The sequence below is a fragment of the Phoenix dactylifera genome, chromosome 5, assembly GCF_009389715.1.
Source record: "Phoenix dactylifera cultivar Barhee BC4 chromosome 5, palm_55x_up_171113_PBpolish2nd_filt_p, whole genome shotgun sequence".
In the NCBI taxonomy this organism is placed as follows: domain Eukaryota; kingdom Viridiplantae; phylum Streptophyta; class Magnoliopsida; order Arecales; family Arecaceae; genus Phoenix; species Phoenix dactylifera.
This window is the reverse complement of record NC_052396.1, coordinates 14,091,895-14,163,424: the sequence shown is the minus strand read 5'-3', so window position 1 is coordinate 14,163,424 and position 71,530 is coordinate 14,091,895. Positions and strand designations below refer to the sequence as shown.

The following is a 71,530-nucleotide window of genomic DNA, read 5'->3' as shown; positions in this document are numbered from 1 at the left end:
GTGGCTGCCTATGCACCTAGGTAGCCGCTTTTAACAACACTAACTTTGTTTTAACTTTGACATCTTGTTTTAATTGCAATCTAAGATGCAGAACTTAACAATTAAACTATATTTTCACTCATATCAAACCAAGTTGTGATCTACATTATAGTTAATAACATAAGCTGCTTCTCTATTCATTGATATGTTGGTGGGCTAAAACCAAATTTTGTAAGGCTACTTATGTGACTGCTATTGCATCCTCTAATTAGTTTAGCTGACTTTCCCAAAAGAGAAAAAAATCATAGTATTTCATTTAATTACTATCAAAATGAGTTCAATTTGGTTAGGGATTTCTTTAGCTTTTTATGGTATCAATATAGCTGCAAATATCTCTTTGTATATGGGATATGCAGATGGAACATGCATAAAACAATTTTTCTATTAGTGAAGATATCTTCTCTCCTTTAAATCCCTCCAAGGCATCCAAAAATAATTAAAGCTCAAAGCATCTAAGCTATTTCCTATTCTTTCATGCTTGTCTGTGCCAACTGCATTCAGCAATTTGATATATCAAAACATTTGTAATTAACTGTTGCCAGAAGCAATAAGCATATTAACTATACAGGCTGTTAGAAACCATGTTTGTTCAAGCAAAATAATCCCATTTCATCACAGTCCTGGCTAATGTGGTGATTATGCAATCTAAGGATATAATTTAAGTATAAGGTAAGGTTCGCCGTTTCGGTACCGGACTCTGTACCGGTGCCACATTAGCACAGTGTCGGTACGGTATGGTACAGAGTTTTTTTGGCATATCAAATGTCGGAATGCTACTCGTATTGGGTGCCGGTATTGAATCGGTATGATATGGTACGCCCTGTACCGCCCAGTTCGGGCCGGTACGGCATACCTTGGTATAAGGTAATGTCTAAGAGCTTATTGGATATAATTGTGTAAAGTAATGTATAATACACATTTTCAGTATCAGAAATTTCCACTACCTTTTATCCCCACTACCAGTCGCAATAAATTAGTTTCCCCAGCCATTAATGAGCTCAAAAATCTCTCTAAATGTAAGTAGAGAAAAAATCTAGTGATCTAGCTATTGGGTCATTGGTATCTACCACATTCAAATTTCTGCTAATCGAAAGAGTTTCCCATTTTAATCTGTCATTGGGCCACCTGAATCTAACAGCCAGAGTTTCCTACCTTTTCCACTTTCAGCTAACGGTGTTAATCATATGGCCAAACTAAATTCTAATTCTACATGAGAGATGTGGTTTCCAATATGAAAAAAAGGTTAGGATATACTATTCCAGTTACTCTTATCATCAAATTCCACATTTAAAATATTTCCGAGGAAAGTTATTCAAGATATACATTACTTGCAACATGGAAGAGCCAAAAAAAAGTGATATCACAACTTTACAGCTGCATAGCATGCAATGTTTTGAAATGTGGTTTAGCGGCTCCATATGCACCCACATATGTGGATGCACTGTGTTGCCTATATGGAGTTAGTATATGCAGACATGCGACATATGGATTGAAAAAGCAGTTCATTTAGCATTAGAAGCCGCATATGTGGCCCACTTGGCATTGTCCAGTTCAATATGTGAGCCCTCTTAGCATTTTGGAACCACATATTTGGCCTGCCCTTATGTGGGCCTGCACAGATGAAGCAACTCCAAGTTGATAGTTAGGTTTCATGTGGGTTTTAGGTGAGTCTGATACAGGTATTACTAATGTTGAATGTTGACTATGTTATAGTTGTTGCTATTAGGTACAAATACTAAGTAATAATCACTAGGTGTTAGTTTCTTTATTTTCCTTTTTTTAAGCTATATGGTGTTAATTTGTCACCATCATAGTTCGAACCAAGGTTGGCAGAACCGGTTTCGAGCACTATATCGGTTCCTCAGCGGCATGAGTCAGTATGGGCCGTGTCGGGCTAGTATCGACAGAGGAGAGGGCACGCAGACCGTGGGAGAGAAAAAAAGAGGGAGAGAGGAAGGGGAGGGCGGGAGGTCGGGGGATGCCGACGGAGGCTGCGAGAGGCGAGGCCGCAGTCGGACCCTTGTTTCGTTCGAAATAGGAGAACCGACCGCGGCCTCGCCTCTCGCGGCCTCCGCTGGCCTCCGTCAGCCTCTTGGCCTCTCCCTCTTCCTCCCTCCACCGCTCGCTCTCTCTTTCCTTCTCGTTCTCCAGCTCTGGCAACGGGTTTCGTTTTCGTTGCTGGAATTGTACTGGTGAGCAGCCGTTACGGCTCGGAATGGCCGGAACTGCACAGTTCGGAACAGTTCCACCGACCTTGGTTCGAACTTTTGACCTCCCTGAATGACAAAACTTCATTATTGTTCCTATTATTGTATTTAATATATTATATTTACTTTTAAAAATATTAAAAATAGTAACCATATATGAACCCTTATATATGGCCGCATAATGCATGATCCGCCATATGCACTATATAGTCCCTTGACCACCCACATACGACAGCCACCTTTTAAAACGTTGATGGCATGAAAAGAAAGTGTTTACCCTCTCAACGTTCATGCACTTCACAAATGATAGAAATAGAACTAAACCATCTTTCCTTGTTTTATTTTATAGAGCATTTTGCATGTATTTCATTTTCAATGGGAACATTGAGCATTGACCATATCATTTTGTATGTCTTCATGAGGTAGGCAAGAATTTAATCTACCTTGCAGTTATTTGTGATATCCTCATATAGTCCTACTATTCTTTGCTACATGACTTACATAGAATCTTGACACTATAGAGGCAATTTATGCTTGTTTTATATGTGTATACACAAAACAATTGTTGATGTTAATGATAATTGTTACAATGATTGCTTGCTTTGTTATGTTATATGTCATTTTCTGTTACATTTTGTTGCTTTTTTCTTTTTTCTATGAGAAAATATTTGATTTGCTTGTGCTCTTTCTAATTTATACAGCTCAAATGACATTACTCTTGAACCATATGAAACTAAGATAACAAACAGATCAAGTCCATTTGCTCTATCTCTTGCAAAACACCTGCACTCCATAGGTGCTAAGATGTATGGAGCTTTCTGGTGCTCTCACTGTAATGAACAGAAGCAGGTATGATCTTCTACAAGCTCTTTATATCTGTCAAAAAACTGATTGTAGATGTAAGAATTGAGTAATTAGAAACTGTTAGATTGGGCTTTGCTCTATTTGAAACTTAATATTCAGATGTAATAAGATGAATCATTAATCAGTTTTTGTGAATTTATTTTTCTGAGCACTTTGGTTATCTTTCCCCTATTGTTTTCTGGCTAAGGTATCCTTTCCAGTGAAAATGAGTGAATTGACTATTAGCTGATATATGGTTCCTAAATATTTTAAAGTTTCCATTATTTTTTTGATTGGTGACTTGGGTAATTATATGTTTGAGGCCATAGTTATATCCTTTTAATTATAATCAGTATTAATAATTACTGGCATGCAAGGTTAAGCAGCATATGTGAAATCTAAGAACAGGTATCAGATATACAGTGTACCTGTATTAGTTTGGTAATTAGTGACCGGATTGAGAGTTAATTGAAACATATAAATGTTCAGACGATATGATACCTATAAATTCTGTAATATACCCTTTGCTTCATATGCTATATATGCTAAAAGATGTTGCAGTAAGTTGGGTATGTGATACAGTGTTTAAATCCAAAAACAGTAACCCTTTGACGACAAGCTTTTTTGTGAAAGTTACAACTTACAAGGTCATTCTTCTAACCAATTTTGATTACATTCCCTCTTTAAAGCTGACAAAAACTTACATAAAGGTGAAAGTGATGTTGCTTGTTCTGTAGTGCTTAAGACATCCCTTAAGTTTGAAGGATTTTGGCCTTTAGGGAAAAATCATTTATTTGTATGTATCTTTGTGCACAAGAATATCAAGCACATTTGATCATGGAGATGGGTGCAAACCTGTTACTATGCCACCAGTCTTAGAGTGATATACGTGTATTAGTTGTTGGAGAGGAGAGTTGGGAGATTGGAGTGACTTGACTTCTAGCAACAAACTTAAAATCACATAATGGACTTATTATGATGTTGATAGAGCAAGATGTAGCTCTAATATGAATGATTTAGTGAAGGACTCATAAAGCTAACCCAAATAATGGGGGTGGGGCTTGATGTAGTTGGTCTCATAGTAACATTGATAGGGCATTTAAGATCTAAAAATAGTCCGCACCAAAAAGAAATCTAAAACTAATGAGAGGACCTCAGGACAGTGGAGAGATAAGGTTGTCATTTCAGGTTGATTGTGCTATTGGGGGAGAGAGAAACAATAGCTAAATCCATGGGAGATGCATGAATGTTGGTGTGTGTTGTAGAATTTACTTTCAATTAAACTAAAAAATTCTCAAATTAGGGGTTCTCCTATGTTTATTTCATTGAATCATATAATTGATTTTATGATTCTAGATGTTGGCATCAGGGATCTCATGATTTGACATATGTATTACATACCATGTCAATGGTGAAAGTCACTTGGTGTTTACATGGAGTTATTATAGTGCCCATGTTAAAAACTTACTATTTATTCGACTACATATTGTCTTTGATAATTCTTTGAAGTTATTCTTATCCTTAGAAACTAAGGATATTATTATCCCTGCTAGCAGTATGAAGAAAAGCTACATTACATAGATGCCTGAGGCTGTCTTTTTCACCACTGAAAATGGATGCTTACCACACCATAATAAAGAGTGCTCTCTGAGGATCATCTCGATCAAATTTATAATTTGTTGCCAATAAATTTCTTCTTCTTCTTCTTTTTTCCTTGATAGAAGAAGTGGGCATAGCCCCTGTACAAAAAGAAGAAAGAAAGGAAGAAAAAGTAAACTAATGAACAAAACAAACACCACAACTATCAGCTGACAGAAGTAAAGAAAGAGGGGGTGAAAAATTATTGAACCAACAATAGAAACTGCCACGACTTTGCCGGTGCATTTCCGACAATTATTATATAGCTTAAAAGTACATATTATCTCACATTTTGGTTGAGAAATGGTCCTACAATGCTTCCACTTAGGGTATGTTTCTAAGAATCAGAAGCATCGAAGCTTAAGTTCTAAGAATTTGTGTTCTATGAACTTGAGTTTTGTTTTGTTTAGTTTTCTTCGCGAGGAAGTCTATGCATATGAAGTGCAACTGGCATTAAAATTGTCATTAATTCTCACTAATAATAATTACAAGTTGAATACTGCTTACATAGCCCATTCATAAGGAGGAGCAAGTGGAACTGCATTAAAGAAACATGAATGCCTTACTCATCCACAGAGAACCTGAATTCAGAGCCCCCTATGCCAAAATCAAGCTCAGAATTTTTGTGGAAATGAGAATTGGACTCTAAACAATCTCCCAGAATTGTGCAAATCAATTAATTTCATTTTGGGCCCCACATTGAAACAAACAAACTTAGAGCCTTTGATTCGTTGCTGTTTTGAGTAAGCTTCTCAAAATCAGTCCCCACTTTCAAATTTGTTTGTTACTGTTTCCACTCATCCTCCACATCTTTTGGTGTACTACCACTTGCCATTCACATTAAGCTCCACTCTGGAGTTTATACTTGTTCACTCCCGTGCAAACTGCAACATGTTAGAACTTAAGAAATATGATAAATATTTAGGGAATAATGTTAAGTGAGCCCCTACAATGCTGTTGATTGAAATCTATAAGCTAATTAGGAAAAAAATAATCAAATAAAAAAATAAATGGTGCTCATTAGTGACAATAATCAAATTAAATGTGAAACCAGATCATATATGTAACTTCAGATTTTTGTTAAAATAACATTAAAGACCATATAAGATATCTGAAAGATCAAAATGCCATCCTTATAATTCTGACTTGTTAGTTTTGAAAAATAAAAAGCATACTACATATTAACATCAAAACAGATAAAGAAAACTCTGCAGTGTTTGTCTGTAACTATATATTTGATACCTGATATACAGTCTGATTCCATGTCCTATATGCGGCTTTGTATTTAAATCAAATCAGATGCCGAAACCTAGCAATGCTCATTCGTACCTATGTAATTCATTAAATTTGAAAATAGATTGTATATGCAAACTATAATTTTCTAAAATCAATGTCATTGTTTGTATTATATATGATTAAGAGCTAACATGTTTGCTCCTATCCAGACGCATACATGCACATACACAAATATAGGTGCGTATGTGCGTGTCTATATACATATATACATAGGTACACACACGAGTCACAGACAGACACAGACACATACACACACAAACACACACACACAGAGAGAGAGAGAGAGAGAGAGAGAGAGAGAGAGAGAGAGAGAGTGAATAAAGATCAAACCATATATGTGTATATATATATGTATATTTATATATGTATGTGTGCGTATATATATTTGAAAATTACTTGCCTACATATTAAGTCATCCCAAATGCATGTTTTAAATAGCATGATGCAATATTTTGATTTGATTTATGAATTAAGAAACTAAAACAGTTGGAATTTGGGTTCTGTAAATTTTAAATTTCTAGGTAAATAATCAATAGTTTGGGTTCTCATTTTATATAGCATAATTTAGCACACTAGATCTATTTTTCATTTTGGAATTATTTGATGCAAAGGCAAGGGGTCTACGAAACATGATTTTTGGATTATAAGCAAATTAGACCTAGTAGATCTTACCCAATAGTTTAGATCTTATTTTGGATCCCCCATCTTCAAATTTTAACCTGACAGATTTTTGTCTCAAATCTGGTCGATATTGCTGGACTTCACATACCAGATGGTGAGAGGAGATTTTATACATTTTGCTGGAATTAAATATGGGGTTTGCAAAATGAAAATATAAATACTAGATATGATCTGTATGGTCTAAAATGCCTATATACAAAAGATTTTATGTTTTGGAGGCCCGTGGATTATGCAACAAGTCTTCCCAAAATGACTTAATGTATAGGCAATGGGTCTCGAAAACCTATAATTTTTTTGTCTATAAGCACTTTAAACTTTCCAGACATATGTGATTTTTATTTTTGAATTTGGTAGTGGGTTGAAATCCTCTCCTTTACCTTCTATATGTTTCATGCCACATATTTTCTTAGTTAACATTTGATGATGGAGTTGCTATCAGAGTTTGTCATACATGCATGTACACACATATGTAGAGACACAGTTCATTTTTGGCATTACCAAACCTGCCTACTCATGCACACAAAGACACACCCACACTCCCACCAATGCCAGCAAGGATGCACACTTGAAACACATAAGTTAAAAAATTAAAATTTTTGGCAGACTTGACCATTCAAAATCAATAATAAGCTGTCTAAATTGGAGTCTATCGTGTTGATTATGATGTATACAATTAAAAATGTTTGGAAATCATATGTCCTGGTGGTCCATAACTTATGCATTAAATGGGTGCAAAAATGGATGTTCTTGATGATATGATGCGATGTTTTGCTATGGTGTAGGCATCAAAACCCATTAAATTTTGACGATCTGTTCTAAGATGCTGAAATCAGTTTGAGATTTAGGTACTCCATCATACATGTTAACACTCAAGCAAAACTAATATTCCACACTTTTGCACCCATTTGATGTATGGTTAGATATTTCCCGAACATTTATTTTCAATTTTTAGACATTTTTAGTAGTGTAGATCGTCATTGATGGTTTAGATCTCCATTCTAGGTGACCCATCATTTATTTGTAATCATTAAATCTTTTGTCAAAAATTTAAACATCTTAGTGCAAAGTCCATCTCACTCACTCTCTCTCTGTGTTTTTCTGCTTTTGAAAAAATTATCAAGATATTCATATTGTTATCATTGGCTGAATTATTATCCCAATTTTCCAATAACTAAGCTAATGAAAGATTTTCTAATGATTCACAATTCTCATGATTTATACAATTTTTTAATGAAACGTTTTAATTGTTACGGTATATTCATGATTTATATAATTCTCATTCGTGGTTGATAATGCTTTCTGTTGTTATTGGTGATAGTGCTTCTGTTGCTGCTGCTTTGTTGCTTATTATTGTTGCCCTTTCCATGCCTACCATTCTTTTGCAACATTTCTTGCTTATTGTTAAATGAATAAATATATAACTTTATCAGTGACTTTATCTATTTTCTTATGCTTTTCTATTTTGTCAGTACCTAAGTTCTTCCCACTTTTGGCAATTTATTTGTTATGTTGCAAATTCAAATTTTTTTGTCTCACTGAATTGATTTGGAGCATCAATAGTTTAGAGGTGAGATTTGATAAGGACAAGTTTGCTGTAGGAAACCAAGATACACCGAAAACATACATTGAAGAGGATAAACCTGCCCAAATCCAACCATATGTGAAAAAAAAAAAAGTAAGAAGGTCAATTAGAAGTCCAATGAGACCTTAAATAAATGGCCTATAATGAGAACAAGCACAACCAGTATAGATTCTGGAGTCTGAACATTCTTCACTATTCAAAAAATTCCTTGACCAATTTCTAATTGTTGCCTTTTTTTTGTTTGTTTGTTTGTTTTTGTTTCCTTGTATTTTCAATGTAGATGTTTGGGCGCGAGGCTGCAAAAATATTGGACTATGTTGAGTGCTTCCCCAATGGAGCTGGGAAAGGAAGAAAAATGGCGAAGGAATGTAGCGTTGTTGGTATTGAAGGCTTCCCGACGTGGGTATTAAAAGACAAGGTACCTAGTTTGTTTGTTTCCCCCAAAATACTTGCATAGATGAGATTCATCTATTTCTATCCTTAGCAGTAGTTAACAATAACGTTATAGTGGTGGACCGCCAAAGTCCTTCAAGTTGTATATGTTCATATTTATAGTTTGTTAGCCAGTATAAGACAATGCATGTCCAGATTTTGTCGAATTGATTGATCAACCTTCCTTTCGACTGCTTCCTGAGACAATGATGTTAGGTTGTAAGCTCTCTGTGAGGTGACTTGATGACATGCATGGATGTTCATCAGTTTATAGTTTTCTTCTAAGCAAATCCCATCATTTCTTGTACCTTGTTGTTTTAGGTTTTAAGTGGGGAGCAGGAATTACCAGCTCTGGCAGAAGCATCTGGATTTATTCTTGAAGATTTTCATCCTTCTTAAGCCTTGAACCAAGCCATGGAGAAATATTCACGAGCAAAACAGTTGAGATCCACCTTAGGAAGCAAGCATGTGATTGTTTGTAGCCTTATTGCCTTCCGGGGCACGATTCAGCTCAAAGATATAAAAATTTTGGCTGGTTTTTGTTAATCCTCAGTAGATAATTGTTTATAAGAAAATCGAAGTACAAAGCTACAATAGCATTCCTTGATCCAAGGAGAATACTGTACTGTTCTTAGGCTGTGGAAGTTTGAAATTGCGCCTGTATAGAAAGAATTCAGTGTCTAATGATGTATGCCTGGCTAAATATTATTGAGAATGTAATCTGTAGCCTGAACAATAAGACATCAATGCTTTGCAGTCCCCATATCGCAAAGATGTGTTTTTTTTTCCTTTTTGGTACATGCAAAGATACATGGTTACATATGAAAGTGTATTCCATAACTACTGAATTGGAGTAGTAATTGAACCTGTTCGAATTCATCAGGTAATTGTGGGAGCACACTGTGTTACCCTATCTGCTATTTTTTTAAAGTGGAATCGGCTCATTAAAGAACACTTGGTCTTTGGATCCATTGTCTACTTTGCAGTCGGTAGGGCAACCTCATTTCGGAGTCACCTAGAACTGAATGCTTCGTAGACAGCAAGCATACGTATGTGGGTATACAAACTTTGAACATGAGCATATGCAACAAAATATATTAGCAGATTATGCTACTAATGGATCAATTTGTGCACATTTTACCTCATTACAAATGATAAAAAACCAATTGGTGTTGTATGGTGCATCATTTTTTTTTCTCCAGGTTCTTCTGAGAAGTGGTAGAGAGGGGAGCTTACTCTTGAATTCATTCAAGAACATAAGGAGACACCAGCAAACAGTTTACATTAGAAAACTATTCTCTCTCTCTGTCTCTCTTTGGTTGGATGAGATGCCCATAAAACACACAACTGAAGTGCAAATTTTTGTGCAAAATTTCCTTCTAAATATATTTATAGAAAGAGTTTTGACTAACACTTTGGCATATAATTGATTAATTAAAAAAAAAAGCAATCCAAATATCTAACAAACTGATCTGAATCTATAATGCAAGATTGCTGTTGTGGGACTCCTGGATGCTTGAACATACATATATACATACACATGATCCATCAAGGTCATTATATCATACAAACCCTATACCTAAAATAATTACAACAAAAGTTATGAACATGTGAGTTTCACATAACACCCAAGAAAACCTGTGAATGCTCCTTAACCTTCTTCCCATGATAGAACTTAATGTTTATTACAAAGATTTGTCTCTCCTTCATTACAAAGTTATGAACAATGTGAGTTCCATATAGCACCCCAAAAAAACCTTTGAATGCTCTCTAACCTTCTGCCCATGACCCAACTTCATGTTTATTACAAAGATTTTGCTCTCCTTTATATATAACTAGTGCCAGTGTTACCTGGATGCTTCAAAATCCAGTTTTCTTCAATGACACTCCTGGACGCTAGAACATAATAAACAAGATATATACATTCATACATACCCCTGTATCTGATTCTTTATTAATGCTATCCGGCTCTTGACATTTGGAACCTTATAACTCGTGCCATATGTCCAGGTAAGACAGACTAGCATAAATCTCATCCTTCTTTCCTATTTCAAAACCCTAGCCTCTTTAGCCTACTACATCAAATTTCCAACTCAAAAACTTCTTTCAGAAGTGCAGTTTTATGCTCAGTTGCATCTTGGTAATCTATAAAAATACACGACCCCACTCACCTATAAACTTATCTGAATAACAACTGCATGGAGGTGCAAAATGACACAGTGAAAAGAATGCCTACAGGCACAACTATTATAATTGATGAACTTTTATGTTGGATACATCTTTCACCAAAACAAACAATCAGGTTTCAGCAAAGTTTTCCCACTTTGTCACCATATTAATAGTATAAAACTGAAAAGGACAACAGAATTTAAGGATGAGATAATTTTATATGCAAGTAAGATCAATCCATTTAAATAGATTCAAATAATTTGTCAAATATTTCAATAGATTCAAATTACCCGTCAAATAAAGTTACCATGATGGATACAAAAAGATCTAAGTTTCTGGCTTCCTCCAAAGTACAAAATTCCTCCTCTGTTGATGCAGAAAAGATAGATAATACTAATTGTCTTCCAAAAGCAATCACTCTCTCAAGTTTTCTGCTTGAGTAACTTGAGTTTGTTCTGCATCAACATGCTCCTTATTTGTCTCCAGAAAATGGAAATCAGGGTAATTACGGCGGTTCAAGGAGTGAAGCCACAATGCTACAGCTCCTTCTTTGTGCTCCATAGATGCTATGTGAGAGTATATATACTTCATCTTAAACTCCTCAGCCTCTTCGGCATAAGCTTCCATGGACAACTCCTCATGCGAATCCTTCCATTTCTGGTTATAAGAAGTGAAAAGGCCTTCATCCAGGTACAATCCAACCTCAGGCGCAGTTGGCACGTTAATGTTTACTTCCCTGAACCAAAAAAAAAGCACATGCAGTCACCAAAAATTCAGAATACAAAGCAAAATAAGCAATGCAGCTGAGAAAAGTGCATACTTTCTTAAAGCTATATCCATCAATGACTCTGGTGCACAGTTCCTCATCAATGCGACAGCAAGGCCAATCATCTTGCGTATCTGATGAAGCATGAAGCTCTGGCCAACGACCTCACACCTGACAAACTCAATCCCCTCAATACTAACAATACGATCAGCATTGAAGGAAATGATATACCTCCGAGCAGAGGGGTCTTCGGCCTTAGTTCTTGTTGTGAAGTTATGGAAGTTGTGAGTTCCCACATAATGCTTTGATATTCTGTTAAATCTCTCCCTCTCCTCATCCCCATAAGAGAACCCACTTTTTCTCCCAGCCATTTGCTCTCCATTAGTATTATCATCAACTCCAGTTTCCACTCTCTTTTCTTGCATTGAAACAACTGTCTCCACAATGGGTTTCGCTTCAACTACAAAATCCACATTCCCTAATTTACTGCATTCTTCCACTTTAGAAACCCCAGAATCGACTACAGAATCTAGAATTGAATTAGCAGCAGATCCAACATCTTTCCCAGATTCAATTTCGCCATTTTTCGCTTCATCATTCTCACCTTCAACGTTCAAACTAGAAGCGCCACCATGCTCTCCACCCACTGTACTGCTGCCAAGCTCGGATTTTTCGACCTTATTTGATTCAAACTCGCCATTTCCAGCTTTGTTGCTACCTTCACTAATAAAACCAGCCGAAACCCTAGTTTCCGATTTCAGATTGGAGGCACTGTCGTCCTCCCCACCCACTCCACCACTGCCAAGATCATTCCTTTCTTCACCACCCGAAGTCCTCGGCTCTCGACCCATGAGACCGGGGACCTTCCGGCCGCGTTCGGAGCATTCGAGGCATCGGTCGAGCTCGTTCCCGGACCCCAAGCTCGCCATCACGGCCTCCCGATCGGGGTGGGCGCTGGGGTCGAGGGCGAAGACAGGGAGGAGGTAGACGTACCGGCGGCGATCGCAGAACTTCTTGGCGTTGAAGGAGTTGGTGACGCGCTTGAATCCAAAGATCCGGATTTGGTCGGGAAGGTGGGAGTTGAGCCGGGCGACAAGACCCGGGGGGTCGACGTAGAAGCGGCCGGAGACAACCTGGGCAGCGGCAGAGACGCCCTTGTCGGTGCGGGCGGCGCGGGCCCAGTCGTAGCGGCGGGGAAGGCCGCGGTCGGCGTCGGGGACGGCGCCAGCGAGGAAGAGGGCCTCCTCGAGGTCGCCCTCGATGGTGCGGGCGCCGGGGTTCTTCTGCATGCCCTGGTAGCCGGCGCCGCAGTAGCCAAGGAAAATGGCAACCTTTCGGCGTTTGTAGCGCCGACGGGGCGCGGCGGCGGGGTCGGCGGCGGCGGCGGCGGCGGGGCCTTCATCGGCGTCGGAGGCGGTGGCGGAGGAGGAGGACATCTTGAGCTTTTTGGGGGAGGGAGGGGAGGAAGGAGGGGAGGCCATAAGAGAAGGTAAAGGGTTTTGGTCTTTTCGGGGATTGTTTATTAAACCCTAGAATTCGCGAAGAGCGGGGCGAACCCGAAACCGATCCGAAACATTAAATTTATGGGGCGAACCCGAAACCGCTCCGAAACATAAAATTTAGGTACCATACATACATACATACATACATACATACATACATATATGAAGAAAAGAAAAATCTAGGAATGAAAGAACATCCTAATGCTGGAAATTTGCTTCTAAATGCTTGTTCAATTGGTCTAAACCATGTGTGAGTCGTAAACCAAAAAAAAAAAAAGGAATGAGAAGGTTAACCAAAAATAATTGAAAAGGAGCACTTAGAATAATTATATTAGAATCACTTTCCATTTGGCTGCTCGGATTAATTAATGCTAAATGATTTTCTTCTAACCCTTCATTTGTTTAAATTGAGCTTTAAGTTTTATATTAAGATTCTTCAAGTTTTAAACAAGTAGTTAAAATAAAATCACATAAATCAATGGACTGAATCTATGCATCCCAACATAAAATACTAACAAACGTAATTATGTATGGCATTAAAATACTGGAAGATCTTGATAGAAAGTTCTTCAAATTTCTTTATAACTCCAACAAGAAAAAAGAAACAAAAATACTAGGAATAGATAAAAGCAAGCACTTATATAATATGGTACGATCCAGAAAAATGATTTTATACTCAAGAATAGAGAAAAGCTGTAAAAGAATGGAAAGATCAAATAACTTGAACTTCTTGAAGTACTTTTCAGTCCTTTTTATCTTAGTTCATCTAAAATGTTAGTTTGAGTTTATTTGTACAAACTTGGTCATAAAGTAATTTTCATCTCATGTTGCATGAGTTCGCCATTTCAATTTAAAGATATAAGAGAAAGATGGTACAACAATGGTAAATACTAGTTGTAGACCCATGCATATTGCATAGGATTTGGCATTCATATATAGAGCTTGTAAATCCTGGTAAGTTTGAAGAATATGGTACAAAGTTTGAAGAATGAGTTGAATACATACACTAGTTTGTGGAGTTCAACAACTTTGTTCCTATGAACGTGGATGATGAGGAAGGCAAGGTCTGGCTTTGTTCTTGCATTAATGCTGACTCAGATGATAGGAAAAAAAAAAGAAAATTATGACAGAATATGAGAGCTATGCAGCCAATATTTCTGGTCTGTAACTTCTAATAGGGGACTTCAATGATTTTTTGAACAATGATGAGACATGAGGCAAGTGTAAGCCCAAATGGGCTTTTTTGATATCAAGAATTTTCTTAATGACTGTTAATTAATGGACTTAAGTCTCAAAGATTATTCTTTACAGTGGAAGGGAAGTGGATGCTATCATTAAAGAGAGGTTGAATAGAGCTATGGTGAAAATGCTGAATGGAGACTTGCCTTTAATAATGCTTGAGCTATGCATATTTCAGCTAATGGTTCAGATCACTATCCATCATGATTGATACCAACCCAGCATTTCAATAGAGGAAAAAGTTCTTTAAGTTTGATGCTCGGTGGACTAAAGATGAATAGTACAAAAAGGTGATTGAGGAAGCTTTGAATGACGAGAAGATTGGCTCTAGGATGTTCATAGTAACTCAAAAGATAAAAGATTGTAAGGAAATATTTTTAAGATGGAACCAAAGAAAGCATGTAAACTTTGCACAAAGAATCCAATGCCTCGGGATAAAATCTATACCAGGCTTGCAGGGGTCTCAAATGAGTAGCAAGTGAAATAAGCTGGGACATTGGAGAAAGAACTTAATGAAGCTTGGGCTAAGGAAAAAGCATATAATTGGAAGCAAAAAGCTCGTTCGGATTGGCTAAAACTGACGGATAAACATTATACTTATGCCATGCCAAAGTTTCCGCAAATTGCAGTCATGGATTACTTCTTTGCTATTCATGACTCATGAGTAAGTGCTTCCAAACGGGCCCTAAAGGAGTTTCCAAGGAGTTGAAATTTCCTTTCTTAGACCATAATATGATTTATCTAGAGACTCGACTTAGATAGTGATATATTAAATCTCGTTTTAAGGTCTCATCCAACTGAGATACACATGCAAGTATTTGAGGTATGAAAATTCAGAATTTCCGCTTCCATTTTGTTCATATAACACATTCTAGTTCATTATCAAAAGGTTCTCTTATATTTTTAACTTTTTAGCATTGATACAGTACATGCAAAGAATAAATTCTCTATGGTATTTCATTTCAGAATTCACATATAAATTTATTTTTATAGTTCTAAAACTTTTATAACTTTTCTATGTTAAATAGATGGCAGGTTTTTTATATTTCACTTTCTTAAAACATTCTCTTTCATGAATATTAAGAATATTAGTTCATTATTCTAAATAAATGACTTTTCAATCTAAGCAGCACAAAAGATGAAGAGAAGAAACTAAAGAAGGTAAAAAGGATTTTACTAAATCAGTGAGACGCGGTATTTTCTGAGAAAAGACTAACTGGTTGTTTTTTTCATAAAGCCTTTTGGTTGAATTTATGACAGCCTTGTAGCGGCATACACTTGGCAATTTCACATGCAATCACTATTGAAAAAGCTAACTTTTTATATTATATTATTTCTATTATTTGCCTGTTGTGGTGTGCATATTGATGTAACAAGTCTTTCTACAGCCTTTGATCAAATAAATTTAATCTTGAGGAGCAGCAAAACTATAATTGAGACAAATAAAACTATCGGCAATAAGCTAAATTAGATAAGAAAATTTACATCGAATAGTAAAAATTAAGTTCTCTTTTAGATATATAGAAAGAAATTTTAAAAGTAAAAAGTAATAGTTCGACTAAAAGTACCGTTAAAATATTTATACAAGAAACCATCAAACATTTGCTTAGGACGGTAGTCCCATGCCAATTGTGTAATGAGGCGAGGGTAAGTTTCTGGTTGGAATCAACCACCCAGAGATGGGATGGGTATTGAGTTAAAAAAAAAAAAAAAGGAATGAGGGATTAGCCCCTCCTAATCTCAAAAGAAAAAAATATACAAGAAAGTTTTATTAAAAATAATAAATATTTCTAGGTTTCAGCCCTCCTACACAGAAAGACCAGGGAAAAAATATACAGGACCTTTTAAAACATATCGGCTAGCCCAATTAACGAATTTATTCCAACTATCAATAAAACCTAAAATTTTAGGTGGAATGGGAATTGAAGGAGATATAATAGTAGATGTAGAAAAAATTGGAGGAGAAATTCTATTGATATTGAATCTGATTTAACAATAATACCCCTATTCAATTTCCAAAAGGCTACAGGCTCGATAGAACTAGCCCAAATACTTCCCCACCAAAATCACAAGCTTGACAATCTAGTCCGATCCAACATTATAGGCATGAAATCTAGTCCAGCCAAGATTACCCAGTTAGGGTTTTAGCTAGCCTCAAGACTATCCTATTTGGTGTTAGTGGTCTAAGTAGGAGCCTAATTCGCCGAATAGGCTTCGACTCCTTTTGGTCCAAAGCTATTTTAGACTATTGCAGGAACTCAAGTCAACTCCACTTCAGACCAACCAAACACTCGAAGTGGGCTCCCTTGGGCTGCACCGAGTGTGGAAGCCTAATTATGGGCAACCAAACAGTTCTTAAGTTATATCTCATTCAGCTGTATATCCTATTTATTGATGAACCAGGTAAATTTATTGCAACCATAGGTTATACTAAATAGGAACAAGGCTCAAGCCTATTTTGATGGATGACATGAAGACCTCTAATCTAAAGTTCCCTCAAAGTTAGAGCCAATCCCAGTGCGATTAGCATGCACGGAATTGTGGTGGTCATTTGGCCCTCATCATTTAATTCATGGCCATTGAAACTGCTATTCCTGTCCTTGGTAACGAAAAAACATGCTATGGTAAAAGCAAATACAAGCTCATCATGGTTCCTCATGTGCCCACCGTCGCGTCTTCGTCTCCCAACCCCCAAGATTTCCTTCATGTTCTTTTTGGCATGATCATTCCTCTGCGTGTTAATGTTTCACCTACACCTTTCTTTATGAGCAATATCTCGACAAATATATCCCGGTGATCGAGCCGGCTCGGACTATGTTCCATATCCACTGATATATAAGCTGGTGGATCAATCCAACCATGCATCAATATGCTCAAATATACCTACCTTGCTCTTTATTTTCTTCTACTTCATTTTGATCCGTTGGTTTATGGTTGGACTGATCGACTGCTGAACTGATAAATTCAATCCAACCAATAATTTCTCGTTATATATAGCATTTAATAATTTGGACTTTTCTAGTACCTCAATACTTGTTACGATGTTTACATAATAATAAATACTAATGATCATTATAATGTAATACATGTAGCAACCTTTATTTGTATATTAGTATTTTCTAAATAGTTTAGCATTTCTCGAAATTCCAGAATTTTATCAATTTTTCTTTCAAAATAGTTTGTACCATATAAAAATAATATTAGTTAAGCAAGCAGTGATTTGGAAAAAAAATAATTGATGTTCATCGGCTGCTTCAGGATAATATTTATTTTAGTTATTATTTTAGATAACAATTATATTTATTTACAATAGTTACAAATATATTTTAATTATATTTATAATATTTTATTATACTTATTAATTTCAAAGACAGCATTAGTATTATTCCTCTCTAATCTAAAGGTATGGTTTGACTGGATCACTCAGACCACCACATGCCCTCCACAGCCACCGTAAAATGGTACAAAGGAGACACAGCTTTTTAATAATTTTTCAGCGTAGAGAAGGTCAGAGGCATGAATGATTGCCGAGAGCTAATCATCATGAGATTTGTTATCTTTTTCGTCCGCATCCCCGAGGCAGCAGAAATCCTCACCCCAGACCAGCACCATTGCCCTCTTTCTTTTTTTATTTTTTGGTTACATCACGAGCACCATTTAAAATCACTAAAGAAATGTTTAAATCCAGCCCAAATTTAAAATCTGAATCATGTCATCCTGCCACGTTACCATCCAACGTGGCAAAAAAAAAAGGGTCGATTTATTGGAGTTGGGAGAAATTATGCCATACATACACTGGATGTACCATATCAGCGGTGCACCATAAAAATAATCCGAAATAAGATGAGAGAGATGACAATCCAAGACGAGTTGTATGATAAACCGAACGACGAATGAGGCCCATAAAAGCAAAAAAATCTAATTGGTGTGGTGCATTGTTGATGTGGTGCATCTAATATAGAATATAATTTTTTAGGAGTTGGTACCATGCACCAAACCCGGCCTCTCATGAGATGCCAGATTGGTTGCAGATGAAATAGGTAATTGAGTGGGCAATGTAGTAGGATGACATAATTTTTTCTTTCAAAAATAATTAAAGGTTTTGATAGAATGATAGGTGCTTCAGCGCAAAAAAAAAAAAGAAAAAGAGAGAGAGATTTCTTTTTCCTAATACATAAGCCGTTGTTTTTATTAGCCCAGATAAAAATATGCTTGACTCTACCACACTGATTTACTCGCTTTACTTCTAGTGCAAACACTAAAAATATATGCAACTTACTTTGGAAATATTTATATATGTTAATATTTTCACTAAGAAAAAGTGTATGAATGATGTTCACAATTTATATAAGTAAAGTTATGAAACAATTAACTTTAAATTTTGAAGTTATTTTTTTTAAAAAATATATAATTGACTTTCAAAACATCTCCAAATGTTGCGATACAAATGTGCAACCTCCTAAGTGAATAAGCAAATAATAAAGTTAAAAGAATTGTTATCTAATAGCTAATTAAAAAATATTTATAAACATTATTAAAATTATAAATATAAAATTAATTATATTATTTTTCCAAATTTATCTAAAAGCTTTACTATTTGTAAAATTTTGCCATCATAAGTTTTGAGAACTTAATATTGGATATTAAAAAGATGCGGCAGAGAAAGCTTGGATAAAGATAGTAGTATATGCACCTATGTGACTTATGGGAGCAAATGCTTAAATAGCTATTTCCTCCCTCAATCAAAAGTAGATCATTGAAAGAAAAAGAGCATTTCATAAATGATTATATTTTAATTATATTAAAAACTTATCAACTTTGTATTTGATAAATATGTATTAAGATTTCAAATCCTTGTCCTTGCTAGCCTACAACTAATTAGCATTTGAGCTTGTACCACCACTAGCAATTCTCCCCCCAAATCAATATCAAACCTAAAGATACCTAGATGGCACGACCACCAACCTAGCCACAACACACACACACACACACACACATATCTACCAACATAGCTAACACCCTAACTAAGCCAACTAGTTTCCATACCCAGCCAATTTGCAAGCCCTAACCCCAAACCAACAATTGTTATACCAAACATAGCTTCGAACCAAATCCAAACCCTAGTCCTACCATTCCACCTCACGTATTTGTGATGATCCTATCATCTTTGATAGAGGTTGAAGAATGATAAAAGGATCTTGGTTACCCTTCACCATATCAAAATCCTGGACCACATTACATCTCTAGCTCACCACAAGTCATAATCCTCAACTTGACCATGCCATCGGTATCAATGTAAGCACACCCCAATTCATGCTCCCATGTCAACCTATCCAATCATCTCCTTCCCCTTTCATCACATCCATACCTATACAACCCTTTGATAAGTATTCCTAGTTGTATAATGACATCAAACTTCTAAAGGAGACATTAAAGTGGAAAGATGAGTTTGTCTTGGTAAGCCTTAGCAATCTATGCCTCTTTTCTGATCCTGTATTTCTCCTAAAATTTAATGTCCCTAATTATGAGAATAAGGATATGGTTTAGGTTATACATTTTCATCATTTAATGATATGCTTATTTCAAAAAAGCCTAGCCAAACCAGCCTTCAACTGGTTGATCTCACTAGATCATTCTAAGGTTTGCATTTTGTAAGACCTTGTTGATTTATACATTAAGCAATACCACAATAACCTTGACCACTTACCTCATCATGAAAACTTGGATAGCTGACCTAGAGATCGAATTAAACTTTCTCAGAATATGTCAATCGCTTTCTGGCCCTTACCACGTGATCAAAGCATTCGCTCCCTAATGACAATGCTATTGATATGATCATTAGGTCAACTAATCCAAGCATTGTTGCAACGATTTCTTTCCAGAACATTTCTGATTTTTTTTTCCTTATTAATGTTAGAGTTATGACCAGCTCTCTTCTCTAGAGCAACAAGATACCCATTCGAATAATATCTTTTCCATCCAGATAAATTGACCAAGGAAAGGAGTGAAAGCCAATCTTGTGTCGATTAACACTATATTTAGGATAATTGGCAAAATAGGGAGTTCAATAGTAATATTCTCCAGCCTATTCAGCAACCATCTAGCTACAACCTCAAACTGTAATAGCCGTAATATAGATCCAGCACCTAACTTTCAAAACTAGCTACAACTTGAGAAGAGATTTAGAAAGTTCACCCTTGTAGACATACCCCCACTGCAAAGGAAATAACTTGCTTATATAGTGGCAATAAACCCTAATACGACATGAACTTTTGTCTATCCAATTAGAATCCTAGTCCACCCAATCCAAACCTTAGCCCATCCAATCTGAATCCTAGTCCATCTAACTCAAACATTATTGAACTTGGGCTGCCGCATGCAATTCCTATTTTAGTTACCTCCAATTTGGCTTGAGTTATGTTCCTCCACTTTGAATAGTTCCAACTCACATATGTTTACCAAAACGAAGTGCCTACATGTCATTTTCCCCATTTTGATTAATTAATTTGAACTATGTAAAAGATTTGCCTAAAATGAAAAGATGATTGAACCTATTAATGTCAAATTGACTGGTCTCATAGTACTCGGGCTGCAACAAGTCCTATTTGGGTCTCTTCCAATCTAGCTCAATTCCTCTATTGTGTATGGTCTTAATTTTCATGTGTGTACTGACAATAAGAGCCTACATCCAGACACTTTGACCTAATTAAACTTGTCTAAAATAAAAAAAATGGACAAATTTATGAACTTTAAATTGATCAGTCCCATAAAATCTGGACCAAAACAGTTTCTACTTTGGCTGCCACCAATCTGGCATCATTTCCTCCACTTTGCAAAGTTCCAACTCTAATTAATTTTCTCATATGTGCGCCAAAAAGAAGAGCCCATTTGCGGTCACTCTTTGCCGCCTGCTTCGGCCTCCATTTGAAAGGTGATAGCTTGTTCAAAGGTCATATTACGGCTAGCCATACCCAGAAACTTTCATTAAAAGTTGTTGACCGCCGTAAAATTCCTTCCTTTTTGACGCGTGATATGAGGAGCTACAGAGGATGGGTCATGTCGAAGACAACATTTAGAACTATATGCTGAATATTTTTTGGTATTTGATTGAACTAAAATTGCATCTCCATGTTTATTGGATTCCAAAAAAAATTGATCTAAAGAAATTATCAAACTTGATATAAACTACTTTTGCCATTATAAGCAGGGTTGGATATAGTCTAGAGGCAAGATCCATTGAAAGCCAAATCGTGTGCCAAACTTCTAGAGGCTATAACTCGGTCATACAACGTCCCATTGAGATTTTTTTTTAAACATCAGATAATTTTTTGAGATCTACGACTTAGCGCCGATCTCTTAAGAGATTGAAATAGACTGAAATTCCATCATTTAGTCCTGAAATAGGCCCATCAAATCAAAAGTTTCATTTTCGGAAAAGAATTTTACCGTTTGTATCTCTCAATCCGTGAAGAATTAGGTAGAGTAACAGAAGGCAAAGTTAATATAGAAGCCGAGATTTATCTTCTGTAAAATTTTAGTGTTTTTCGTGATTATTTCTACTAGTAAATCATTTTTGGAACTCTAGTGCTACTCGAACTAAGAGAGAAAGCCGACGTACTTTTGTAATTTTTCTATCTTTTCCTAATTATCTTTGGAGAGATTCAAATTGAGCAGATTGAGTGAATTCTTCCTTCGCTTCGATCAGATTAGACCACTACGTCATATGAAGAGATGCCCATACAAATGGATTGTAGTTAAAATATTATATATTGCCGCTAAAAATTGACTAGTCTCGAGCACCAAAGCAATAGATTTGACAATGCTAGAGAGCTCGGTGGTTAGCTGTTTTGGTCAAAATTGGGAAAGACGAGAAGTGCTCGGTCATTGCGGTTGAGATCCTCGTCGGATGGCAGCACCTCGACCTAAAATAGCACAAAGCAAGGAAGTCCTCTGGCCGGAAGTATCTAGTGGAGGACTCTTTGATGTCTAAGTCTGTGTAGTTCTTAAAAAACAGAAGAAGGTAGTCTCTGAGGTTGCAAGTGTTCTCTCTTTTGCTTATCTTCCCTTTTTGGCGAATATTAGGTTAGGAGTTTACCTGCCATCAAAGAATGTGGGCACGTGGGTCGACCAGAAAGGACTGGTTTGAGTATGGCCTGGGTATCGGATCTGAATGCTTCGCACGTGTACATCCCACCTGTCATGTTAGATCGATAGAATCTTGATGATCACTAGGTCCCCCATTAAAGATGCGGCCAACTATAGAGAGCTCTTGATAAGTAAACTCGAGGTATGGTGTTGAGCCCGCCCGGTGACTAGCTGCTTCTGAACCACCGTATGTTGGAGCCGTGACATGTTTTGATTGGCTGATCCTTCTAGTGAGATGTAACCAGTTTAGAGGCGTGTCACTTGCCCCCCGCTTCCACAACCAAGCCGAGTTATCCTGGTCGGGTTGCAGAAGTAGTCTCTTAGAATGGCCGCTTTAATGAAGATCGCCAAGCTGGACATATGGTGCCTTTTTTTTTTGGAAAAGTAGAGATTTTTCAAATTCCGTATTTATGAAGAATGTGGCCTTGCTGTCCTTTTTGGAGTGTTGTAATCATGGGCAAGGCATCTCTGAGTTTAATTGGCATCCAAGTCTTGGCGGTGATCCGAATGGGCTATCTTTGGGTGAATGCTCAAGAGATATGCATCCGAGGCTAGGTGAAGCATTACCTCGGAAGAGGTTACTCAAACCCTTGATAAATAGAGAAGGTTGCTGCCATAACCCATTTACCTCGTTCTTTTACTCTTCAAAACCTGGAGAGAAAGAAGGCGTGAAGTCGCAAGGTGTAACCTGTGCGATCCTATTGTAATGTTCTCCTTCCTTATCCTAACTAGATTCTTGCTTTTATCTTCTAGTGAAGTTACAAGGTGTAACCTGTGTGATCCTATCGTAAGGTTCTCCTTCCTTATCCTAACTAGATTCTTGCTTTTATCTTATAGTAAGTTATTTTGCTTTTCTTTCCCTTGTCGTCTTCTTCTTCTTTTTTGCTTAGAAGATATTCATGGACCCATCCCCTAGAGGTCAGTCCTCTGATGATGAGGTAGTGGGTTAAGGTTCTCTTGACCAGATTTCTGTGGCTGGCCATAGAAGCTGCATGGAGCCTTGTCAGAAGTTGGTGACGAGAAGGCTGGTCGGAGGTACCTGCCCCACACTTTGAGGTAGGGAACATCGACCTGTAACATCTAGACCCTCTCGATAGTCCTGCTTGGGAGCCTTTTCCTGTTGTGGCTGTTGGGGGGCAGCTGGTTGCTGCATGTATTAGATCGCAGCAGTCAACGCTTGAACTTTTTGAAGGAGTGCTTGAAATTGTTCGGAGGTCACTACTGCAGCTGTCTGTGGCTTTGGTAGGGATGGAGCCCTCCACGGACTTTCCAAAGAATCACTGGACTCCTCCAATGTGTTCGACTGGGAAGTAGTAGGTGTTGGCTGAGCCCTTCGAGATTTCATAGTGATGGAGAGATGAAACCTCCTAGGATGGTCTGGCTCTTCTTTTAACACCAATCTGTTGCCGTTGACAACTGACTGGTCTTAGGCACCACGATGACATATGTGATGATGCAGGAGAGCTCGGTTGTCGGCTGCTTTGGTCGGGATTGGGGAAGACAAGTGGTGCTCGGTTGTTGCGGCTGAGATCCTTGTTGGATGTCAACATCCTGACTTGAAACAACACAGAGCAAAAAAATTCTCTAGTTGAAATGTATCCGGTGGGGGATCTTCCGATGCCTGAGTCAGTATAGTTCTTAGATAACAAAAGGAGGTAGTCTCTCATGTTGTAAGTGTTCTCTCTTTTTTGGTGTATATTGGGTGGAGGAGTTTACTTGCCACCTGAGGATATAGGCATGTGGGTCGACTAGAAACGACCGATTTAAGACGTCCCGAATATCGGGCATGAATGCTTCGCATGCGGATGGCATCCCACCTATTATATTGGTGGGATCTCGATGATTCCTGGGTCTCCCATAAGGATGCGACCAACTGTAGAGAGTTTTCAATAGGTAAGCTCGGTTGTATGGCACTGGGCCCGTTCGATGACCGTTCGTGATCTGTCATGTGTTGGAGCCGTAGCATGTTTTGATTGGCTGGTCTTTCTGATGAGCTGTAACTGGGTTGGAGACGTATCATTATACAATATAAAATATTTTTCTATGTGGTTTAAAAGACAAAAGTGGCAAGATGTGGCTTTGACCGAAAAAGGGGAAACAAAAATGATTCCAAAACCACTCTTCTAGTTCCTTGAGGTGGTGCCGGGACATTGTGGAGAACTGGTGGGGTTGGTGAGGTAGATTGAAGCAATTTAATGCATGGGAGTGGGCGGACCGAAGGGAAATTGAAACCTGCAAAGAAACTGGCGAGAGTCTTGTGGGAAACTGAGGATTTTATTAATAAGCTATGGTGGAGTGGGGGCGAGAGCATCATCATTATGATGCATCATAGGACAAAAAGGAGGAATTCAGCTGCTGGCCCTGTTACTTTTCCAGGCTTTAATGTCATTCTTTCCTTTTTCTTTATTCTTTCTTTCTTGTATTTTTTCCCCTCGAGTATGATAGCAAAGAGTACTAGAACATAGATCTACTTAACTATATATACATACATACATATGTACATATATACATATATACATATATATATATACACATATATACATATATACATATATACATATATATATATATATATATACACATATACATATATATATATATATATATATATACATATATATATATATATATATATATATATATATGTATGTATGTATGTATGTATGTATGTATGTATGTATGTATGTATATGTGTGTGTGTGTGTATATATAATATGTATATGTATATGTATGCCAATGGCCAACAAATCCTTGTGTATACTTGTTGATGTGGCAGCTTATGATTTGTAGTGCTTAGGGCAGTATAAAGCTGATCATGAGCCGGCCTTAGGCACAAAAAAGTTACATTTTAAATAAGCCTAGCTTGAAGTCCGACTAAAAATGAATATAAGTTAGATCCAAGGCTCGATTTATAATCAAATCTAAGGCAGCATGCATCCATCCTGCAAAGCAGGGATCAAAAGAATATAAGCTGTTTGCCAATCTACCATCAAACTGTAATAGGTCTAATAGTTGAGGCCATAATTCTATTGATTAAAAGTATTAATTTTAAGATAAAAAAATTATCTTTTAATAAAAAACACCTATCATGCTGATAATTATTTGATATAAAGAAATTTATCTTTTAACCAAGAAGCAAACAAGATATGAATGGAATCCAAGTAATATAACTTGACATACAGGTATGAAGTAATGTTTGCTTAATAAATCCTAATATTAACTTTTTGAAAGTAAACTCTTTAAGATGATGAAAAGGTAGTTTTTTTTTTTTTTTATATTAAGTAAAAGGTTCCACTTCTTCGGTACAGAATAAAACGCTCTTCAAAGCATACATGGGATACTGGGGTAAGGCAATGTAATTGTCCTTTTTTGCCTTTTATACCATCTGTCTGTGAAATCAAAGTCATTCTCTGATGACTAGGACTACACACACTTTTTCCTTCATCTCAGCTCCATTTCCATCAGCTAAAACAACACTTCTTTTGTGGCTGCCTGCCAAATGGCCCAAATCCAATCCTTTCATTGATTAGCAGGTAGGGTTAGGCCAGATTCCAACACATTCAAGTCTCCAAAGCCCAGACACAAAGAGACCTATGTCCGTTTTTGTCACTCATATTAAAGTGGCCGTTCCCGTATGTGAGATAGTTTTGGCACACGACACGTACAAATGTGAGAGCCCTGCCAGCCCGCAGAAACGTAATAAACAAACGACATGGATCTGGTTTGCTCTTTTCATTTTCATTTATTCTCTCTCTTGTGTTGCTTGAATTCTTCTTCTTCATTGAATGCTCTTCTCCTCGCCCCTCCCCATACACACAGCACAAGAATAACAATCCCATCCCCACCGTCACCCCTCATAGCTCCTTTCCTTTCTCACTTAATATATTAAAATCTCTCTCTCTCTCTCTCACTCACTCTCTCTCTCGCCCTCTCTCCCTCTTTCTCTCTATAAATACCACCCCTTCCACACATGATCGGAAGTAGGAGGATGCATAATTTTATTGTGGTTGTCATGTGGGTTTATCAAAGGGTCTCTTACAGAGGTCATTGGCATTCTGTCCACCTTCAAATTCTCTGCTTCTTATCTTATATGCAAAGAGGAAGAAAAATGGAGGTGGGCATCCTGCCAACCGATCTCTGTTGGCTTCTCTTTGTAAAACCCACATGATAGAATTTCTCCCATAGTGCTTGTCCATTTCATTGCCCAAAAGAAGAGGGAAAAGCAAAGTGATAAGCAAATAAAAGGTAAGGTGCAAAACTAGCAGTTTGATTCTCTTTCTCTGGCATCTATGAATCTTGTTTTTTCACTTCTTTAGAGGGGGCCCTTTTTTCCTTCTTGGATACCATCATATACCATCATGATGCGGTGGAATTATTAGTGAGTCCTTTGCTTTGTCTCTCCACACTTGGAATGATTAACTTATGGAGTTGGGATGGATCTTTTATCTTTACTTTCTTCTTTCTTACCTCCATGCTTTTACAACCATCCTATTAGATGCTTTAGTGTTATACTTCTGATGCTTTTGCTGGTGTTTCCAGATGCAGATCTAGCGTTAGATGAGGATGGGAAGAAAAGAGAACAGAAGCCCATAATATGAAGGGAAGATAAAAAGGTGGGATGTTTTCTCAGTACCTTTTGGATGATCGAAGCTCTCTTTTGTTCTATTTCTATTTCTTGCCCCAAGCATTGCTTGAGCTGTTAAAAAGCTTCTGTTCTGCCTCCTTTGAAACCCTAGCTCTTTTTCTTTCTTTCTTTCTTTTTCTTGTCGAAGGAAATTTCACTAAAAAATAATAGAAATAGCATCTTTCTATCTGAGTTTTTTGAAGAATTTTATTTTAGTTTGTTGTTTTCATCAAAGAATTGAAAGACTGGAAGGGCTTGGTTCATATGCACATAGATCTTCTCTATTCTTCGAAACCCTAATTTATTTCTATTTTGCTTTTCTTTTTCTTTTTCACTTTAACTTCCGTTGTCTTTTCTGCAGCAAGAGTTTTTCTCGTGATGGTCTGTTGGCGACACAGTAAATGGCGAGATAGATATCATTGTTTTCCTTCTGTTACTATAAAAGAGTAAAAAAGTAAATACTAAATGATAAATACTTTGTAGAATAACTGCATGTAATCCTCCTCGTATCAGAAACCGACCATGCGTTTTAGGATTCGGTCACTGCCTTTTCTGGACGTTCACAGCTGTATGTAGATGGATGGATCGATAGATGTTTTTGTTTGTGATGGTCGTTAAGGATGTGAGATGAAGTGAGTTCAAATCTCTCTTTCTCTCTCTTTATATTCTCTTTCAGAGAGGAGATAACATCTGAAGTAGAAACAACCTACCTCTCTCTTCTATCCTATGATAGCAGTTATAATACGTATAGACCTTCAAATAAACTTACTGCGAGAAAAGAAAAAGTTACTGAAAGGCTCTCATGATAATGATGCTGTATGTATTTATTTCTATCGCTTTGTTTTTTGGCCCCTTTTTCTTGGAAAGTATGACGCATTTATTGTTTGATGCCTTCTTTACATCCCTCTTGCGGGGATTTATTGTTTCTGCTTGTGAGAACTGGATGGTGTGTGTAATTATTTAGCATTAGGCTTTGGGCATTGAGCAAGGGAAGAAAACACCTAGAGATCATTATGACACCGCTGCCATAGTGGTGGTTTCCCTTGGAGTTGATAACTAATAATGTAAGGCTTCCGAGAGTGGTCAATGAGAAATTGCTTGGGAAGTTCAAAGAGTCATAATTCATTTCTACGATCTTCTGCAACATTTGAAAGTTGAAAACAAGTTGGATATAACTTTTATTGGGAAACGAAATAAAGGAAAACTTTGAGAGAGGAGATATAGCTAGGGATATCATATTAGGCTCACCTGTTCATTATAGTTTTGGATTTCTATCCAAATAAATTTCATATACTGAAATATTACAAAACGAAGGGAAAAACTAGCTGAATCACGTGCTGAGGAAGACATCAGGTGTTATCATATAAAACCTTCCAGTACTCATTTTGATACACTCTACTGATAAGCTACTTGGAGTTATGTTTTCTTTTTAGTCCTCACCTGAAAGCAATGTTTGTCACCCAAAACCTTAGTCTGTCTTCCAATGCTTTGAATTCTGTTGTACTTTGGGAGCTTTCAGCTGGAGGAGTTTTCTAGCATTTCGTGTGACCCAAGGTTAAGGAACTTCTGTTAGGTTACCGGTTTTTGCCATCACCGACATCAGATTTCTGCATGACATTACCTAATAACACTCAGATTCTTGGGCAATGAAGGCTTGGTGGTCTCTTCACTCTTGTTTGCTGGGGTGAATTATCTGCCCAGCGTTGTGGTCTAGTGACCATCTCCCAGGATGGCCAAATCTTTAATCTTTGTTGTTTTGATTTGCTTTAGATGCTTGAGTTGTTTTGTGGTGCAATATTTTCTTTATAGGTGTGCTTTTGATGAATGTTTTATTTTTTGAGTATCATACAAGTCATATATGGATCAGTGAGTTTATTATATGTCATTAAGTCATGGCTTAGTCCTTGAGAATATCAAAGCCAAAGAAAGTATCAATATGAGATAATAATCATATCTACGACCTATAGTCTAGAGCTTGCTGTCTCTATGTTGATCAGCTTTTCCCACTGTAGAAATTTTTGTCAAAGCTTATGTTCAGGGATCTTTTTCTTCAAATTTGGACCTGTGTCTTTACTTTGCTAAAAAAGAAAAGCCTCTTTCCTTAGGCCTCCTTTGATATTAATTTCACTTGGTCAGGCTTCACCTACTTAATTTTCACTTACAAATTTTATCCTGGGTCTCACTTTTGAAAGCTTCGCACACCAGCACTTACTTTTTATATACTCTACTTAATCCCAGCCTGAATTTTCTTTTAATTTCACCATTTACATGTAATTGATGTTAGATGGAAAAGTTAAATCTTTGGGTAAACGTTGGCAAGGAATTTCAGTTGCAGCATTGTTTCCATTTATCTTCTGAATCAAAATTGCTGATGCAGATGACATGTCTTGAATGAAATATTTTTCTTTGTAGAGCCAGCTGATTCCTATTTGCTTAAGTTGGAACAATTTAAGGAACAAACATGAATTATCTTTTGTTTGAAAATTATACATAAGGAAAGAAGAGCATCATGACGCTCTAATTCATCATGTATTGCATTTTTATAGGAAACTGGGCATGAGAAAAATTCGTCCATATGCTAAGTTAAGGGCATGATCATTCCTACGAGGGCTTATGTGAATGCATATTTATTAGATTCGTTTCCATTATGTACTAAGTAGATTTTAGATACTTATATAGAGCCAAGTTAAAAAACTCAAATAGTACCTTCCATCCAATCTTTTTAGGTGAGATCTTGGGTCATTACATTTCCCAAGCTTAAGACACATGGTATATTAGTTAAGGATGTTGGCTTGTTATTGTGAATTTGTGATATCAGTATTGCTGGATGCTATATGCTTCATTTGGATGAACCGAACAACAAAAAAAAAAGAAGAACGGGAAATAAAGTTTAACTCATTTAGTTTTGCTCGAGTTAATATATTCGGTGGTTCTCCTCAATAATAGCCCTAGAAGGACGGGTCAGTATTTACGATAACGCAATCTTATAATCAAAAGCTGATCTCTTGCATCTAGCCATGCATGGTTTTGATTATTTCATTGACCTCCTGTGTAATGTAGTTCATCGTAACCATACTGCATAATTTATAAGTGTCATAATATTCACTGCAATCCCAGTTAGTGTTCTTTTGTATACTTCTACGGAATTAGTTGCCTCCATTTCTATACAATTATAGAAGATACGAGGACTCCTTCAAATTTCTTATTGGCAATCCACTGGCCTGTGTGATATAGATTTCAGTTTCAAGAGTAGAGATGCCAGGGTTGTGCATGTAGCTTGGGTCGCCCATGCAAAAAAAAAGTTAATCACTTAGAATAAAGAAAAATAAACCATAGTACTGAGCTCATGATAGAATCCAATGAAGCGACTGAATGATGCATTAACTGACAGATAGGTGTTCATATCTCATGGGGAGTTCAATTGTTGGCCTGGAAAAGAAACATCCAATCGGAAGATACGCATCTTGGTCATTCATGGGAGCCAAAAGAGATTCGATGATTAGCTGTTGTCCCATCAAGTGAAAATATATATGTTATATTTAGGTCTCTCTCTCTCTCTCTCTGGTAATAAATTTAGTTGTCTTTTTTTATCAATTCTTACTTTTGAGAATTAGTAGTTATTTTTATGCATTTCGCAAAAAAAAAAAAGAAGAAATGTACACTTGTTGTTAGGCACATGCTATGAATGTATTTAATACTTTATTTTGAGAATTGATAATGTGTTTAATACAATATTAAATATAGTGCACAATGTATTAGCTAGAATTCTTTGAAACATGTAATACAATATTATGTTAATAGCTGTCCTATAAAACTAAACTTCTTTGAGATAGTACTCTTGCATTGTGTTGACAAGGTTGGAAGTCGCTCTATCAAAAAAAGATCTACCCAACAGCATTGTTCCTTGCCATATTGAGGTAGGTGCAACGAATCTAAGAAACTATGGAACTCAATTTACAAACTTAGTCCATATTCATAGATCCTTGCTTGATCGAGTACTCCATGTTAGCCTCCATACAAAAATGGTTGGTAACAAAATGAAGCAGTAAAAGCCAGCGCAAAAGTTGCTTCTGAGTTATCAGTGTAGTAATGCAAATTAATGCTATACTTAGATTAGCTATGTTGATGTTTTTTCCGTCCCGTCCAAATGAGCGCTAGAGAACTTGGGGTCGTGGAAAATTTAGTTGGCTAGTGGAGAAAGATGCTGAGTCTTCCACAGAAATGAGTTTGGTGTGCATGAGCATGCCACCGACGTCTGATCAACCGGAAAGATAGTGATAGGGAATGAAGGAAGGATAGAAAGTAGCATGGAACTAGGTATCTTGACCTTCAGGGACTTTGACCACTATCATTTCGCCGTTCAGAGGTAGATAAGGAGGTGTAGGATTAGACTACGGTGAAGAGAATAGTGCTGGGCTACGGTAGAAGTGTAGCATTGGGCTACGATAAGGATATAACGCTGTGATATGGTAGAAAGCTTAGTTGTGCTTCCTCTTAGGATAAAAGGTTGATTAAATCTAGGAAAAAAAATCATTAGGAGGGTTTTGTCCATAGAATACAAATCTAATATTTATATTAAAAATAAAATAACTCCTCCCCATGATTGCTGCACACATTTGCTTCCACTTCTGGTGGTTGTGGTAATTGACACTGGTTGTCTCCCACTACTCCACGTTCTAACTTGGTACCACCTGTCAAGCCGATAGATTCCATACTACCTATCAGGCTAAGAGTCATACTCACTTAGTTGAATCCCCTGCTGATCTCTATTCAGGCTACTTTTATCAGCACACTGTCATTTCACATATTCGGTTTTTAGTGGGATGTTCTTGATTCAGCCTCTTCGGAAATATTTTTTATTTAGTCTTAGCTCTTAGGATGCCCATTATATTTGTTATCACTTTATCATGCAGCCAATTCAGGCATGTGTCTCCCACATGTCAACTAAGCAAGGATGTGGTGCAAATAAACTAGAAGACTAGGTGGGTGTAGGGTTTAGGGTGGTAAATACTTGCCTAATTTAAGTATTTTAGAGCTCTGTTATTCTTCCTATGGAAAGAGGCAATGAAGCAATTCTAAGTCTAATAATTACTTTATTAGTTAGCCAAAAGTTTACAAATTTTGTCAGATTACGTTCTAATATAGAAGACTTCTACATGCTTTCATCCCATTATCTCTATCTCTTGCTGTGAGAATCAGAATCGGTCCATTTGGACCAGCCCGACTGAACTGACCCAGCTTGAGGGCTGGGCAGATTCGTTGATGTTCCTCGGAACTGGGAAGACGTGCTCAACCCTACCACTGAAGGGGATGGCCATTGCAGAATTGCCATTGAGAGCTGAGATGGGTGCAAAATGGCTGCCAGATAAGGGTGGCGTGTGCAATGCGCTCGAAATCATGTCACCACACTACAAGAAAAAGGAGATTTTCCGATGCTTTTTTCCCGACGCTAGGGTGAAGCGTCGGAAAATTTTGGTTCAACGCCAAACTTTGCCGATGCTTCTAAAAAGCGTCGGCAAAGCTTGGGAATCAACGACGCTTAAAAGCGTTGTCTAAAGATTTGACCTACAACGACGTTTATAAGCGTCGTCGAAGGCCAAATCCATTTAAATATCAGCCCCCTCTCGATTGATGCCCTAATTATTGTAAACTCCTCCTCTCCTCTCCTCTCCTCCTCCCTCCAGCGCCGACATCAATCCACCGCCTCCTAATATCTTTTCCTCTCCTCTCCTCCTCCCTCCAGTGCTGAATTCTTGAAGATCCCAAGCCCTCCAAGAACAGTACAAATCCTGCTTCTCCTTCTCTCAGCAATCTTTTGATCATTACATCATTTTTTCCCCTTTTGCTTTCACATTTTCTTCTTTTTTTCCTCAGGTAATGGCGAAATATTTTAAGATATACTCTGGAAAGGAAAGGACAAAGGCTGAGTCCCGTGAATCAAGTTTTGAATCATTGAGGTATATCATTTTTCTCTGCCCCTCTTTTTTTCTTTTTTAATTAACCATCTTATAAGAGTAGTAGATCCTGCTTCTGCATTTTGTTCACAGGAAGGATTCAAGAAAGGTCTCGATGGCCGCCTCTCGGAATTTTTTTATATTTTCTTTCTTTAATAAAGTTTTATGTGCATAGTTATTGTCCCTTTGCCTTAATTATCACATGTTTTCTTGAAGAAAATCGGTGCCTGGGAGTAATGCATGTGAAAAGCCTGCTGTGCAAACTAGTCTGAATAGTGGCAAGGTGATTTCGTTACTTGATCTACGAAATTTTGGTTCTATCCTTTCTTGGAGTTCTTTATTTCCTTCTTAGTTTTGTTTACTGATGCCTAGGTGTTTGTATGTCCCTGTCTTTGGAAATTTTTTTTCGAAGAGTTGATGTTGTTGGGGCTGATATCGTTGATGCTAGGTGGATCTCGGATGTAAGAAGGAATGGGGATGCTGAAGAAAATAATTTTTTTAAAAAAATTAAAGACTATAGCCGACGCTTATAAGCGTCGACTTTGAGGCTTTTAGCGATGCTTTTAAGCATCGCTAAAAACTAATCTTCTACGACGCTTTCCGAAAGCATCGGAAAAATTTTTTCCCACTCAGGTCTCGCCGATGCTTCTACGATGCTTTGTTTAGTGTCGGCCGAACTTTAACCGACGCTTATAAGCGTCGGTAAAGATCATAAAAAACGTCGGAAAAAATGTATTTTTCTGTAGTGCTAGTGAGGATGGGACGAGTGCAACCACCACTCTCTTGGCCTTTATTTCTCTCCTTCATTCTTGGATTCGCGAACACTGATGCCTTTCTTCCTCTCTTTTTGTGGCTTCAAGCACTCCCTGCTACCAGTCTCCTTACTTCCCTCCAATAACCGATCGTTGAAGCACTAATTTTTCTTCCCTATTTTCTATTTTATTCCTCCCTTGTTTCGACTCATTGTCCTTCCTGATCTCTTCACTGTTGTGCACAGCCGCAATTGCACTCCTTCCTTCAGTTCCTTGCAGGACCGGGTCATCATGCTTGCATCGGGTTCATCACTGGAATGCCTCCTCCCTGCTTCTGTTCGCCTAACGTCTCCTCTATTCTCTCAACTCTCTACCACCTTTTGTCTCCACAGCAACCTCTCAGCTCCACTGCCATATCTCTCTCCCTCTCCCTCTACCTCTTTTACATTTTCGTTGGCTTGCCCTACTAACCGGCACCTAATGACCCCCTGTTTCAACTTTTTCTCAATCTCTTCTGATCATCTCGGGATCCTCTGCTCACAACCTTCCCTATTCTGACTATCCATCGCTTTGATTCAGTTCCACTGCTGCCCCTCGAACTTACTCTCCTTGTGCCTCTTTGTTCCCTCCTTTCTTTGCTCATGTACAGCCCTTGTAGAGCAGGCGCCAGCCCCTGGCAAACTAACCCCTCTCCCCCATTTTACTCTCTCTCTCTCTCTCTCTCAACACCCTTGCCTTCATTTTCCTGTTAACACTCTCTAAGAGCCTCAGTTGCTAGGATAATCTTCCACCCTAACCTTAAACGTGCCCCTACTCTATAATCTTCTTCATTATCATTTTTCTCTAATCTTGGTATTGCCGCTGAGACTAACTTGCCCTAGGCACCGCAGCGAGAAACACGACGATGCTAGAGAGTTCGGTAGTCAACTATTATGGTTGGAATTGGAGAAGGCTAGCGACGCTCAGTCGTTGCAGCCGAGATCCTCGTTAAATGGCAGCACTCCGACATAAAATAACGTAAAGCAAAAAAGTCCTCTTGCTAAAACGTATCCAGCAGGGGATCCTTCGTGCCTAAGTCATTGTGGGTAATCAGAGAACATGAGGAGGTTGTCAGTCAGTTTGTTAGGGCGTTTTTCTTACTTACCTCCTCTGTCCTTCCTTTTCATGTATATCTGGTGGAGGAGCCTACCTACCACCAAAAAATTAGAGCATGTGGGTCGATCAGAAGTGATTGGCTTGAGTATAGCCTGGATATCTCACTACAAGAAAATGGGGTTTTACCGACCCTTTTTTGCCGACGCTTTTTACAAGCGTCGGCGATTTTCGGTCCAGCCCCAATATATGCCGACGCTTTTTAAAAGCGTCGGCCATAGACGACGCTAATTAGCGTCGCGGTATATTATGGCCTAAGACGACGCGTATATGCGTCGTCAGAACACAAATTCACAAGCGGGCCGTTCCCCTCCTCATTCTGCTCCTCTCCTCCTTCCTCCTCTCCGGCGACGAACTGCCACGACGCAGCCCACGTGACCCTCTGTGTTTGGTGCGCCCGTCGTTCGCCCCTGCAAGCAAAGAGGGGCACCCTCTCGGTCATAAGCATTCTATGGTCGGTGGGAACTCAAACCACCTTCTGAAGAACGGACAAAGAGAAAAGGAGGAGGAAATATCTCAGCCGATAAGGAATCGAGAAAGACCGGAGCGGAGCCCTAGAAGAAGATCCAAGAAGGAGAAACAAGGTCACAAGAAGCAGGAGAGTAGCAGAAATGACAGAGCCAGAAAGGTAAGAAATCCGGTTCTCGTTTCAGTGATTGCGATTCCATCATCATCTTTGCTCAAGATTTACTTTCTTTTTTCTTATCCTTTGTGATCTCAAATTAGGGTTTGGGTTCCCTCTTTCTCATCGTCACCTAGTAATTATTTCGATAGTTTTTGTCTGGGATTTGGGTTTCCTCGAGTCTTGATTCCTTTTTTTGGCGTTGATCCTCGAAGCCTAGGGGTTGTAAGTTATGGGTTCGATTCGGTAGTCGTGTCATCAAGTTTGATGGATACTGCGGTGCTACTTTGAGGACTGGAGTTTTGATGTTACAGAAAAGGGGAAGATTAATTCAGTAGTACTGGAATTTGTTGAATCTGGGTATAAAGTTCGCTGTCTTGCATTTCGATTGTGAATATTTCTTTATCGGGTTGAAATTAAAGATCCGGATTGGAAACCCCCATTTCAGGAGGCTGTTCAGTGGGGGGATTGCCGGGGCGGTCTCGCGAACCGCGGTCGCTCCCTTGGAGACGATCAGAACGCATCTCATGGTAGGTAGCAATGGGAACTCGACGACCGAAGTGTTCCACACTATTATAGGGACTGAGGGGTGGAAGGGGTTGTTTCGTGGCAATTTTGTCAACGTCATCCGAGTTGCTCCAAGCAAGGCTATCGAGGTAAGTGACTGTAGATTTTGTCTTGAGCTTGTGTTTGCTTTTTGTGACTCTCTTTCTGCCATTACTGTTTACTTGGTACAACCTATACTGGAGTAAGTCTTTTTGCTTGGAAAGAAAATTCTTTTTCGATTTTCTTTTGTTCCTCGTTTTCTTCTGACTCGTTTGTTGTCGATTTATTCGATCAGCATGAGGCCTTTGAGTTTTCAAATGTATTCACCGTATGCCTTATGCTTTAGTATATTATACTCGAGTTGATTCTGTGTGTAGTGCTCCTTTCCTAAAATTGATTTTCTGTTATTCTAGTATTCTGAGTTAGCAAGCTTAAATATGCCAAGGATGCATGGACTTAGACAATAGGGGCTTGTACTAAAAATAGAAAAAAATGTACCGTTTTGCTTTTTCTTTGTTTTTTATTTGTGGAACAATTTTGAATTGTTCAAAGTGTGAGTTGCAGGATGCATCTGAGTCATTTGATTGAGTATATATCGTCACTGATTGCCTTCTCTTCTTTACCTTTTCTGATGTAAGCAAGGATACAGGCATGCAGTTTGTCTTAAGCTCGAATTGGAAGTCCATTTCATGATAATACTTTCATTTCATCTCTAGGCATATCTATTGTTAGACAGAGGCCTAACAGCGATAGCACAAAGTCATTTTTGCATGATAGCATGATTGAAATTTTGAAGCCTTTTTTTTTTGCTGTTTCGAATGCTAATCCTCTTCATATGAGAATTCCAATTTTTTAAGGCTGAAGCTGGGTGTCATCTCATGACCTCAAAGTCAAAAGTCAATGACCAAGTTATGACCCAAACCAAAATCATGTCATGTTGCTTGCTATTCGTGTTATGAAGGCAAAAAGATTGTCCGCAAGTTTTCACACATGGTTTTTATTTTGAATGTGCATGTCATAGATGTTCAATGATACTTTCAAATGGTTTCCCCTTTTTTTTTTGCAGATTCCTGAAACTTTAAAAGCTCATAGAGATGATGATGATGGAGCTGAATCCCGTCCATGATACCTTCTAGACTGGTTTTTATGAAGTTTGATATGTATATGTTTCTTATTTTGCAAAGTACATTGTAATTCTAAGATATGACAATTTAAATATTTCGAATGATTTGAATGTTTGTGTCAATATAAATGTAATACAGGTTCATATTGTTATAATGTGTTTTTATAATTTATATCCATATTTTTATTTTTTTTACAAAAATAGCAATCCCGACGCTTTAAAGCGTTGGTAAATAAAAGTTGTGGCACGCCTACGCCGACGCTTTAAAGCGTCGGTAAACTGAACGCCTACGCCGACGCTAAAGGAAGCGTCGGCAAAAATAAGTTTTCCGACGCTTTAAAGCGTCGGCGAAAATTCAGAACTGGTGGATATTCCTGACGCATTAAAGCGTCGGCGAATGTAGTTTTTGCCGACGCTTTTGTCAGCGTCGGGAAAGCCCTATTTTTGCCGACGCTTTCTCTTAGCGTCGGCAAAAACTTTTGCCACTCCGATATCGTCGACGCTTTTGCGACGCGTCTGTTTGCGTTGCGGAAACTTTAGCCGACGCTTATAAGCGTCGGTAAAGATTATAAAAAGCGTCGGGAAAGATGAGTTTTCTTGTAGTGTCTAGTGTGAATGCTTTGCACGTGGATGATATCCTGCCTATCACATCGGTGGGATCTCAATGATTACTGAGTCCATCAGTTAGGATGCGACCAACTGTATTAAGGTTATAATATGCAAGCTCGGTGGTATGGCACTAGGCCCTCCCAGTGGCCACTCACGATTCACCATGTGTTAGCACTGTGGCGTGTTTTAATTGGTTGGACTTTCTGGTGAGCTGTAGCCGGTTTGAAGGCGTATCACTTGGAATATTTAATTTTTTGGTACGCAAGCAACCTTACGAGCGAAAAGACTAACATGTAGGGTTTTACGTTAACCACTTGTCAAGGTAAAACCCCAACCTTGTTATTTAATTTCTTTAATTTGCTTGGAATAGGGTTAGTTTAAGAGAAACATCAGACTATGATTAATTTCAAATACAAAATACTATAAATTAGAATTTAAAAATTTAAAAATAATCAATTAAATTAAATATTCTCATGACGTATTTCATTATTGATGAGTTAGTTCCTTTATTTTATGAGAAAAAATTAGTTTGTATAATTATAATGAATATTAATACTCAATTAATTGGATATGTTACATGTACTTTTGAATTGATTGGCATATCATGTTTGAATTTTGATGTCAATGGAGGTAAGGAACTTTTTTTGCATACTTCTTTATATGAATGTTCAAAAATATAGTGACCAAATAGCAAACAGCTTTTTATAAAAGCTCTACTTTAGAAAGCTCTACTTTCAAAAGCTCAACTGCCAACAGCTCCCCCAAACAGGCCGGAGTGTTAGAGGTTACCTTATTTTGCTTTCTTTACCATGTGAAGGACTCCCTTGAAGACTAAGCCAAAATCTCTAATAAAACATTATTAGTTTATTATCAAGAATAATAAACTCCTCAAGTAATGGCCATTATTTCCACTACAATAAGAAAAGTATAATTTATCCACAAGCCATTATTCAGTAATGGCCGTTATTAATTTACCCTTGTCGTAAAAACTAACTTTTTTTAATTTTTTTTAAAAAATAGATAAGTTTAAGCAGTGTTTATTGACATTAACATAGATAGGGAGTTATATTATTGTGGAAGAGTTTTCTTTTTTTTAAAAATGGACTCTTCTGTTTTGTTTAACAATGGAGCACATTTTTAAAATCTTGCTTCTATTGAAACTTATTAGCGTTTCTTTGCATCCAAATGATGTTTTATAATTTATTGACACAAATATGGTGGTTACACAGAAAATTCTGAATTCTATAGGTGGTATAACAAGAATATGGACATATATATATATATATATATATATATATATATATAGAGAGAGAGAGAGAGAGAGAGAGAGAGAGAGAGAGAGAGAGAGAGAGAGAGAGAGAGAGAGTTTGATTTAGCTACAGTCGAGTGGATCTCTACCTAAATTTGGGTAGGTCTACTTGGACAATCGGAGGCCCACATCGATAATTGGAGTGTTGGATGTGATTTGTTATCTCTAAGCTGCTTACACACCGAAAATCATGTGATTTGGAGATCTTTAGCCCATACATCAAGCAGTCAAAAAGGAAAAAATATTTTATGCCATTTAAATTGTCCATTTTTTTGACTATTTGAGGGGTTTCTTAATCATATGATTTTAGTATAAGCAATTTAGAAGTAGTAAATCATATACAATAGCTCGAATATATATAGATAGCTAGATTTGGCTGCACTCAAGTGGATACCTCAACATGATCTGCACCAAGCAAGAAGTTTTCTTTGTTATATTGCCATCACCACTATGCCATCTGATATCATCATTACACAAATTGGACTATTGACAGAAAAGTTCTCTAGTTTACATTGAAACTAGAAATGCTTCTCAAAGATATCTCCTAACAAGGGCTTCTCATTAACATGCTTACACTTGTTTGTCTGCAATCTTATGCTGGTCTTTAATCAGATCATGGTATTGTAAGTCATGATGATTACTTGTTAACATGGTAATAGTTATGCCCTTTTTTATATAATGTTCAACGATGTTGTTTTGCTGATCATTTAACTTGCTTTTGTATTCTAATTTATTTTTCCGTAATGAATCTTCTTCTGGTTCACTTATTTTCACTAGATTAAAAAGAAAACAGCTGACAGACCAACCCAATAGTTGCCCGCATCGTATGCAAGGCTGGGCATGGAGCCGGCCTTTCTACTTCAGGACTTGGTCGGCATATCATGATCTTCTTCCGACTGATGCTCTTTTCGTATTTGCTTATGGTAGATTGTATGACTTTGTTGACTGTCACAGCTTTCTACGTAGCGAAAGTGATGGGTCTCTCATGGATGCATGGATTAGGCTTAATGCTGAACAAGTTAAGAAAAAAGGGTTTAATGCAGAAAGAGTGAAGGTAGTCTGTCTGCATGATCATATAGATTTTTCCCCCTCTACTTCCTGAGTGCAGCATATGTCTTCTACGTCATGCTCATGGGGGCATCTTTAACTCCCTGGGTGCTTTGTTTAAAGGTTATTGGCTACTAATATTGGTCTTGGTCATAATTCCTCATTCATTCTTATTGCGCAAATACAGGATCCAAATAGGAAACAGAACAATGCACAGAATTGAGAGAGGAAGAGGAAGAGAAATTGAACACAGGGATTTTACATGGTTTGACAATGTGCCTATGTCCACAGGAGCAAAATGGCTGTAACTTTTACTATCTCTCAAAATAGCAAGGGTTATAAGATATTTATAGTTAAACCCTAGTTCTAGAGTCCCAACCCTTATCAGCATCCCTGATAGAATAAAACACTACATAATTATCCCAAAGATAAACATATCCTGTCGCTTCGCTCCGTTCCGTTAGAATACCAGTGGACCACTCAAATAAGAATACCTCAATATGAGCCACTTACTCTAACAATCTCCACCTTGGCGAATATTCACCCCTTAGGAGAAAAATAACATGGGATACCACCTGACGCCGATGGGTTGGAACACTTTCTCTCTAGCACCTAGAGATGTTAACCAAGTCCAAGCAATGCTTGAACTTGTCTGTAGTAACAAATTTTGTCAACTGTCTGCTGCATTTTCAGAAATGTGAACTTTCTCAAGCAATATATCACCGGAAGAAACCAATTCTCTAATCTTGTGATACCTCACATCTATGTGCTTGGTCTCGCATGATATACTTGATTCTTTGCCAAATAGATCGTACTCAGACTGTCACAATGCAACTGAACTCCACCTTGCTGAACACCCAGCTCCTTGATTAATCCCGTCAACCACAATGTTTCCTTAGCAGCCTAAGCTACTGCCATATACTCTGACTCAGTCATAGATAGTGCAAATAGAGACTGAACCATGGACCTCTAATTGATAGGCCCTCCTGCAAGAGTGAATACATAGCATGTAGCGACCTCTTGTCATCCAAGTCCCTTGTATAATCTGCATCAACATACCCCACGACTGAAGGATCATCCTGCTGTCTGACAAACATGATACCATAGACTCATAGTCTGTAGTATCCTTTTGAAGATCTACTTGACTACATCCTAATGCTGTCTCCCTGGATTTGCCATGAACTTGCTCACTGCGTTAACTGCATGCGCCAAATCCATCCTAGTACAAACCATAGCATACATCATACATCCCATTGTACTAGCATATGGAACCTTTGACATGTCTTCAATTTCTTTCTCTGTCTTCGGGCATTGTGAGGTAGATAATCTAAAATGATTCACTAAAAGTATATTCACTGGCTTCGCATTACCCATGCTGAACCTTTCCAACACTTTCTGTATATAACTATCCTAAGATAACTACAATTCTTGGAATTTCTGTATCTGCGAATCTCTATCCCAAGAATTTTCTTGGCCACGCCCAAATCCTTCATATCAAACTCTCTACTCAATAAAGTCTTCAACTTGTTGACTTTAAAGTACCATTGTCAAGGCTCTTCACATAAACATACAGTCATACTCACATCTCCTGTAGCCAATTCGAATCATGTAGGAGTCAAAACGCTTGTACCACTGCCTTGGAGACTGCTTCAGCCCCATAAAATGACTTCCTTAATTTACAGACTAAGTGCTCCTGTTCATGTTCTAAAAATTCTTTTGGCTGCTGCATGTAAATCTGCTCCTCCAACTCACCATGGAGAAAAACTGTCTTCACATCCATTTACTCCAACTCCATTTCATAATATGCTACCAATACCAACACTACCCTAATAGAAGTGTACCCCTCTCAGTTCTCTGAGTGGCTCCCAAATTTTACATTTGTTGCGTGCAGATGATCTGCTTCTTTTTGCTAAAGCACCTAAGAGGAATTCCATGTTTGACAAGATAAACAAAAAACTTAAGGAATGGAAATAGAAACATTAATCACAAGCTTGTAGCCTTACTCTTGTACCATCGATCCTTGCTTCAGCAGCTGTCTATCTATCTAATGGCTAATTATGCTATTCCAATGGTTGCTTGGGAGAGATTGGATAAAATATCCAAATTATTTAATTACATCTGATCTCTTGGGAGGTCATTTGCAAATTCAAGAACCTTTTGATCACTCAAAATAAATCCTCCACCATCCAACTCCTCATCTTACATTGCTCAAGTATGCATCTACATTCTCTCTACATACATTGAATAAAAATAAAATAGTCTGAAACTCTAATTAAAAAAACTTGATTCACACTCTTTTAAAAACTTGAATGAATAAAGACTAAATTTTCTAATATATTACACTTTACATAAAATAGCAAAAAAAAAAGTAAAACATTTAATTGGATTAGCATCTTTTATCCTTCATGGCATGTGGGCTTCATGTATTTCCACCAAGATTGCAAAGAGCATTAATATTGCACATAGGAAATACTTTATGCAGTTATTTTTGTTTTACATAAAAATTATTTAGTTATGGTCTTATGGATATTGTAAAGATTTTTTTGCCCTTTTTAGAAAAAGAAAGCCCAGCACCGGAAGGGTCTAGCGTGAGGAGAGGGATATATGCGGGTAGTTCTATATACACCCCCCCTATTGCTTAGGACACCCCCCAAAAACCAAAAAAAAAATACCCAAACTAACCTTTAGTGTAATTACCATATTGCCCTTGAAATTTTCTCATACACCCCCCTTCCTCCTCCTCCGTTTCGTTTTGAAAAGAAAAAAAAAACACCCCTCAAACCCCCCTTAAACCCCTCCTCCCCCGTTCCCCCTTCTCCCTCTCGTCGCCGGCATTCTCCCGATCTCCGACCACCTCGCCGGCTTCTCCCGGAACCACTTCGCCGGCTTCTCCCGAAATTTTTTTTTTTCACGGTTCGTGCTCCGTTCGGCACTGGATCGCCGAACAAAAGGCTTCTGTTTGGCTGAACAGTGCCGAACAGAAGCATTCTGTTCGGCAACCCTCAACCGAACAGATCTGTTCGGCTGCACAGTGCCGAACAGAAGGCTTCTGTCCGGCACTGTTCAGCCGAACAGAAGCCTTTTGTTCGGCGATCCAGTGCCGAACGGAGCACGAACCGTGAAAAAAAAAATTTCGGGAGAAGCCGGCGAAGTGGTTCCGGGAGAAGCCGGCGAGGTGGTCGGAGATCGGGAGAATGCCGGCGACGAGAGGGAGAAGGGGGAACGGGGGGGTTTTGGGCGTTGGCGAGGTGTTTTGGAGGGGAAGAGCGGGGTGGGGGGGGGGGGTTTGGGGGGTGTAGAGAGCAATTTAGGTGAGGGGGTGGGGAGGGTGGGGGGTAATTTAGTAATTTTAAATTTTTTAGGGGTGTCCTTAGCAAATGGGGGGGTGTAGAGAGTATTTAATTTTTTTTTAATTTTTGGGGGGTGTCCTGAGCAATAGGGGGGGTGTATATAGAACCACCCGATATATGCAGATTGTGACCAACCAAAACCCTCCTCTCCATCTCCTCCAAACCAAAACGTAAGTATAATCCAATCTTCTTAGAAGAGCAGAAACGAGAAGAAGAAAGGGAAGATGCCGAAGAAGTTGGGAGTGAACTCGAAGGCGGAGGCGGCTCGCGCCCGGCGCGGCGCGGCGGAGGCGGAGCGCAAGGAGCGCGAGGCCCGCGAGAAGGAGGAGCAGCACTGGCGCGCCGCCGAGGGCCCCAAGTCCCGCGCCGCCAAGAAGCGCGAGGACGAGGCCGAGAAGCGCGCGGAGGCCGCCGCCCGCAAGGCCGAGAACCGCAAGCTCGCCGAGATCGAGCAGCAGGAACTGGAGAAATCCGGCCGCAAGCCCGACCGCAAGGCCAGCCGCGTCTCCGTCCCCGCCCCCAAAGTCACCGAGGCCGAGCTCGAGCGCCGCCAGGAGGAGGAGCGCCAGCGCATCCTCCGCAACGCCGAGGTCGCCAAGAAACGGCAGAGCCGCACCGCCGACGAGGAGGAGTACGAGCGCATGGTCCTCGTCGCCAACACCAACCGCGACGACTCCGTCATCGAGGCCCACTCCGTCGAGGACGCCATCGCCCGCATGGCCATCACCGAGCCCCCGCTGCCCCCCGATCGCCACCCTGAGAGGAGGCTCAAAGCCTCCTTCAAGGTACTGCTCATCACCTCCTGATCATTCCAATTCCATCCTTCCTGCCCGTTAATTCTTGCTTGGATGCTTTATTCTTGTCGATGATGGTGGCGATGACGGCGAGATTGCTGTTATTCGTTCTTGCTTTTATATTCTTCTATAATTTCTCTTGCTTATTAATGGCTAATTGGTGATATATTTTCATATGCATTTCCATTAAATCGCATTATATGTACTCTCTTTTTTTCTTTTTTCCATTTGATTCTTAAACTATCATCATCTAAGGTTTTATCCCATTATTCTAGTTTAGACTTGAGCTTGTCCTATGGTGTTAGATTTGCAAGCAGACAGTACCTCTTCATGCTTTTTTATGCTTGTTAGCATAAAAAAGCGTGGGCCTGGTTTTGATCCTTGGCATAAGCCCACCTTGATTGGATGTGACTATTCTTGCCAGAAATACATTTAGTGCTTGTCACCACCTTAGAGCACTGCCATTAATCATGCACATTTCTTCTTTACTATCCGTCAAATTACCTCCATTGGTATCTTAATATATCCTTTCCTCAAGTCAGTGGCATGCATGTGAATTGTTTTTGTATTCTCTGTATTTCTCCTATAATTTCCTAGCAAGAAAAGAACCTCAATTGCTGATCATCCTGACACTGAACAAATCAATCCTCTTAGATTATTACTATTTTTCATAATTTTTGTTTTTCTATCCTTTTTCTAGAATTTCACAATATAATTTATAATTTTAATTCTATGATGGTTGGTGCAAAAACTGGTGTGCCTGACTTCCTTAATTTCTATGTGATATTCTAAGCCTCAATTTGGTATTTAATCTATATGTAATGGCCTATTCTTTCGCTTCATTTTAAATTAATTTGTTATTATGTCGCTTTGAAATGAGGAAACACTTCAAAAGTTCTATCTTTTTTGTATAGATACTTCTCCATTAAAGTCTAAACTTTTCATCTTTCTTTTCTTCCAAGTTTCACCAAAATTCTAATATTCACTCTTCGTTAACCTAACTTGATATGTATCTCATGTTTTCCTAAATTATATTGTTTTTATATTCTCTGCATTTCTCCTATAATTTCCTAACAAGAAAAGAGCCTCAATTGTTGATCATCCTGACACTGAACAAATCCATCCTCTTAGGTTAATTTACTATTTTTCATAATTTTTGTTTTGCTATCCTTTTTCTAGAACTTCACAATATAATTTATAATTTTAATTCTATGATGGTTGGTGCAAAAACTGGTTTGCCTGACTTGCTTAATTTCTATGTGATATTCTAAGCCTCAATTTGGTATTTAATGTATATGTAATGGCCTATTCTTTCGCTTCATTTTAAATTAATTTGTTATTATGTCGCTTTTAAATGAGGAAACACTTCAAAGGTTCTATCTTTTTCGTATAGATACTTCTCCATTAATGTCTAATCTTTTCATCTTTCTTTGGTCTTCCAATTTTCAGCAAAATTCTAATACTTGCTCTCAGTTAGCCTATCTTGATTTGTATCTCATGTTTTCCTAAACAACATCTTGGTAAATCCACATATTTCATTCTTGCCTTATTTAAACAGAACTTGTCATCAATTGTTGCTTATTTGGAATTTCGGCCTTTATTCACTTTCTTCTCTGCATCAATCTACCCTCTTTATGTCTTTTGGAGTCCTTGATGCCCTTTTATGCAACCGTTTAAAAAAATCCCTCCTTGATTACTTCTTGTACCTTACCATTCTGTCATTTGGTTTCACTATACTCGTCTTTTAGTTTTTAAAAAATGAAGCTATGGTTTCTTTAAATGCAATGTGATTGATATTTGTCTAGTCAAGGATTCCAGTGGCGGTGTTGATGCATGTGCTGGTGCACCATTCCATAACATTTTTGTTAAATACATAAATGGACATGTTGCAATGATTGATTGTTTCTTTTCTCCTGAATGTCACAATAGATCTTGTAGCTGTATGGCCGAAGGGGATTTGATCAGCTCCTCTTTGTCCAGATCCAGAAACCAAGCTTGTAGGATAGGTAATAAAATGTGTGATTCATCTTACTATAATATCTTTAAGCAATAAATTGAGAACAAAAAAATGGCATCAATAAACAAATATATGTTTGCTCAACACGATTAGTATCGAGCATGAAGGTGTCTTTGTTATTGTCGTTCTTACCATGCCATTTGATATCACCATTACACAAAAGTTAGACCATTGACAGAAAAAGTGGTTTACATTGAAACTAGACATGCTTCTCAAAGATATCTTCACGTAATAGTTCCATTAGCAGCTACCACTTCTCATTAACATGCTTACACTTGTTTGTGTGCCATCATTGCCTGCATTGAGTGTAAGGCTGGGCATGGAGCTGGCCTTCCTACTCAAATTCATGCATTACAAACTAGTGCAAGAAATTTGACAAGTTTTATGCAGTACTCTGTAAGAATCAGACCAGAATGGAATTTTATGATGCTTAAGTTAGTTTTTATGGGAGCAGATGATATGTATTGTTGCAAAGAACAAGACGATTACCATAAAGTATTTAATTGATTTTCTACAAATTTGTGTATTGAACTCTTAAAATTTGTACATGTAGGCTTTTGAAGAAGCAGAGCTTCCCAGACTGAACGAAGAAAAACCAGGTCTAACCCTCAACCAGTACAAGGATATGATTTGGAAGCTATGGAAGAAATCCCCAGACAATCCCCTCAACCAGGTATGCTTGAGAGAAAATGGTATGAGAAGTAGTTATCGAATTGCAGGGCTTCTAACCTGTCCAAGCACATGCTTATGTATGTGCATGTAGATGATTGCAGCATTCTGAATAAACAGATGCATTTACAACTTCAAAGCATGTTTATATGTGCTGCTATAATGACAATTGCTGTTAGACTGGACTTTTTGAAAAAAAAAAAATTCTATTGCACTAGCATCTAAACACGCAAACAAATGTATGCTTCATATTTTGTAAGGCTTAAGCAAAATTAAAAACTGTTCTTAATCATAATATAACTAGAATTACAGGTGCATATGGTGTTACATAAACTACTTCATCTTAATTTATGAACCTTGCAAATTTTCATAGATGGTTTCCAAGTTGCTTTCCGAAGGCATGAATGAGATTCTTGATCCCTACATGATGGTCATGAAGCGAACCTCACAAAGTAGGGAGTCTAGGGACACAACTTGACATTTATGGTTATGATTATTGTTATGGTTTTGGTTTCGCATTATTGTAGGTTGTAATATATTTCAATTAATTTATGATGAGAACCCAAGTTCCTTTTAGTTGGATTTCAAGTTACAGATATCCCAAGCTCAAATCTTGCAAATTAGTCCTTCAAGTGCTTTATCTACACCACAAATTCTGTTCGCTCTCCTAAAAAAAAGGAAAGAGAGAATACTTTATATCCTAGATTTTTTTTTCCTCTTAAATTTGTTTGGGATCAGATGTGCAAGTATCTAGTTTCCTAAAATCTTGTAAAATCCAAGTTCAATCTAATAAATCATCTCTTGGAGGCTGGATCTATAATCTTTGGATTTGTTTCACTTAAGGTTCACCCTACTGGTATGCACCATCTCATATTGGACATTCGTATTGTACCAGTACCAAACCAAGACTTGGTACGAGGGGCATCTTGAGTCTTAGTACACCGAACTGAATCCCGTATTGGGCATATCAACATTGTACCAACATCATACTGGTACATGGTCCAGTATCGAGACGACACTCTTGGTTTTGCCCTTTTTTAACTCTAAAAAAAAAAGAAGTGAATGATGACGTTGATTGCTGAAATACATTTTAAAAAATAATAAATGTGTTACAACTTATTAACCACCCAAAAAATTATTAAATTAAGCATCCATGATCAATTCAATCAGTTACAAACGAAAAGGTGGGAACTGATCATTCAATTTTGACATTTGATTTGGCACTCAGTTTCAGAAATATCATGGCCGATATAACTGAAAGTAGCAGCTATGTAGTAGGTTTTTATCAAAAACCCATGTGTTTGCGGTGAAACTTCCAACCTCGTTGGATAATAATTCCCCATTTTGTCTAGTTTATGCAAAATTTGAAAAGGAAAAAAAAATGGTTGAAGACCTATATAACCTTCGTGTGAAAGGTGATGACAACATGTGTAATTTGAAAGTAAGGTGACATAGGGCATATGGCTCTGGATGTCCCTATAAATTGGTTTGGATTTCTTTTGGGCCCCCTTTGGGGCTGTGTGGATTGGCTATGTTGGTCCTAGGATCGGAATCTTTTCGAAGTTCATAAAAATGATAATGTTGTGCAAGATGTAGTCTGAATACAAAGGATGAGGGATGACTAGCAAAAGAGAGGTTGGATACTGGCTATATGAAATGTCTTAAGGATGGGTAGTGAAAGACAAGTTGGGTCTTGAGTGGTTGTATGAAAAGTTGCATGTTGAAAGAAGAATCACAATAAGCCAGTTTGGAGAATGAGCTACCTAGATCTTTCTAGAGGTCATAATAATATTTTTCTGATCATGAACAGCAATATAACTAGGATGTTGGGTTTTTGCAATCAGCCACTCTGTGAAAGTGAGATAGGAGGGGAGTAATAAATGTACAAGGGTTGGAAGATCACTTAGTTACTTACCAAAAAAAGAAGATTATTTAATTGCATAATTCTGATTTAAGCAATCCAAACTTCTCAGGAATGCATGCTTGAGTTTGGTTGAGGCGATATCTCCATTCTTTTTACCCATGTTGAATCGCCAGAAGCATCCACTTCACTCACCTATAGAGGCTTATCAAATTTCTCCAAACCTTAGCTTGCGTTGGAACACTGAGAGAAAGAGAGAAGTAGAGCAATCGAGATAGGGAAAGAGTGCAAGAGGGGAACATTTGTCTCTACCCTTGGGGGTTGAGTCCTCTATTTATAAGGATGGTGCCTTCATCCTAGTTCCACAAGGATAGGGGCGTGCACAAGTCGCTGGTTAGTACGACCTTTGGTATTGGTGCGACGAATCTTGCTTTTGACCAATGCCTCTTTCCTCCTAGGAGATGAACAAGATTACAATGTTAATATCTTCTAGTATTACAAGCTTTGTTATCTCTTCATAAGTTAAGATGTTGAATCTGGGATCATTCGGATAATATTTTCAAGGGGTGTTTTGGGCTAAGGAAGCACAGTGGTTGAGGCAAAGTGCAATACTTAGAAGTTCTCCATTAGAATTCTGGTATGCCTCAAGGGATGGAGCATGATCAAAAGAAACAGGATTAGCACTGCTTATCATCAGCTTAGCAGGCAGGTTAGGAGATATGTCTCTGCAATGGTGGTTGGAGGGAATGAAACAAACATAGAAAGTATAAGAGTGGTAGAATGAAGGTGGAATAATTGTTGGTACTGTGAACATGCTATTGGGGCAGTGGTTGCACCTCAAGATCTTATTTGTTTTCGGCAGTAGTCAGCTTCTTCTATTTTTCAGTGTTTATGTGGTCACTTGACCACACTGCATACCCTATGTGTAGCTACTATATATGGTCAGCTTGCATTTGAGTTAGAAGGATGATTTGCTGAGAATTTTGCAAACATATATGCAGCAAGGTTAGCATTGTATGGCCTTTTTAGCTTGTGCACCCAAGTACATGGCCACTTTTAAGCAAGCTTATATGAACAAGGCAGATTCAAGCTAATGGTTGGGTTGGTTGTAAGTTTCAAGCACGCTGGATGTTATTGTTATTAATATCTCTATTATCTATAACAATATTTCTATTGTTATTGTAATTAATAATTTTATATTTTTAAATACTAACTGTATATGCACCAGCACGTGTGGTCCACATAACACGTGCGTTATGTGTTTCCCTGACACTTGAATTCTTCAGATGCTTTTTGAAAAACATTTGGCTATTTCATACAATACAATGAAGTTTGAAGTTTCAAGTGCCTCCCAACTAGTAGGCTATTAAATAATTTCCATTATAGCCTCAGCTGAAATTATAGCGTAGTCTCTTTTTGCTGCTATGAAATGCAACACTAACTATCCTACGGAACATACCTACTCCAAAGGGCTCGTGGAAACTTTCATAGAATTACCACAATATTCCATTAACCTAGGTCACAAGAGCAAAGCTCCCAGGACTGGTGTCATGAGAACATATAGTTCACTTTTTTTTTTTTTTGGTGGATGTTGCTAAATATATCGAAATGAGACATTAATTAGGTATCTTCTGTAACGGGCTTTGTAGGCTTGGCATGCACTTTCTTTTTTCTGCTGATTTGGTACTGATGGCTTAAAGTTGCATGTGCAGGTTGCTGAGTGATCATGCAGGATCAATTATTCAATAATCACAGGCAAGATTTTCTCCAGCTTCCTGTTTTGCTGCTATAATCTCATCAGCCATATTTACTTTAATTCATAATATTCAGGTGATTGGATCAATGCAAAGAAGCATTTCTACTCTTGTCTGGATCAGTTGAAGGAGCTGCTTTTACTTTCCAGTGGTATCTCTTTGTAAGACATTTGTGTAGGCTGAAAAATGCCATTCTTGGGTATCTTTGCTCATAGTAAGTAGCTGCGACCGGTGTATGTCAGAAGAGTACAACAGAGCTGGAAGTAATAGGAGATCTTACTGATTTACTTTTTCATTGTCTTGGTTGAGAAACTTGTTAAACTATAGCCTTTTGTATGTATTAGGAATCAAAATGTCGGTGCCATCTCTGAAACATATTTGGAGATATACATGCTATAGGCTATATGTTATAAATTATTGGGATTGTGTGACAAGATTTATTTGCTGAATGGACTAGATGAACTTGTTTATGCAGACTTAAGGTTCGTTTGGAACAAGTTATCTACTTTATTCTTAAGTCTCTAATGCCAACAATGTTTACCTACCTTCATGTTCATCCTTCAGCATAAATTTGCTCAAACCAATGGAAGAGTCGATATTTGAAAGCTGCATTCTTGGATATAGCTTGTCTGCGGAAAATCTGCCATTCTTCCACTGCTATGGTGAGAATGACCTGAGATGAAAAATATTGGGAGGCTCTTAATGGCTGTGAGATAAAAGTCTCCCAAGGCCACGGCCTCCTTCAATGTAAAGAGTTTTATACCTACATTTGCTGCTTCTGGACTTCTTGAACTGTGAATCAGATGGTGAATGGATATCTGTTTCTTCCGATTTCCACATCATTTTAGAATGCACATCATGTTTCTCTTGTCTTCTGCTGTTTTTATTTCGAGTAGTGTTTTATTTCATCAGTTTTTTCCCCATTTTTATGCTTGAAGCTCGCCAATTTTGTTTGATGATCCTGTTTGATTGCTTGCAAAGCCACTCTAGCTCTAGTATCCTCTCCATTAAAGGGCGATCCAAAGAAGGCCTGAGGTGACACATGTCCAGTTTGCCTATGGCCACATGCTGGTTGCAGTGGAAGATGCCTATTCCCTGGAGTTTAAATGGTCTGTGTCTCGTGACCGTTGGATCGGAATAATAGTAATGAGTGCCCCAAGGTTGTTGATATTAGAGCCTATCTAAAATTGAGTCCTCCCCATCGCATGATCTCTCTGCATTAAAGGGCGATCCCAAAAAAGCCTGCGGGCGATGCGTGTCCAATTTGCCCACGGCCACATGTCGATCGCAGTGGAAGACTCCTATTCCCTAGCAGCATAGATTGGCCTATGTCGCGTGACCATTGGATTGGAAAATTAACAATACAAATAATAATTGGTATCCCAAAATGAGGAGGTCAGTGATATTAGAGCCTACTTGAATTTAAACCCTCCTCGTCGCATGACCGTTTGGATCGAATGCATCCAAAATGCCTCAGAGACTAAGAAAAAAATATGTATATACAATAAGTGCCCCAAAATGAAAAAGTTATTGATATTAGAGCTTACCTGACTTTGATGGGCTGACTGGCTGAAAGAAGATCATGGAAAGGAAAAAAATTATTTACTTGAGGAATGGGAGGGAACAGGCAGAATATGCCTTCCTCTCCCCATGATCTGACAGTGCCATTTATTAAAGCACCTGGCAATTTTTCCCTCTTTTCTTTTTGCAGTCTTAATCGCTCAGGAGATATATGTCAAAAACAAGGTGCTTGAGCAAACTAATGTAGGAATGGCGCAGCCACTTCGACACAACTATTACATGCGAAAGTGTGCTGCTGTATGCTACAACCCCTTCCGCCTAGCTATATCTCTACATTGAGAATTGTCGCCGTGCCTCTTTGGTGGCTTAGATTAGTTATAACCACTTTTTACTTTGCACAGGGGGTTGCTTCTAAATAGCAGCCTTCCACATGCCACATGACGAGGGAAGCTCTGCACAAGAATAGAAGGGAGTGCAAAAGAAAGCAGGCACAGAGGGGCACTCGGTATGGGAGGTTGCTCTTCCCTCGAGTCCCCAGGAAAACCACATCAGTAGGTAGCTGCCACATAGGGGAAAAATCTCGAGAGTGTGAAGAGGGATTTTTTTTTTAAATATTTTTTTATTTTCTAAATCATTATCAAAACGAGCCGATTTTCTTTGGAGAAAAATTTGGTAATTAGATGCATATAGATAGACCTGCATAATTGTTTTTTTTTTTTGGGTGAAAACGGTAATTCCTATAGCTCTAACGTGGTACATCCTGCCAAATGAGAAGAAAGCAAAAAATACAAATCGGGCGGAAGCATACTTGTTTTTTGAAGGTACTTTACTGTATAATTAAAATCAAAATTGAAGGTGAATCATATTTAGCTTTTTTTAATTAAAAAAAGGAGGGGGGAGGGGAATTAATCCCACCTGTGCAGCAGCCCTCACTAGGCCCTCCTTGCATCAGAAAATGTTCGACCGCATGTGAGTACGCCAACAATGCTCCGTTCTAACTATGCTACCACCTCGGTGGTATTTAGCTTTTTTTTGAAAGCTTTTTTTAAGGAAGAAGACACTTTAGTTAGAAACAATTTATCCTAAAAAAATTGTCATTCTAGATTTGCTGAGATATTCAAAAAGGGAAAGAAAGGTTCCACAAATTTGCCCCCCTCTTCCCCCATCTGTTAGCGAGATTTTTTAAAAAAATGGCGAAAAAGAGATCCGATTGAGCATCTTGCTGAGAGAGGAGCATGCTCACCTTGGAGACTAAGTAAACACCCTGAATGCGGAGCCGACGTAAAGCTGTGGCAGCCGGCTCCTTACCATTTTTTGTAATTTTTCAATAATATTAAGGGGGTTGCTACCGGTTGTGGAAGCCATCTACATCCCGGAAAGGGCTAGAAAAAAAAATTATCGTGGGGTTGCTGCCTGTCGTCATAGGCTTTTGCATCCCACTATGAACCTATGACAACTAAGTTATATGTTGAGACACCAGTAGGAGGCATGTTGAGTACTGATATTATATGCAAGTTATACAGAGTCAGAATAGGAGGTAGGGAACTCCAACTGGTTTGACAATGCTTGATATAAGAGATTTTGATGTCATTCTGGGGATAGATTGGCTTGCTACTTATCATGCCTTTGTAGACTGTTATAGGAAGAGTGGGAACTTCCAGATACCAGGTAAACTAGAGTTTAGTTTCATTAGAAACACGAGAATTACCCCTCCACATATTATCTCAGCTTTGAAAGCTGGGCGAATGTGAAGGAAAGGATGCGAAGGTTACTTGGCTTCAGTAATTAACATACGACAAGATGAATTAAATATAGAGGATATTGCTGTCGTGAATGAATTTTTGGATGTATTTCTCTAGGATTTGCCAGGATTGCCACTGAATAGAGAGATTGAATTTACTATTAATCTAGTACCTAGTTCAGGTCCAATTTCTAAAGCTTCTTATCGAATGGCCCCAGCTGAGTTGAAAGAATTAAAAGATCAGTTGCAAGGTTTGCTAGACAAAGGTTTTATATGACCTAATGTATCACCTTGGGGAGCTCTGGTACTTTTTGTGAAAAATAAAGATAGAAGTATGAGAGTCTGCATTGATTATAGGGAGTTGAATAAAATCACCTAACTGAACAAGTAGTGTTTGCCTCGAATAGATGATTTGTTTGATCAGCTGCAAGGTGCACAAGTTTTCTCTAAGATTGAGCTTCACTTAGGATACCATCAGTTGAAGATCAAAGCAGAGGATATACCCAAGACCGCATTTAGAACACTTTATGGGCATTATGAATTCTTAGTAATGCCTTTTGGATTGACAAATGCTGCAGCAGCTTTTATAGACTTAATGAACAAAATATTTAAATCCTTTCTAGATCGATTTGTTGTGGTCTTCATTGACAATATCTTAGTCTATTCAAAAAGCAAAGAGGAACATGAGAGACATTTGCGAAGCGCACTACAAATCTTGAGGAATGAGAAACTCTATGCTAAATTGAAGAAGTGTGAGTTTTGGTTAGATAAGAAAGCATTTTTAGGACATAACATATCCGGAGATGGAATTTCTATGGATCCAATAAAAGTCGTAGTTGTAGTACAATGGAACAAGCCAACCAATTTTTCTAAAGTTTGTAGCTTCTCGAAGATGGAAGGTTATTACAGGCGATTTGTGGAAGAATTTTTTCGTGTAGCTATACTTTTGACTCGTTTAACTCAAAAAGGGGTTAAGTTTGAATGGACTGAAGATTGTGAGCAAAGTTTCTAAGAATTAAAGAGATAATTAATTTCAGCACATATTCTTACTATACCCACAGGGAATGAAGGATTCACAATCTATAGTGATGCTTCTAGAAAGGGACTTGCCTGTGTTTTGATGCAATATAGTAAAATGGTGGCTTATGACTAGACAATTAAAACCTTATGAGAAAAATTATCCTACTCATGATCGGGAGTTAGCGACTGTGATTTTCGCTTTTAAAATCTGGAGACACTATCTCTATAGAGTATAGTGCAAGGTATATATAGATCACAAGAGTTTAAAATACATATTCACCCAAAAAAACTGAATATGAGACAAAGAAGATGGCTGTAATTATTGAAGGATTATGATCTAACGATTAATTATCGTCTCGAGAAAGCTAACATTGTTTCAGATGCCTCGAGTAGAAAATCAATTGAAAATGTGGCCACCTTAATTACCAATAAGCAACATATTTTGGAAGATATGAGGAGGCTTGATTTATAGATCTGATTACATGACTCAGAGATTCGATTGGCTTATATTCAAGTTCTACTGACACTTATAGAAAAGATTAAAACTTCCAAGGGTATGACCACCAACTATTGAAGATCCGAGAATCAGTGGAATCAGGAGATCAATCTGAATTCAAATATATGAGGATAGATCTTTGAGATTTCGAAATAGAATTTGTATACATATGGATCTAAAAATTAAGCAGAAAATTTTTAAAGAGGCTCATCAGTTTGGATATACAGTACATCCAGGAGGAGTTAAGATGTATAGGGATTTAAATGAATTGTGTCGATGGAACAATATGAAAAAGAAAATTGCTCAATTTGTGGCACAATATTTAGTATGTTAGCAGGTCAAAGCCGAGCACCAGCGACCAGCAGGACTGTTTCAGCCTTTGATATTCCAGTATGGAAGTGGGAACAAATTACCATGGATCTTGTAACTGAACTGCCAAAGACTCCTAATGCTAATGATGTAGTTTGGGTGATCGTGGATAGATTTACAAAATTAGCACACTTTTTACGTATTAGAGTTGGGTTCAATCCGGAAAGGTTAGCCAAATTGTATATTTAAGAGTTTGTGAGACTGCATGGTATTTTGGCAACCTTTGTGTCATATTGAGATACTAGGTTTGTATCATAATTGTGGGAAAAGTTTATGTAGGGCTTTGGGTACTAGGTTGAGTTTTAGTACTGCTTTCCACCCTTAGACTAATGGTTAGTCAGAGAGGACTATTCAGATTTTGGAGGATATGTTGAGAACTTGCATCATAGATATGTAAGGTTCATGGGATGAGCATCTACCTTTGATAGAATTTGCATATAATAATAGTTAGCAAAGTAGCATACAGAAGGCACCTTATGAAACATTATATGGAAGAAAATATTGTTCGTCAATTTGTTGGGATGATATTGGTGAGCGAAGATTGTTAGGCCCTAAACTTGTGTCGTGGACAGTTAAGAAAATCTAGCTAATTAAAGAATGACTTTGAATTACACAAAGTAGATAGAAAAATTATGCAGATAATAGAAGATGAGAACTAGAGTTTCAAATTGGTGATCACGTATTTCTCAAAATCTCTCCTACAAAAGAAATTTCAAGATATGGTTTTCGAGGCAAGTTGAATAGCAGATTTGTTTGTCTATTTGAGATTTTGGAAAGAATCTTATAGACTTGTCGTACCGCTTTCACTTGCTGATGTACACAATATTTTTTGTCTCCTGTAGAAGATATGTGCCAGACCCAAGTCATGTTATGGAGATTGAGCCTTTATGCATTAGAGAAGATCTATCATATGAGGAGCATCCTATACAGATAGTGGACGGTAAAGATCAAGTTTTGAGACACCATATTATTCCTTATGTCAAGGTGTAGTGGAGCTTTCATTAAGAAAAAGAAGCTATCTGGGAATTAGAATATGAGAAGAAGCAGAAATACCCTCAACTGTTGGAAGGTATAGGTATGCAAATTTCATAGAAGAATTTTTTAGGGGGGAGAATGTGAGATCCAATAAACTAGGTGAGGTCTGCTTGACCGACCTAGTAACTTTGGCCCAACAAAAAGAAAGAAAGAAAGGACTCCTGATGGGAATCTTTTTCCTCCTCCAGATGGTTACATGGAATCCGACTCCAAGCCAGATTCCAGTCATGACCAGGCCTATATAAAGGCCCTCCTGATTCCTCTCTCATCCCTCATAGGAGATTTAACCCAATTTGAGCTCATCGTCAGCGTTCTCTTCATTGTTTCTGTTCGAAAACTAATCGTTATTGGCGCCACCACCATGGCTAAACGCTGCCGAAAACCAGATAAGGATTTGGCTACCTTCGATCTACTCTTTTTATCTTTCTTATGAATTCTTTTGAAACCTTGATTCTAGCCGAGCATTGTCGAATTTTGGCTAAGAAGGGGCAAAGGCCTATTTCCCCTATTTTGACTGATCAACCCTTGTTTTTCCTCATTACGCACAGGTTCCACCGCCGACGCTCGTCGCTGGGGTTTTCTCCTAATCTCCCACGATGGCTTATGGCTTTGGCCAGAGTTTTAGTGTCGGGATGCCTCAGTTTCATAATTTAAGGGGTTGGAACCCCTATTTTTGATCAATTACAGCATCATCGCCAGCCACCTATTAGTCGGCCATAGGTCTCCTGACCTCAAGTATCACTTGCAACCACCCTCTTTCTTTCTCTTCCTTAGAGAGAGAGAAGCTTGCTTTCTCTCTCTTTCTCTCTCTGTTCTCCTTCCTTTCTCTCTCTTGTATCTCTCTCCTCGGGACCTTCTCTCTCTACTCTTCCTCTAGAGATGTTAGATCTAGCACAACACCTCTTTTCATGATTCTAGATCAACCCGGGTGAAGGGCCTTGATACATGTTTGGTGGGTGGCTCACCTTGGCCCTTTTCGGACACTGTTAGAATTGGTAAACCGATCTCTGTTAAACAATCTTTGTCCTAGTTTGAGCATAACCAGATGAATTATGCTTTGAACGGACTGATCGGGATGCCAAACACTCCATCTAGGTTGGCCCTATAAGGGTGTTAGAATTAGAGTTTTTATTTTCAAAATACCTATAATAAATTTTTGATGAGAATATAATTTTTAAATATCAAGATCTGAGAAAATTTTTTAAGATTGATTGGATTGATAGTTTGGGTTTGCTCGCAAGGTGAGTAATGTTTCATTTTTTCTAAATATATCTACAATTCGAAGATTATTATATTCATAACTTTTCAATAATATTATTCATGATGCATGGATTTGATGAGCATTCACTACAAAAGAAAGGATATCTCCCGACGATTTTTTTAGTCTCTACCGACGCTTTTAAGCGTCGGCGAATTTCCAGCCCACGCACCCGGAAGCGTGGGTCAGACGTCGGGCAGGTGGGCGTGGGTCCGGTTTTTGCCGACGCTAAGAGAAAGCGTCGGTAAAAACAGGAATTTTCCGACGCTAATAAACGCGTCGGCAAAAACAACATTCGCCGACGCTTTAAAGTGTCAGGAAAGCCCAAACCAGTTTTGGGTTTTCGCCGACGCTTTAAAGCGTCGTTATAAACATTTTTTTTAAAAAAAAATATTTTAAAAAATATTTTGAATCAGAGCCTCGATTCCTCCCCAATTTCCTCTCCGCCTCCTTCATCGCATCCCTCAGATCCCTCCGGCGAATCGATCGGCTCCGGAGCTTCAGATCCCGCCCCCTCGCGGCCATTTCCGGCGGGTGACGCTGGCCTGGTGGCGGTGGAGCTCGACGACGGGGAGGGTGGGGAAGCGGATGTCGAGGACGACGACCTTGGCGGAGTCCATGATGATGGTGGCCATGTAGCGGGGGTCCTGCTTGTTCCAGCCAAGGCGGACGAGGGGGGTGTTGGGGGGGTCGGCCGACTCGTAGATGATGGTGGAGTGCTCCTTGTCGCGAAGGTCGAAGATGCGGACGGAGCCGTCGGCGGAGACGGAGGCGAAGACACCGACGCCGCCCCAGGCGATGTCGTAGACCTCCTTGTCGTGGGCGATGAGCTGGGTGTCGACGGCCTCGCACTCGATGTCCCAGATGGTGCAGGTGGTGTCGATGGACGAGGTGCCCACGCGGCGCGGCTTCGCCTCGTTCCAGTCGAAGGAGGTCAGGGGATCGCAGAACTCGGAGTTCCGGTTGCCGTTGAGGAGGGATCGGAGCTCAACGCGCGACGACGAGGAGGACTTGGAGGAGGAGTTGTTCTTCTTGCTGTTGTCGTCACCGTCGCCTTCGTCATTCGACGATATGCGCCAGATGCGGAGGAAGTCGGCAGAGGTGGCGAGGAGATCGGGGCGGAGGCAATCGCGGTCGGGGATGAACATGGTCTTGGTGGGGGGGTAGGGGTGCTCGAAGGAGAGGGCCACCAGGCCAGCGTCAACGCCATCGCCTGGGCGCCCCACAGCTCCTGCCACATCTGCCGGCTGGGGCTGGAGGGGGCGCTGATGTAGGGAGTGGAGCAGGAGCTGTCGACATCGTCCGAGGGGAAGCGCAGGGGGGAGAGGGGAGGGTCGAGGTGGTGTTCACCATGGTTGGGTTCTGCGAGCTCGGGGCTCGGAGGGTCGCCATTGCGAAGGTTTTGGAGCTCCATTCTCTCTCTCTCTCTCTTTCTCTCTGTGGACTATAGCTTCTCAGAGAAGATATTATAGATGGAAAGGACGAAGGGGGAGGTGGGGCTCGTTGGACACGCAATCAATTTTGGGTCGTTGGCTTCCGACGACGCTTTTTAGCGTCGTCTTAGGCCTGCGATTACACCAACACGTATTAGCGTCGTTTTTTTCCGACGCTTTTTACAAGCGTCGCCATATTTAGACGTTAGACCGAAAATTGCCGACGCTTGTAAAAAGCGTCGGCAAAAAAGCGTCGGTAAAACCGACTTTCCCTGTAGTGATTATAACATTATTGAATATATTTATTTTAGAATATTATGAAGACATATGATCTTATTATGGATATGATTGATCGATTTCGAAACATCATAATTGTTAGTATTTCTATCAAATTAAAATATGAAACCCTAAAGCTAATTGAATTCCAACTAGGCTATATTGAGAATCCTGCCAATGGGGGCTAATACGTTGGCACTTGATTTGTTTTGAAGAACTTTGCTGTAAGATGATGTGTAGCTCACCGCAAGAAGATGCGCGGTGTTATGGCCCTGCCACAGAAAAATATGGTCATAGCCTAGAGTTGATCAAATGAATTGAATAGTTAAAAGAACTAGAATCCATGAATAGAAATTAAATTTTTTTGAAAAATTTGATTCCCATTATAGTACTGCATATATGTTTATTTTTTGTAAATTATTATCTATTTGATTTATGATTTATTTAGTTTACATTGATCATTACTTATTGGGATGTCTAGCTCATTATACGTTTTTTTTTATTTTACAGATTCAGAGAATTAGCCTGATCGCGGTTCAATATGGAAAAGGGACTAGTAGAATTTTAGCACAGATTATCTTAGATTAGAGTTTATTTAAATTGTTGTATTACCTTACAATAATGTTGGAATTGTGAGACATTTAAATTTTGAGTTAGTTATTGAACTAAAGTTTGTATTTTATTATTTAAATTATTTTGCTGCATGTTTATGATATCATGTTGAGATGCCTTGCATGCTTATGGGGAGGATTTTTTATGAGTATATGGCAGTTGACATGACCTTCGGTTCATGAACTCAGGTTGGGGGCTGGCACATAATACTAGACATATGCAGATAAGATCCTTATCCAACAATGTCAATTAGCAAAGGCTTCGATTAGAGAGGTAATAATAGCTGGAGCAAGTAATGCTCATCGTAGAGCGCTTCATGCTAGGATCAATAATTATGAGCAAGAGGAGAGCCAACTTGAGATGGCATGCTAGTACACATCAAATTTTCCAACGGAATATAAACTTAAATACTAGATGATAAGAAACATTATGTTAGACTAAACACACACCCGCATGGAACCCCACATAGTCCCTCCATTTAAGTTCTGACTTCCTCGTTAGGCTAAGAATCCCAATCAATTCAAATATAATCACAAACATCACGATCAATTCATGGCTAGCCTCAATGAGCCCGTGGTGCAATGTCTCCTAGTCTAATAGGCTACAGGCCGGGTTTTCTCTGAACCATTTGTACCAATCCAGTACCTCACCCAAAAAGGCTAGTCAGAATATTTTTTTTGGGTTTCTTAGTCCTGTATAAGTACTTAAGATCTCTTCGACGAATAATCTATGTGGGACTAAACATACAGTTGCACGTGTCCTCGCACATGCTCCAATACCACATTTGTGGACTGCTGAGCAAAGTATTTCAGCCTAAGCTGTACATATGGATAGCCTATAACTTAGAGGAAGTGTGCAGGCTTCAAGGGAAAAAAATTTCCCATCAGACCTGGTCATTCTCATCTCACTCAATTGAGAACAGCTCATCCCGGCCCGCTCGCAACATGATGTGAGAAAAAAGAATGTTAAAGGTTCTACCATCAGGCAGGAAAAATATAAAGCTATAAAAGCAAGAGCGATAAAAGCAAGAGAATTAGCGAAAGGTGACCCCCATGATTTAATTGATTAATGTAGGATGGCAAGAAGTGGACAGAACTGAAGTTGAGAAAAGTGGTGATGTGGGCTTCCTTTTCTTTCAATTTTAAACATCAATTTCATGTGCAAGTAAATCCACTACAATACCCATGCCAAGGACTCCACCCTTGATTATTTCATGAGGAATTGGACAACTTATATAGTGTCTCTAATCTATTTCTTCCTCTAACGGTCATTCTCAGCCAATTGCTTGAAGTTCATTGGGGTGACAATTTTTTTCGAGCCACCGTAGAGAGCTTCAGCTGCCATCTCTGAAGCAGCCTGTGTTGGGTGGAACCAATCCCAGAACAAATACTCAGTCCGGTTAGCACAGTATGGAAATGTCTGATTGCACTGGTATTCTCCATAAAACTTCCCATATCCGCAACATGCAAATTTGAGCTCCTTAAATTCTGAAAACAAGAAAACAGTTGCTTCAGATCTAATGATAATTACAAACTTTGAATTCTTATGCATGTGATGCACGAAAACCATTATGAAGTGCATCAAAAGTCGGAATAATTGCTTACTTGGCTTTGGGCTCTCCAAGATAGAGCCGACCATTGAAAAGCTGTTTCCAAGAGCATACTTCATGTCCGGCAACTCCGAGTGTAGATTTTGCAAGACTTCTCCGATGGCCGGATAAAACTTTCCGGACAGCCCATTCAGCATCTCGTAGCAGCCTCCTGTGTGGTTTCTTGCTCTTTGAGATGGGCAGCATCCTAATGGTGGGACGCTCACTATGCCAAATTTCCTTGCTCCAAGGTTGTACAAGGCCTGTTGTGCTCATAAGATGATCAGGTTAATATAAGTTTAATATAAATATTATAGAGGATAAATTTGTGTTAAGACAGCCCAAACTACCGTAACCTAAAAACATTCTGCCCTCCTTCCTCTATTGATTTTTTAAAATTTATAAAATAACCAATTCATAATAAGTTTAATCTAGAGATTGTATATATATAGGATTAATTTGTGTTAAGCCAACCCAAACTAACATCACCTAATAATACTCTGCCCTCCTTTCTCTATTGATTTTTTATTTTTAAATATATTAAGGAAAACCAATAATAAGTTTAATATAAAGATTATTTAGATGATAAATTTGTGTTAAGCCAACACAAACTACAATAACATAATATTATCCTGCCCTCCTTTCTCTATTGCATTTTTTTTAAAAAAAATTATAAAAGACAGCAAATTCATACCAAGCTTAATATAAACATTATATATAGGATAAATTTGTGTTAAGCCAATCCAAACTACCTTAACATAATAGTATTCTGCCCTCCTTCTATTTTTTTCTTTAATTTATAAAATAAAACCAATTCATTAGTGTGTGGGAGGGAGACCTTTAAATGCTCTTTGTATGTGGAGGTAAGACCGGCTAAGAACATTGCATCGTCGCGGCTGCTACGCTTGGCAAAGGAGTATTCAAACATGTCATTGCTCCCAGTGCTGATGAGGAATAGACATCTGGAAAGGAAATCTGAGGCCCCAACTGGACCCATTAATTTTGTTATGATACCGCTGACCATCGCAAAGTATTGGATCTGCACTGCCATAGAAATGACTTTCTGGGTTTAACAGAAGAACCTGAATTAGCCCCATGCTGAAGTTTTTGGAGAAGACAGGAAATCAACTCTATATATATATACAAAAATATGTCGAGGTGGAACGGGAAAGACATGCTTACATAACGTGATCCAGTGTATTCGTGGATCCCTGATCCCCCTGATGCAAAGTTAACCCCTCTGAACATCTGCATGGTGAAGTTCTCTGGCGTAAGAGAGAGATAAGGTGGTGGGCTCATTGGAAAGCCCAACAATATGGCTGGCCACAGAAGGAAACAGAAGGGGTGTTAGCTCAGAGTTGTTATGAAACAGCAGTGCTGCTGAAACCATATATTTTTCTGTGTGAGATATCTTGTGTTATGCAAGCATCTGTTTCTCAAAAATACATGTGATATGCTGATAAGTGATTGCATAGAAGTGTTCCGAATTGATCCAGGCTTGTGCCTTGAGATAGAGGAGGTTGAATCCTGCATCCCACTCCCATTGTGTGTTGGCTACAAGAAGAAATATAGGAAAAAAGATGCAAGAAAGAGAATTTTTTAGTGGGAAGCATGGGGGATTTTTATTCACGCATACTAGAGTGGTACAAGTGGCCCTCGATAGTTTGTTCATGCCAAAGCTCTAGTCCACCTATATATAGATAGATACAAAGGTTCCTCTTAGACTACCACTTACAAATACAAAAGTGGCCTTTTGATCTCTACAAGACTAGCTCTTAGTTTACTTAAGATGCCTCTTTGACTTCCCAAAGTATAACTTTTAAACTTACCCATATTAATTGTAAGCTTCTAGAACTACAAATTAATTTCTAACATTATGAACATAGGGCTGGTCCATGTTGACATTGCTTGCCTACCAATTGTAAGCATCCGGTTCAATGCCACTAATAATGTTTCAGCCTGTGATGCTGAGATCCTAAGGTCTACTTTCTAAGAATTCTCACATCTGCGAGCTTAATCACACTACTTGACAGTACCCATATCTCTTCCTTCACATAAGATGTTATATCAGGTCAAGTTTATATTGGTTTTGTGAAAGTTTGAAGACAGGCATACCCAACTGGTCTGCAGCGTTGAGGCCATTACTAAACCTGCCGGTCGGCGTCGAGGTGGGGAAGTCGATCCCATAATGTGGGAAATTAGCCTTGGCTTCCCTGCTGGTCAGCAAGGGCAGGTAATTGTTGTTCCCCACATCGACCGTCGAGTCCCCGAACACATAAATTGCATTGATGTGTCCCTCCACCGCATGAAGGTTGAGCCCAAGTAGAGAGAGAGTGATGAGGAGAAGAGAAGGAACACTTCTTTCTGCCATTAGAGCTTTCTGATGGTCCCTGAGCACTTGTGCTATGTGTTTTTTATATAGGAGACTTCATTCCACATTTATAAGCCCAAGGTGGAAGTGCTATAGGAGAAAAAGAGGAGGCTACGAAACCGAGGCCATATATGTATTAGCTTGTAACTTTGTGCACATAGAAATTGTAAACTTTGGGTGCATTTGTCGCAACATGCAATGCGCCCATTTATCTTCTTGGAAACGATCGAATTAGCAAATTTTGTTAGGCTTCAATAAGTCTAGAATTTGTGATGAAATGCATCACAATATGTTAGGAACTAGATGTCACGATGACTATTAAAAATCATTGGAATCATCATTATCGACCAAGGAAACACTGCAGCATATGCCATAGAGACTTAGAAAAGGAGAAACAAGAAAGATAAAATTAATCTTGTTGCCCAGATAGACAACCCAAGAGGGGGGGGGGGGGTGAATTGGGTTTTTAAATTAACTTGAATATTTAAAACTTTGTGGATGATTAATTTAAAACTATAGCAAGTTGTTTAATTAAAGCTAAGTGCTGTGAGTAGTGTCCGGGGAAGAAGATGAGAGACAATGCACTACAAACACAAAGTTTTATAGTGATTCGGAGCTAACCCTTGCTCCTACGTCCACTCCCCAAGTCTCACTTGGGAATTTCACTATAACCCCCTTGGATTACAGCCGGTTGTTTTGCAAGCTCACAACCAAACTTGTTGCTTTACGAGCTCACAACGAACTCGGTCGGTTTTTCCAGGCTCACCGACTAGAACCAAACTCCGATTGTTTTTCCGGGCTCACAATCAAACCCTTACACACGTTGGTTTTAACTTGGCTCACCAACCAACCTTAAACCCCTTGATTCAATCCCCCGATTGAATCAAGTAAATACAAGAGATAGAAGAAAACAGAAAATAGCTTCTCAAAAAGCAGATTTAAAACAATATAATCGTAAAGGAGTTAGAAGCCCTCAAACGCTTTTAAGCTGGTGAAGAGGTATGGCTTCTGGAACTCCGGTCTCCTCTTGAAAGAGTGGTCGACTTGAATGCAGGAGGAGGAAGCTTTGATTGTTGGGAAGAAGTTGTTGGAGCAGTAAATGCAGATCTCCCCTTTTTCGTTTAAGAGCACTTGGAGAGCTTGAAAACTTGAATGCTTGGAGTGGAATGTCTATTCTCTGCCTTGCTACAGTCCTCTGTGGCTATTTAAGCCAACCCCCACGGAAACTAGCCGTTACTCTGCTTTTTCTGGCCGTTCTGCACACTCTGCGCAGCCTGACAACATGACCGTTGGTGGGTTGGAGTCGACTCGGCTGTAGCAGGAGTCGACTCACGCTTTTCCGGAGTCGACTCGGCAACTGTTCCAAATTTGAATTAAAGTTGCCGTCTTGACTGGGAGTCGACTCGTCTTGACCTGGAGTCGACTCGCCAACTTCTGGAGCTGACGTGGCAATTTTGGAGTCGGCTCATCCACTGAAGTCCGTGGATTCAAATTTGAATTTTGTCCACTCGAGTCGACTCGACTGTCCTGGGAGTCGACTCGAATCTCAGAGCCCGAACTCCCGATTCTCTGTCTTTTGGCTCATCCAGTCTTGGAGTCGACTCGAACTTCCTTGGAGTCGACTCGGCTCTCAGTTTCCGAAAGTTGGTCTTCTGCCTTTTGACGTGAAGCTTGTCTCGGAGTCGACTCGAGCTGTCTGTGAGTCGACTCAAATCTCAGAGGCAGTAACATGGTCTTCTGTCTGTTGATGGTCGCTCAGTCTCGGAGTCGACTCGCGTACTGCGGGAGTCGACTCGAATCTCAGAGTCCGAAAATCGTTCTCTGACTTTTTCTTTGTGTTCCTCTGAGAGTCGACTCTTACCTTCTTTGGAGTCGATCTGCCAACCATCGGAGTCGACTCGCGTTCCACTGGAGTCGACTCGAATCTCAGACCCGAAAACTACTCTCTGACTTTTCTTTGTGTTTCTCTTGGAGTCGACTCTTACTACCCTGGAGTCGACTCGTTGAACATTGGAGTCGACTCGCGCACTTCGGGAGTCGACTCGTTGACAGTTTCTGAGTTGAAGCTTTCTGTCCTTCTGTCTGTTCTCAGTCGGAGTCGACTCGTACTGATCTGGAGTCGACTCGAGCTCGTGCCAGTGAACTTGATATGCTTGGAGTCGACTCGTGATACTCGGGAGTCGACTCGAGTCTCAGACATTGGTTCATGCAGACTTCTTAACTTATCCAAAATACTATGAACCAAGTCTAGAAACACTTGGACAGGATTTTTACTGAAACACTCAATTGAATTCATTAGTAATCACAAGATATACTCAAATGCTTTGAGCTCATCAAAATCAAATGGGGTTTTAATCAATCACTCCACAATCTCCCCCTTTTTGATGATGACAAAACTTTGAGTATATGTAAAATGAATTGCTCATAAAACAATGAAGTAAAATCCATAAATGAATTCAAATGTCTGATAATTTAATTTATCCAAGTTTGAAAGGAGTGAAACATTAAATTTCGGAGTTAAAGCTCCCCCTTTCATTTGGAATTATATAAGCCTTCATATTATGCAATCAATTGTTCGGCTTATATGTCATTAATGATTTAGCTTGATTAAAATTCAGATTCTCCCCCTCAACATATGCATTCAACTATGTTTTGATTCTCTGAATTTCCTTTTAATGCTTTGAAGTTTTTGAACTGAATTTTATCTTTTTAGAGGAAAAATCTGTCAATTTGTTCTTGAGTAGGATTCAGCTAATCTCCGAATATCCCTTGAATAGATTCTGGAGATTACTCCATTAGGAGCCCCAAAAGAGAGATAATGAGCCTCGAGGTACCGAATCCACTTGGAACAAATTTGTGTGTGTTATTAAGAGTTTATCTTTTTATTTATTTCCATTGATTTCTTTTACATATTTTTTCATATTTCTCCCCTTTTTACATATTTTATACATATTTCTCTCCCTTTTTGTCATCATACCAAAAAGGAGGTAATCACACACAATCAATGGCACAACCAATCATCAAATGGCACATAATTGAAGATAAAATGTCTACTCATTGTATTGATATGAATGTGAATACATGTGAGAATACAATAAGTAAAGCAAAGCAAGACAAAACACAACTCAAACACATCTATGTCCTCCTCGAGGATGAAGCTCCCCCTCTCGAGGATGCATCTCCTCCTCTGGAGGGTGTGGCTCCTCCTCTCGAGGATGTGGCACCTCCTCTGGAGGATGGTGCTCCTCCTCTCAATCGGCTCTGCTCCATGAGGAGGGTGACTGCATCTGTCACATGTCCGAGCTGCGTGATAATAGACGTGGTGGCTCTGCTATGTGTAGTGGAGAGCTCTGTCACCGACGCCTGAAGCCCAGTCACCGATGTCTGTAGTGCGTCCAGCTTGTCGATGAGTACATTCGACAAGCGCTCGGCCCCCTCGGTGGTGGTGTGCATGTCACGACCTATCTCCTCTCGCATCTGTCGAGTGGAGCTCGTGACCTCACTCATGCTGTGGAACTGGGCCTGGACCAAACTCCGGATATTGTAGATCTCTTCCCGTACATGAGCCGTCATGTCAGTCACGGCTGTCAAGGAAGGGACCAGGGCAGAGGAAGTGGGCGCAGAAGAGGGAGCAGGCACCGAGCTGCGGATCTCCCGAAGCAGCTCGTCCTTCAGATCTCGGACGATCTCCTGCCGCAGCTCCCGGAGCTGCTCTGTATCAATACGGACCTCCATAGATGGTGGAACTGAGGAGGAAGGTCCGGCAGAGGTGGTAGGAGCAGGAGGAGTGGATGGGAGGTCTGGATGGTCTGGAAGGTCTGGGTAGTCTGAATCTGGCTCAGGACTGGGTGATGGTTTGGTGGTCTGAGCAGTGAGAGTGGACTTCCTAACCCAGATCCCTTCTCTCTTCCGAAACCCCATCCTGTGCATAGTCCCCGTACATAAGCGATCAGTCCATCGCAAGGCACGAGAGGGTTCCCTCTCAGGAATGGAAATCTCGTACTGCCTAAAAAGAAGAGTGAATAACATCCCGTATGGGAGTGAGAGCCTAGGTCTATCTAGGGGCTCACACATATACCTATAAATGAGCTTTGGGAAGTTGATCGGGGTGTCCTGAAGGATATAAGACATAATAGCTAAGTCCCTCTCATTCACAAAATCAAATCTCCCTGTCTTAGGGAAGATGGACCTGGACAGAATGCTCAAAAGGATTCTCACTCCAATAGGAAGTGAGCTAGCAGATACCTCATCTAGGGGGGACTGAGGTGGATGCCCTAAGACGACCGTAAGGGCCGCAACTCTATCCTCAGGGTGTGCGGGAGCCACCCCTACTAATGGAAGGTGAAGGATATGGGCAATGAGGTCCTCTGTGACACGCAACGGGACACCTACTACCGTGCCCTCGATACCTCCATCTCCCCGATGGACGGTACCGTAAAACTCTTGAACTAGGCCAGGATAGGTGGGAAGGTCCAAAGTGAGGAAGTACTCTAGCCCCTGGGCTCTAAGTCTATAACCTATGGTGAACCCTTCCCGGGAGAGATAGTCAAAGTCGACATACCTCCCGGTGGTGACGGCCTTCCCGGCCAACGGCCTTGCGGGAACCGCCCTAGACGGGGAACGAGCCGGAGGTGGTTGCCTCGCGGGATCGTGCCGCGCCTTGGAGCGCCGCTCGGGACCGGCCTCGGGACGGGACCTCTTCCTAACGACGGTCTTACGAGGCATCTTGACCTAAACGGGAAGAAAAATACCTAGAGGACGGTGAAGGACCGACAGAGGAAGCTCGGGACGGACCGGAAATGACCTAGGAACGGATGGAAACTCAATGTCCGGCGAAGAATCGACGGGAAAAGGGCTTGGAGACGATCGGGGATGACCTAGGAGTCGGCTCTAGGGCTTTGTGAACAGTGGCGGCTTGAGGAAAAGTGTTTGCGAAACGACAAACCTAGGGTTAAAAAGTCGGATCCCGACTGCGAGTCGACTCCCCTGAGTCGCGAGTCGACTCGACCTCGAGTCGACTCCCCCTTAGGAGCCGGCTCTGAAACTTACTCGAGTCGTCTCTAACCTTGGCACGCACCTAAAAACCATGCCATAATCGTGCCAAATGAGGGAAAATCAGCTAATTAAGGACTGATTTGATGATCACTGTATAGAAACTCTATTTTAACCTCATTCTAATCATCAAAATCAATTAATCTAGTGGTAACTCCCACTAGGATGGATCAATCACTCCTAATCCCCTTCTAAGCACACTAAACCTCTCTTCACTTAGGGGTTTTGTAAAAATGTCTGCTAATTGATTATCAGTACACACAAATTGGAGTGACACATCACCATTCAATACATGATCTCTTATGAAGTGATGTCTTATCTCAATGTGTTTAGTTCTTGAGTGTTGAATTGGATTTTTAGTGAGATTTATGGCACTTGTGTTATCACAATTAATGGGGATTTTATCTTGTTTAATGCCATAATCTTCTAATTGTTGTTTAATCCATAAGATTTGAGCACAACAACTCCCGGCTGCAACATATTCAGCTTCTGCAGTGGATAATGCAACCGAGTTTTGTTTCTTGCTAAACCATGAGATTAGGTTTTCTCCTAGAAATTGACAGGACCCGCTGGTACTTTTTCTATCCAGCTTACATCCAGCGAAGTCTGAATCTGTGTACCCTATTAAGTTTAGGCTAGATTCTTTAGAGTACCACAGCCCTATGTTCTTAGTTCCAATTAAGTATTTAAAGATTCTCTTAACTGCAGCTAGGTGTGATTCTTTAGGATTAGCCTGATATCTAGTACACATGCACACACTAAACATAATATCAGGCCTACTTGCAGTAAGATACAGTAAAGAACCTATCATACCTCTATAAAGTTTTTGATCTACAGATTTACCTGATTCATCTTGGTCTAACTTGCATGATGAGCTCATGGGGGTGCTGATTGACTTGTTTCCCTCCATATCAAACTTCTTGAGCATCTCCTTGATATATTTTGCTTGATTGATGAAGATGCCTCCTTCAGATTGTTTGATTTGAAGCCCGAGGAAGTAGTTCAGCTCTCCCATCATGCTCATCTCAAACTCACTCTGCATCAAATCAGCAAATTCCTCGCAGAGGCGATTGTTAGTAGCACCGAAAATGATATCATCAACATAAATCTGTACTAATAACATATCCTTATTTTTCTTTTTCAGAAATAATGTTGTATCTACATTTCCCCTAGAGAATTCATGTTCTAATAGAAATTTACTAAGTCTCTCATACCATGCTCTAGGTGCTTGTTTTAGTCCATAAAGTGCTTTGTTCAGTTTATACACATGATTAGGGTATTGATGATTTTTAAAACCAGGAGGTTGTTCTACATACACCTCCTCATTAATAAACCCATTTAGAAAAGCACTCTTTACATCCATTTGATATAGTTTGAAGTCCTTAGAGCATGCATATGCTAATAGAAGTCTAATTGCCTCAAGTCTAGCTACGGGAGCAAAGGTTTCATCAAAATCTATGCCTTCTTCTTGATTATAACCCTTTGCTACTAGTCTAGCCTTATTCCTTATAACAATTCCATTTTCATCTAGCTTATTTTTATATATCCATTTAGTACCTATAATTGGATATTCAGAAGGTCTCTCCACTAGATCCCAAACCTTGTTTCTAGTAAATTGATTTAGTTCTTCTTGCATTGCATTTATCCAATTTACATCATTTTCGGCTTCTTCTATATGTTTGGGCTCAAAGTGTGAAACAAAAGCTAGATGATTATTCAAATTCCTAAGGGATGCTCTAGTCCTAACCGATTGTGATGGATCATCTAGAATTAGTTCCTTAGGATGCCCGTGAGCATACCTCCAAGCTTTAGCTAGCCCATGATCCACTATAGGCTCTTGGTTTGACGATTCTCCTTCAATCAACTTTTGATTATCATCTTGTAATCCCATCTCATCTATCTTTTCTTCAAGTATTTCAATATCATCATCAAAATTAACCTTCTTACTAGATGAGATGTCACTAGAGTCATCAAAAACAACATGTATAGATTCTTCTATAACTAGGGTTCTTTTATTAAAGATTCTATAGGCTTTA

The 71,530-nt window shown here is 39.0% G+C and overlaps 6 protein-coding genes across 6 annotated transcripts in view; 3 read left to right on the top strand and 3 right to left on the bottom strand.

Annotated features, from left to right (window-relative positions):
- The window catches only part of LOC103723797 (thiol-disulfide oxidoreductase LTO1), a 14,362-nt gene extending 4,857 nt beyond the window's left edge, over window positions 1-9,505 (top strand). Inside the window, exons 5-7 of the mRNA XM_008814833.3 lie at window positions 2,948-3,095; window positions 8,567-8,704; window positions 9,040-9,505. Of these exons, the coding sequence (XP_008813055.1) occupies window positions 2,948-3,095; window positions 8,567-8,704; window positions 9,040-9,117 (364 nt within the window). The 3' untranslated portion in view covers window positions 9,118-9,505. The remainder of the gene's footprint in view (window positions 1-2,947; window positions 3,096-8,566; window positions 8,705-9,039) is intronic.
- A 1,603-nt stretch (window positions 9,506-11,108) lies between these two features.
- LOC103723796 (tRNA pseudouridine synthase A-like) lies at window positions 11,109-13,116 on the bottom strand. The gene is made up of 2 exons (XM_008814832.4): window positions 11,708-13,116; window positions 11,109-11,623 (listed from the first exon to the last, which is right to left on the bottom strand). Exons 1-2 carry the CDS (start codon window positions 13,087-13,089, stop codon window positions 11,302-11,304), a joined length of 1,704 nt encoding a protein of 567 aa, XP_008813054.3. The 5' UTR covers window positions 13,090-13,116; the 3' UTR covers window positions 11,109-11,301.
- A 20,629-nt stretch (window positions 13,117-33,745) lies between these two features.
- Window positions 33,746-37,480, top strand: LOC113461050 (adenine nucleotide transporter BT1, chloroplastic/mitochondrial-like). Its single transcript, XM_026800241.2, has 3 exons — window positions 33,746-35,649; window positions 36,092-36,299; window positions 37,256-37,480. The coding sequence occupies exons 1-3, from the start codon at window positions 35,633-35,635 to the stop codon at window positions 37,313-37,315; spliced, it is 285 nt and encodes a 94-aa protein (XP_026656042.1). The 5' UTR covers window positions 33,746-35,632; the 3' UTR covers window positions 37,316-37,480.
- Window positions 37,481-43,760: 6,280 nt separating this feature from the next.
- On the top strand, window positions 43,761-51,232 carry LOC103723795 (coiled-coil domain-containing protein 124-like). Its single transcript, XM_039126862.1, has 4 exons — window positions 43,761-44,412; window positions 46,992-47,111; window positions 50,681-50,723; window positions 50,799-51,232. The coding sequence occupies exons 1-3, from the start codon at window positions 43,852-43,854 to the stop codon at window positions 50,690-50,692; spliced, it is 693 nt and encodes a 230-aa protein (XP_038982790.1). The 5' UTR covers window positions 43,761-43,851; the 3' UTR covers window positions 50,693-50,723; window positions 50,799-51,232.
- A 7,430-nt stretch (window positions 51,233-58,662) lies between these two features.
- On the bottom strand, window positions 58,663-59,554 carry LOC120110753 (WD repeat-containing protein LWD1-like). Its single transcript, XM_039126309.1, has 2 exons — window positions 59,513-59,554; window positions 58,663-59,427 (listed from the first exon to the last, which is right to left on the bottom strand). The coding sequence occupies exons 1-2, from the start codon at window positions 59,552-59,554 to the stop codon at window positions 58,663-58,665; spliced, it is 807 nt and encodes a 268-aa protein (XP_038982237.1).
- A 2,183-nt stretch (window positions 59,555-61,737) lies between these two features.
- LOC103723800 (GDSL esterase/lipase At5g55050-like) lies at window positions 61,738-64,442 on the bottom strand. Its single transcript, XM_008814838.2, has 5 exons — window positions 64,187-64,442; window positions 63,254-63,390; window positions 62,910-63,134; window positions 62,088-62,334; window positions 61,738-61,970 (listed from the first exon to the last, which is right to left on the bottom strand). Exons 1-5 carry the CDS (start codon window positions 64,440-64,442, stop codon window positions 61,744-61,746), a joined length of 1,092 nt encoding a protein of 363 aa, XP_008813060.1. The 3' UTR covers window positions 61,738-61,743.
- Window positions 64,443-71,530: the final 7,088 nt, after the last annotated feature.

Bases quoted from the DNA above. Each gene is read 5' to 3' on its own strand.
- LOC113461050 (XM_026800241.2), top strand. The intron at 36,300-37,255 runs GTAAGTGACTGT...TTTTTTTTGCAG, and splicing joins CTCCAAGCAAGGCTATCGAG to ATTCCTGAAACTTTAAAAGC.
- LOC120110753 (XM_039126309.1), bottom strand. From the start codon at position 59,554: ATGGCGACCCTCCGAGCCCCGAGCTCGCAGAACCCAACCATG. The intron at 59,428-59,512 runs GTGAACACCACC...TCCCTACATCAG, and splicing joins GCTCGCAGAACCCAACCATG to CGCCCCCTCCAGCCCCAGCC.
- LOC103723796 (XM_008814832.4), bottom strand. From the start codon at position 13,089: ATGTCCTCCTCCTCCGCCACCGCCTCCGACGCCGATGAAGGCCCCGCC. The intron at 11,624-11,707 runs GTATGCACTTTT...TTTTTGGTTCAG, and splicing joins ATGGATATAGCTTTAAGAAA to GGAAGTAAACATTAACGTGC.
- LOC103723795 (XM_039126862.1), top strand. From the start codon at position 43,852: ATGCCGAAGAAGTTGGGAGTGAACTCGAAGGCGGAGGCGGCTCGCGCC. The intron at 44,413-46,991 runs GTACTGCTCATC...TTGTACATGTAG, and splicing joins GGCTCAAAGCCTCCTTCAAG to GCTTTTGAAGAAGCAGAGCT.
- LOC103723800 (XM_008814838.2), bottom strand. From the start codon at position 64,442: ATGGCAGAAAGAAGTGTTCCTTCTCTTCTCCTCATCACTCTCTCTCTA. The intron at 63,391-64,186 runs GTATGCCTGTCT...TTCTGTGGCCAG, and splicing joins CAACGCTGCAGACCAGTTGG to CCATATTGTTGGGCTTTCCA. The intron at 62,335-62,909 runs GTCTCCCTCCCA...TGAGCACAACAG, and splicing joins CATACAAAGAGCATTTAAAG to GCCTTGTACAACCTTGGAGC.